This window comes from Bubalus bubalis, chromosome 15, assembly GCF_019923935.1.
Source record: "Bubalus bubalis isolate 160015118507 breed Murrah chromosome 15, NDDB_SH_1, whole genome shotgun sequence".
Lineage (NCBI taxonomy): Eukaryota > Metazoa > Chordata > Mammalia > Artiodactyla > Bovidae > Bubalus > Bubalus bubalis.
In genome coordinates, this window is record NC_059171.1 from 63,989,878 (window position 1) to 64,061,966 (window position 72,089).

The following is a 72,089-nucleotide window of genomic DNA, read 5'->3' on the forward strand; positions in this document are numbered from 1 at the left end:
CCCAGACCAGGGATCAAACCCATGACCCCTGCATTGGCTAAGGGGATAACCATCCACTGTGCCACCAGAGAAGTCCCTGTAGAACTCATTTAAACATTACCATACTTTTTGAGCTAAGCATTATATGTTTCTCTCAAAATTGGAGCAGTACAGCATAGTAATTGAGCACTTAATTCTCTAGAGTTAAACTTGCTGGGTTTAATCCTTATCCACTGAGTGGTGGCCTGTGACCTAGGACATGTTATTAATCACCCTGTGCTGTGTTATTCGTAATAAAATGAAGTGATAAATATGATACCAGTACCTGCTTCATCAGAATATTAGGAAGAATACATGAGTGGAAAGTATATAGTGCTTTGAATATGTTTCATAGAGAAAGAATTATACAAATGTTTGCTATTTCTTATCTCTGTATTTTAAATGGGGAAACAGACTTGGGGCTTAACTGACTAGACTAGGCTTACACAACTTTTAAACATTGGGCCTGAGATTTGGCCATAGGCAATCTAATTCTGTGACTTCCTTTCAAAACCTCTATACTTCACATCTAAATAGACTTTAATCACTAACCCAGTCAATCACTGGAGAACTGGCACCATGTCATCTAAACCTAAGGGCCTGAGATGAGCACAGATAACAGGGCCTCACACATCCCCACAGGCTGGAGTGGAATTGAAATACAACTTGGTTTGGAGATGTCCATTATTCTTTCTAAACAGGGTAGCTGCCGCTGCTAAGCCGCTTCAGTCTTGTCCGACTCTGTGTGACCCCATAGACGGCAGCCCACCAGGCTCCCCTGTCCCTGGGATTCTCCAGGCAAGAACACCGGAGTGTGTTGCCATTTCTTTCTCCAATGCAGGAAAGTGAAAATTGAAAGTGAAGTTGCTCAGTCGTGTCCGACTCTCAGTGACTCCATGGACTGCAGCCTACCAGGCTCCTCCATCCATGGGATTTTCCAGGCAAGGGTTCTGGAGTGGGTAGCCATTGCCTTCTCCCAAACAGGGCAGAGACACACTGATTTAAAACCCTTCAAATCCTGGAGATTGAATTGCAGAAATGGTCAAGAGTAGTGATAAGGGAGATGGGCTTCCCTGATAGCTCAGTTGGTAAAGAATCCGCCTGCAATGCAGGAGACCTGGGTTTGATCCCTGGGTTGGAAAGATTCCCTGTAGAAGGGAAAGGCTACCCACTCCAGTATTCTGTCCTGGAGAATTCCATGGACTATATAGTCACAAAGAGTCGGACACGACTGAGCAACTTTTACTTTCACTTTTCAGGGATAAGGGAATCTCTCATTTGCCTTTTGAAGCCTGAGCTCAGATGGACATTGAAAGGACAGACAGAAATCCCTCCTTGCCTTCCCTGTTCTCTTGAGTTCAGAGACAAAGTCTCAGGACAGCCTGTTCTGAGTGTGGGTAGAGAGCAGAGGTGGGACACCCAGAGAGGCTTAAGTTACTCAACTGAATGTGGAGTCCATTTTCTCTGTTGGAGATAGTCAATGGTCTGGCTGCCCTGCCTGGGTACTTAGCCTGGATCTTGAAATCAACAGCGTTGTCAAGCAGTGATTCACATAATTCCAATCTAGGCAGTCACCCACCGTTCTTTCTAGAATACATTTAGCAAGAGCTATGATAAAGAAGTTTGATAATAAATTGAAGTGCTGACTCCATATTTTATAAGAACAAACACACACTTTTTTCCTCTTTATTTTTTATTATATCCATGAGCTAAGCTCTTCTGGACTTCAAGAGTGTTTCTTGTTTTCCTTTTCTCACTCTCTCTCTTTATTTTATTGCTCAAATCTGGCACCACAAGAACTGCATGGCAGAGCTGATTCAGAAGCAATTTCCATTCTTTCTACTTGGGGGGTCCAATCAACCTTAAATAAAAACCATCATGGCTAGCACTGGGGGAGCCTAAAGTTGGAACTTGGCCCCCATGCTTCGTAATGGGGCCAAGTTGCCAGGGACCTTCCTCTTAGTTATAAAGAGCTCAGGGTACTCAATTAGGTGTTCAGAATGCCATGTTCCCTGCTGAGGCCCTAGAAAACTGTGTATATGGTTCCTTGATTTACTTTTAATTTGCGACTTTGTTTTGTTTTATTTTCCAAAAATGAAGACAGAGAACTTGAGTTCTCTGTCTTCTTAAGAAACTCTGTCATCTTTAAGAAACCCCTCACCTAAGAGGTAACCTCAGAACACGTGAAAGTCCTGTCTGCAGGAGTTAAGTTGGGTGCTGTCAGTACCTCCCTCAGACCACCTCTCACTGTTTCACTGGCTCCTTTTCCACAGCTCCTAGGCTGGGACCAGACTGGCTGTGGCCCTTTATTTAGAGCATGGGTTGTGTTGACTTTTGTACACTGCCTCTCAAGTTCTGATCCCTGATATACAACTTATTTTCGGGGTGCACGAACTGTGTGTGCTCATTCGCTCAGCTGTGTCTGACTCTTTGTGGGCCCATAGATTGTAGCCCGTCAGAGTCTTCTCCGTGGAATTTCCAGGCAAGAATACTGGAGTGGGTTGCCATTTCCTACTCTGGGGGATCTTCCCAACCCAGAGATCAAACCCACACCTCTAGCGTTGGCAGGAGGATTCTCTACCACTCTGCCACCTGGGCAGCACACACAAACAGTGACTTGGGCCCCCAAAAAAATACCCTGGCACAATTTCACTTGATGAAGCTCATGTATGAATAAAGGATTTCATCTGTTACCTTTTATTTGACCTTTTATTCTTAAACTCACCATAAAATTGACGAAGATTTACTATTATGAAATGTTCTTTGTAAACCCCTATTTCTCATATGAGCTTCAGGGTTTTTTCCATGAAATAGGTTTCCATCTCATTTATGTCCAGTGTTTTTTGTCTGCTTGTTTTTTTTGTTGTTGTTGTTGCACAATATGGCATTCAGGATCTTAGTTCCATGACCAGGGATTGAACCTCTGCCCCCTGCAGAGGAGGCACAGAGTCCTAACCTCTAGACTGCCAGAGAAATCTCCTGTCCAGTATTTTTTCTTTTTTCACTTTGAAATTATGTTTCTGTGACTGATATTTAAGTGATTCCTTCCTACAAAGGTGCTTCTTTAACAATCATGGAAGAAGTGTTATAAATAAGGGGCCACAGTAAGCAAACCAAAGCTCTTACCCAGCTTCCTAGAATCCAGTTAATATTTAATCTATAGAATTGTTAAAAAATCTAAAACATCAAGTCAATTACTCAGAAATATGACTGTAAGAGAGCAAAGATACTAATATTGAGGAGCAGGAGACAAGAATATTTGGAATTTTATCATGAAATTCTGCCCATTAGCAGTGATAAGTCATCTGCAGCTTAAAAACCAGAGATCTCCTCCTTTCTCTTATTCTCCTTCCAGTGCCCTATTTTCAATGCTCCTTCCTTTCTTCCCTTATAGTTCTCTTCCTTGGTCTCTTTTCCTATTTTTCAATGTCAATGTTAAACAGTTAGTGTGCTGTTTAACACACTCAGTCATGTCCTACTGTTTGCAACTCCATGGACTATAGCCCACCAGGCTTCTCTGTCCATAGAATTCTCGAGGCAGGAATCATGGAGTGGGTTGCCATTCCCTTCTCAGGGGATCTTCCTGACCCAGGGATTGAACACAGGTCTCCTGCATTACAGGCAGACTCTTTGCCATCTGAGCTACCAGGGAACAATCAGTATCAACATCTAAATATTGGGTGATGAGCATTATATTTGTATAAACTTTTATCCTAGCTACTGATTGATTGCCTATCAGCTCCAAATCTATCCATTTTTCCTGCTCTGTGAAAATGGATTTGGGACCTTGAAAATCCTTTGCCAATGGAAGTCAAGGCTGTATATTGTCACCCTGCTTATTTAGCTTATATGCAGAAACGCTGGGCTGGATGAAGCACAAGCTGGAATCAAGATTGCTGGGAGAAATATCAATAACCTCAGATATGCAGATGACACCACCCTATGGCAGAAAGTGGAGAAGAACTAAAGAGCCTCTTGATGAAAGTGAAAGACAAGAGTGAAAAGGTTGGCTAAAAACTCAACATTCAGAAAACTAAGATCATGGCATTCAGTCCTATCACTTCATGGAAATAGATGGGGAACAGTAGAAACAGTGACAGACTTTATTTTTTGAGCTCCAAAATCACTGCAGATGGTGACTGCAGCCTTGAAATTAAAAGACGCTTGCTCCTTGGAAGGAAAGTTATGAGCAACCTAGATAGCATATTCAAAAGCAGAGACAGTCCTTTGCCAACAAAGGCCCATCTAGTCAAGGCTCTGGTTTTTCCAGTGGTCATGTATGGATGTGAGAGTTGGACTATAAAGAAAGCTGAGTGCCAGAGAATTGATGCTTTTGAACTGTGGTGTTGGAGAAGACTCTTGAGTGTCCCTTGGACTGCAAGGAGATCCAACCAGTCCATCCTAAAGGAAACCAGTCCTAAATATTCAGTGGAAGGACTGATGTGGAAGCTGAAACTCCAATACTTTGGCCACCTGATACAAAGAACTGACTCATTTGAAAAGACCCTGTTGCTGGGAAAGATTGAGGGTGGGAGGAGAAGGGGATGACAGAGGATGAGATGGTTGGACGGCATCACCGAGTCAATGGACATGAGTTTGAGTGAACTCTGGGAGTTGGTGATGGACTGGAGGCCTGGCGTGCTGCAGTCCATGGGGACACAAAGAGTCAGACATGACTGAGTGACTGAACTGAACTGAACTGAAGCATTTTGTGTAGAGTATGCTATGACTCAACAGAACTTCTTCGGGAGAAAGGGGATCTGCTTCCTGGTTGTCAGTTGTCTCTAAGAGGGTCCCTCCACAGGATGTCTCCAGTGTTACATGTCTTCGATGAGCCTCTTTTCTGGTACTCAACTCCTGCAGCACAGGCCACTTTTCCAGCCTTTTACTGCTACGATGCAAGTGGTTTCTCCAGCATGGAGCTCCTACATTATGAACTCAGACAGCTTCTCCAGTGCCCAGCTCTTGCAGTGCATGACAGCAGGCAATTCTCAGCATCAGGCAGGTTCTTTACTACTAGTGCAAACTAGGAAGACCCTTTTGCATGAAAGAGCTTTCCAGAGCACCCCTAGAGGACAGATTTCCATCAAGTTCTTTTTTCCCTAACTTTTTGTTTTATATAGAGTATATTTGATGAACAATGTCATATTAATTTAGGTGTACAACAAAGTGATTCAGTTATGCATACACGTGTATCTGTTCTTTTTCAAATTCTTTTCCCAATTAGGTTGTTAGAGAATATTAAGCAGAGTTCTCTGTGTTATACAGTAGGTATATCAGGGGTCAGAACTTGAGAAGCAGTGTACAAAATTAAACACAAGCCCATGCTCTAAATGGTGAGACAGTCAAGTTCTCTCCAACAAGATCAAGATCTCAGCCCACTGGATAAGGTGGGTTGTACGCTTTCTCAGGGTCTCTATCTCAGATTTGGAGGAGTGGCTATTCTCTCATTTATGTATTCTTTTTATTTATATACAGTTTATATACAGTTCTATTTATTTCTTATCAGTCTAACCTCAATATTCTACTCTGAGTCTTAGGTAATAATTATTTACATTAAACTTTTCCTGTTCAATCTACTGTGCTTCCTGTCTCTTGATTGGATCCAAACTGATACATGGACCCTGACAAAAAAGAAGACATGGTGTTTTTTGTAAATTAAGTTTCAGTCTTCTGTAGGAAGCAAGAAATAAACTTATAAAGAAAGTAGAGAGCATGTAAATAAGAAGATAAAGAGGTAGGGAGATTAGTTTAATCTGAAAAGGAAACAAGCCCTCAGCCTTCTATACTGATTCCACTTTTTTCCTCTGGAACCTTTTCACACTGGAATGTTCTGGGATTCAGACCTTAATCCTCTGTCTTCTTCTGTGTTCACTGCTTTGGTGATCTCATCTAGTCCTATGACTTTAAGGGTAATTCATATACTGATAACTTCTAAATTTATGTTCCCAGGTTTGACTTGTTTTCCAAATGCCAGGAGCCTACTAAATATTTGGACTTAGAAGTCTAATAGAAACTTCAAAGAGCAATCTTTTCTCCAAAGTCATCCCCATCCTTCTGGTTTACTCATAATCTCAGATGATTCTTGATTCCTCTTTCTCTCACAAACCTCATCCAGGATGCCAGGAAATACTATTGATTCCAAGTTCAAAGTGTATTCAAAATCTTGTTTCCACCACCCTTATAAAACTATCCTAGTCTGAAATACATCATTTGTTAGATGAATTTCTACAGCAGCCTCTAAAGTTCTCATCCTGCTTCTCTACTTGCAGATCTGTGGTCTATTCCCTACAAAACAACCAGAGTGGTTCCCAGGGCTTAGGGTAGTGGTATGCATGTGTGCGTGTGAGTGAAGAAGAGTGTGGTTATGAAAGATCAAGACAAAGATTCTTGTGATGGAACCATTCTGTGTCGTTCGTGGGGTGGTGGACAAAAAACTCACACATGTGTTAGAATTCTATAGAGCTAAATACACGCACACACACACACACACACACACACAAGTATAAGAAAAACCTGGGAAATCTGAATAAGATAAATGAGTTGTATCAACCTTAATTTCCTTATTGTATTATTGTATGTTTTGCAAGTTGTTATCATTGGGGGAATGAGGAAAACTGGATGAAGTGTATAGGATTTCTCTGTATTATTTCTTTTTTAATTGGGAGAAAATCATGAATCAAGTTTGTTTGTTTTTTCTTCCAGTTTTATTGAGATGTAATCGGCATACAGCATTATATATGTTTAAAGTAGACAGCATAATGATTTAACTTAAGTATGTTTGTGTGTGCTCGGTTACTTCAGTCCTGTCCAGCTCTTTGTGATCCTATGGACTGTAGCCCGCCAGGCTCCTCTGTCCATGGGATTCTCCTGGCAAGAATACTGGAGTGGGTTTTCATAACCTCCTCCAAGGGATCTTCCTGACCCAGGGATTGAACCCGTGTCTTCTGCATCTCCTGCATTACAGGTGGATTCTTTACTGCTGAGCCACCGGGGAAGCCCTGAATTACATGTATCATTAAATGATTAACAAAGTTAAGTTTTGTGAATATCTTTTATCTCATATAGATACAAAATCAAAGAAAAAAAATTCCTTTTGATGAGAACTCTTAAGATTCACTCTTAAAAACTTCATATATAATATACTTCAATTTTACTTGTACTAATCATGTTCTACACTGCATCCCTAGTACTTAGTAATCTTATAACTGGAAATTTGTACCTTTTGACCAACTTCATCTAATTCCCTCTCCCCACTATGGCAACCACAAATTTGATCTCTTTTTCCATGAGTTTGTTTGTTATAACTAACTTGCTAAGTCACTTCAGTCGTGTCAGGCTCTGTGTGACCCCAGAGACGGCAGCCCACCAGGCTCCCCCTTCCCTGGAATTCTCCAGGCAAGAACACTGGAGTGGGTTGCCATTTCCTTCTCCAATGCATGAAAGTGAAAAGTGAAAGTCAAGTCGCTCAGTTGTGTCTGACTCTTAGCAACCCTATGGACTGCAGCCCACCAGGCTCCTCCGTCCATGGGATTTTCCAGGCAAGAGTACTGGAGTGGGGTGCCATTATTTCTTGTTATGTGCACAACATAGTGACTTGATATTTTTAAACATTACAAAATGGTCACCATGAACAGTCTGAAAGAAAGTGAAAGTTGCTTAGTCATGTCTGACTCTTTGAGACCCTCTGGACTATACAGTCCATGGAATTCTCCAACAAGAATACTGGAGTAGGTTCCCTTCTCCAGGGGATCTTCCCAACCCAGGGATTGAACCCAGGTCTCCCCCATGGCAGGCAGATTTGTTACCAGCTGAGCCACCAGGGAAGCCCATGAATAGTCTAGTTACCATCTATCACATACAAAGTTGTCATGTTATTATTGACTGTATTTTCCATGCTGTAAATCTCACGCCCGTGACTCATATTTGTGACTTTGTAATTGAAAGTTTGTACCTCTTATTCTCTCTCAACTATTTCACCCATCCCCTTCTTCTCTCGCTACCACATAATTGTTCTCTGTATCTATGACTATTTCCCATTTGTTATGTTTTTTCATTTGTTTCATTTTACAGATTATACAAAGAAATGCAATTATAAGGTATTTTACTTTATATGTTTCACATTTCACTGAGCAAAATACCTCCAGCCCCTTTCATGTTATTGTAAATGATAAGATTTAATTCTTCTTTTAATTCTTTTATGTATCTGAACAATACTGCATTGCATATAAGTACTACATCTTCTTTTATCCATTTATCTGTCAGTGGACACTTAGATTGCTTTCAATTGTATTGTAAACAATGCTAAGATGACCGTAGGGATGCATATATCTTTTAAAATTACTGCTTTTGTTTTCCTCAGAAAAATATCCAAAAGTGAAATTGCTGGATGGACTTACCAAGTGGCTCAGTGGTAAAGAATCCGCGTGGAATGCAAGAGACTGGGGTTCGAGCACTGGATAGGGAAGATTCCCTGAAGAAGGAAATGGCAACTCACTCCAGTATTCTTACCTGGGATATCCCATGAACAGAGGATCCTGGTAGGCTATAGTCCATGGGATTTTAACAGAGGTGGACACGACTTAGCGACTAAACAATAACAACAACAGTGGTGGTTCTATTTTTAATTTTGGGAGGAACTTCCATACTGTTCTCTATAGTAGATGCATCAGTTTACATTCCCACCAACAGAGTACAAGGGTTCCCTTTTCTCAACATCTTCACCAACATTTATTATTTGTTGTCTTTTTCACAATGGCCATTCTGACAAGTGTAAGGTGATACCACAGGTTGAAGTTGTTATGATTTTCATCTCCCTAATAATTCATGATATGGAGCATCTTTTCTTTTATTTGTTGGTCATCTGTATGTCTGGTTTAGAAAAATTTCTATTTGGTTCCCCTGCCCATTTTTTAATTGATTGTTTGCCTTTTTCATGTTGAGTTGTATGAGCCTATATATTTTGAATATTAAGCTCTTATGAGGTATTTCATTTGTAAATATCTTTTCCCATTCAGTAATCTACATGGCCATTCCATTTCTAGAACCTCTGAGGGATAGTCTGAGTGAGGCTTTAGATGGAACTGCATCTTAGCTCAGTTTTTTTTTCTCCGTCTATTCCTACTTTCTTCACTGTCTTCCAGGTGGTTTTTCCTGAAAGCATTCCCGTATAAACCATCTGCAAAAGAAAAAAAAAAGTCTCAAGTTCTGTTTGCTAAGGACGTAAATATAAGACACTGTAAATATTCAGCACTGTTCTAACTGTTTGAGGTGCTAATCTCCAGACTTTAGGAAAAATCAACAACAAACGTTCTCAGTCTTAGACTATGGTGAAAGGACCAAAAACCTTTTTTAATCATCATGGGTTGCCAATTACACTCTTGAATCATTCAAAAGGAGCAGCAGAAGACCAAGTGGAAAGGGCTGCTGTGCAAAGCTTGCTCCTTGTGCAGGCAACAGTGGAAATGGTGACGACCAGAAACATCAGCAAGAGAAAAGCCATGGAAGTGACCTCATCAGGACAGCTGCAGCAGAGCAAGAGGACAGCTTCAGACGTGACCTGAGAGTGAGGGGAGTCTCCATTTCACAGAGCAGCATTGCACTTCCTCATGGAAGAAAGGGACTTGGATGGGCACAGCAGAGACTAGGTGTGCCATGAGAAGAGGAGGCAGTGAAAAATAAGGGGCATCCCAGTAGTCAGGTTCATGAGAGTTCACCAAAATACTCCTATTATTATGGACTTTCAGCTTCACTGTTAGAGTCTGGGCCGACGTGTGTGCTTGACACTGGTGGAATAGTATGCTCATCCTCTTTCATCTTTCATATTCCGTCCTTCAGGCTTACCATGGGAAGGCACGTGATCCTGCCTCATAAGGGACATCTACCTACTCAGATGAAGGGATAGTCAGCAGACATCAGCCAATCACAATATCTTCCTCAGGGTCTTTAAAACAAACTCGTTTTTAAGTTATATCAGCTCTACATGGTTGCATTCTCTAACTTGAATGCAAAAGAGTTCTGATGTGTTGAGTTAAGGATACAGAAGGAATGTAATATTCATGGAGCATTATTGTATGCAAGGCATTCAAAAAACTAAATTTACTAACTGATAGCAGTCTAAAATAAAAGCAAGACATTTAACACTAAAAATAATCATATTTGGAAAGCATGGTAAATGGACATTAATGAATCATTCCAGGCCAGATCAATTTGGTTATTAAAGGAAGTAAACCTTCCAGATTGCCATCACTAGAACGCACTTCAAACCTTTAACAAAGCTCTTTTTTAAAATGATTCAATTTTTTTATGTGTACCATTTTTAAAGTCTGTATTGAATTTGTTACAATACTGCTTCTGTTTTATGTTTTGTTTTATTTTTTTTGGCCATGAGGTATGTGGGCTTCCCCAGTGACTCAAATGGTAAAGAATCTGTGTGCAGTTCAGGAGATGAAGGAAATGTGGGTTCAATCCCTGGATTGGAAAGATCCCCTGCAGAAGGGAATTGCAACCCACTCCAATATTCTTGCCTGGAGAATCCCATGGACAGAGGAGCCTGGCAGACTACAGTTCATGGGTCGCAAAGAGTCAGACACAACTGAGGGACTAACACCTCACACTGGGACCCTAGCTCCCCAACCAGGGATTGAACCCACACCCCCTGCACTGGAAAGCAAATCTTAACCACTGGACTGCCAGGGAAGTCTCTTCAACAAAACTCTTTACTGGACTTTGTTTGTGATCCAAATGAGTGGTTCTAAAAACTTGCTCTTCAGATTTTTCAGAATTAAAACATAGTTTTAGCTTTTTGTAAAGTCAAACCTTGAGTCACGATGTGGTGGTCACTCAGAGCTACTGAAGAAATCTGGTCAAATTTATCTAAAAGGCAGTTATGTGACCCAGTCAGAATCTCCCTTGGGAGCATTTGAATTTTGACTGCAGAGCACCAGGAAGACAGAAACAAGGTTAATGCACATTCCTTGGTGGAGGAGGGCATGGGAAAAAGTAGGAATCAGAATGAGAAATCTCCTTTTATTATTCAAAGCAACTATGTTTCTACCCTTTTCTCTGCCTGGTTCTCTGGTCTTTGATCATGAGTAACTTCAATACATTCCTACTCTGCTTTAACTAGCGAGTCTAGTTCTGTGCTTTCAAGAAAATGGATATTGAAAGATAAGGAAAGTTACTCTCATTGAGTCTGAGTAACCTGTACAGGACCACTCATCTTACAGGATTCAAAGTCACATCTTTGTCCAAAACCTGTGCCTTTCACCACTCTAAACCTCGATGCATCAGTCTTTTATATTGTCTAAGCTGCATATTGTTAGATATATAGCTATCTTTGTAGTTCAGTAATCAAAGTAACATTAGTGGACTCTATTATTTTAATAGCTTGCAAAAATGTGTATATTGAGATATATGATTTCACTTAATGCCATTAGTATTTGTGTGTGTGTATGTGTTTGCTGAGTCGTATCCGACTCTCTGCAATCCCAGAGGCTGTAGCCTGCCACGCTCCTTTGTCCATGGAATTTTTCAGACAAGAATACTGGAGTGAGTTGCCATTTCCTCCTCCAGGGGATCTTCCTGACCCAAGGATCAAACCTGCATCTCTTGCATCTCTTGCATTGTTAGGCATATTCCTTACCACTATGCCACCTGGGGAAAGACAATTGTAAAGAGGTTATTAGAGATCATAAAGAACATCAGACTCAGAGAATAAATCAGTTTTGAACTCTGCCTTCATGTGCTCATGGACTTTGGAGAAATTTCTTATACTTCTGAGTCCCAGTTCTGTCATTTATGAAACAGGGTTATTAGTACATAATCAATAGATTTGCTTAGTGTTAAACCATATATTCAAACTGCTTGTCATTTAGTAGAAATTCAACCCCCCTTCACTGGTGGCTCAGAAGTAAAGAATCTGCCTGCAATGTGGGAGAACTGGGTTTGATCCCTAGGTTGGGGAGATCCTCTGGAGGACAGCATGGCAACCCACTCCAGTATTCTTGCCTGGAGAATCCACATAGACAGAGGAGTCTGGCAGGCTACAGTCCATGGCGTCACAAAGAGTGGGACATAACTGAGTGACTAAGCACAGCACACAACCATATTAACTTGCTATTGACTAAGTTGTGTATTTTTTGCTTAATTGTAATAAATAAGAAGATCAATTTTTTGCTCACTTGATCAATAAAGACAAATTCCTCCATCCATAAGCATCTCATGTTAATAAGATATGTTTTAAAAGATGAGCAACATATCCTCCTCCTCCTCCTTGTACAGATTACAGCCTATTAGAGAGAGGAAAAAGTAAACTTTTAAATAGTTAATTTAGTATATAAGGCATTATTACTGAAAAATATGACTCTGTTTTAGAAATAAAGGATAGAGTCACCAACTCTTATTTCATGATTATAAGAAGGGCTTCTCAGGGGAGGTTGTAATTTTGGCTAGGTTTGTAGGATGATGAGACAAAGTGAGTAAAGTTTAATATTAACCAAGTACATGGATAGGAACTAGTGGAATTGAAGTGATTATCTACTAATCTGTTTTTCATATCTGTCAATTTAGTTTAAACAAGAAAAAAGTAGTAGGACTTTCCTGGTGGTCCAGAGGTTAAGATCCCACCTGCCAATTCAGGGGACACAGGTTCGATCCCTGGTCAGGGAAGATTCTACACACCACGGGGCAACCATGCCTGCAAGCTGCAACTATTGAAGCCCGCACACCCTGGAGCCTGTGCTCCACAGCAAGTGAAGCCACTGAAAGAGAAACGTGCACAGTGCAACTAGAGAGCAGCCCCCACTCGCTGGACCTAGAGAAAGCCTAAAGCTGGCGCACAGCGCTGGAGACTCAGTGCTGCCAAGAGTAAACAAAATAAACAGTAATGATTTTATCAGTGCATTTAGAGTAAAAAAAAAAAAGAGTCTAAATGATTTCATTCACAATGATAGAAGAAAAGAGAAGATGAGGACCCAGATTTATTAAACTCCAAAAGTTCATCAGGGTTAGAATAACTACATATTCTCATCCAGTCACAGTTCTGTAGACTGACCTTTATCTGCTCTGTGAAGGAAATCACTTAAGCATGGAAAGGAAAGATAGATAATACCAATGGCATCAATGGATTTGTCTCTTGCCAAGTAGTATCATTTCCACGTAGGCGCTTTCTTAATTGGACCTTGTCCAGGCTGGCTTACATCCACATAGTGAGATATCAGCTCTGTATGCCCAGAAGTAAGGCTCTGGACAATTTGGAATGCTGCCATCTAATGGGGTCACAGCAACATAAGAAGCCTCAGTCATGGTCCTGGAAGATCAATGGAAGCTGTCAGCCCTCTTGACACTCACTAATATCTAGCTATGTTTCTTCTGCCAAAATCTCCCTGGGGAAGGCTCACTGTTCCCAAATTACCAAGCAAGGCCTAGATTCTTGGCTATACTGGGTAAGAAGACTACTCCTGAATGGGGCTGAAAAATAGTCAAGTAATAAAAAATTAGGCCTCTTTGAGGAGGTGACCTAAATGTCAGGATAAAACCAGCCATGCCAGGTTCATGGAGAGGAGTGCTTCAGGCAAAATAAAGAGCTGCAGGTAATGATCCTGAAGGGGGGACCAGCTTGTCTTGGCTGGGAAACACAAAGACTGCCAGTGTGTAATGTAAGAAGGAAGAAAGAGAGAATTCAACAGGAAGCCATGGAAACAGACACAAGGCAGATGGTGCAGGACCTTGTGGAGCAGGGCATCCTGAGATAGAAGACTTCAAAGCACATGAGTGACATGACCTCACACTGGCTGTTCCATGGGGAAATACAGAGAAGCAAGTTCAGAAGAAAGAGAAATAGATGTCTCTGACAACAGACACAGGATGATGGCCACATGGCTAGGGTGGTAGCAATGAGGATGAAGACAAGTGTCCATGATGAGTCAGGCCCTATCTGATCTGCGCCATGGGAAAACCTGAATGTCTCCTTCCAATGCTCAGAACTAATAAGAACTCAAATCAGAAGAATTCCTTTGACTTTCCAACATCTTATGATGTTTGTAGACAGGAGTTCTTACACTTGTATAAATGAAGAAATGGCAATATCCACTCACAGTCAACCAGAACATGGAAAGTGATGCCAGGACTCAAATCCATCTAAAGGCATGCCATGCTCTTCCTACTGGCCCACTGATCACATTTTAAACATTCCAAAGCATTTACTTTGTCAGATGCAGAATCATCTGTATTGAGTGTTCTTTTGGAAGTCAGAACATACAAGATAATTATAGCCATTGATTGCTCTGTGTTTAAAGGAGAAGAAGGCCACCTATTATTTCTAATATTTCTAGAGAAAAATCTGAAGGCTGTATTGAAGCCCCAAATTAGGTGAATTGAAATGCATTTTTGAGAAGTAAAAGCCCTGATATTTAAGTAAATATTCCAGGCCTGGCCCAGAAGTTTGTTGAGTAATGTAACTTTCAGAAGGAAGGAAAGAAGGAAGGAAACAAGAAGAAACACTAATGAAGTTAGTGGTTTAGGAAGGAGGGGAGAAGAAAAGAAAAAATTATTAAACTCCAATTATGTGGTAAGCTATTTTCCCTAGGTAGTTTTCATAGACTATATAGATTACCCAATAACTCTGAGAGGTGAAAATCATTAGCTCCAAACTTGTTCTGACCACCTGTGTCCATGCTGAGTCATTTCAGTTGTGTCTGACTCTGCAACCCTATGGACTGTAGCCAGCCAGGCTCCTCTCCAGGCAAGAATGCTGGAGTGGGTTGCCATTTTCTCCTCCAGGGGATCTGCCCGACACAGGGATGGAACCTGTTTCTCTTGTGTCCCCTGCATTGCAAGTGGATTCTTTCCTGCTGAGCCCCCAGGTAAGCTCTGTTCTGTCCTCATGTTCTTTCAAAGTGGGTAACCTGACAACAATTCATTTGGGGCCAGAATTTTAGAATATCCATTTTTAACATGTTATTATATCTTTTATTAGTGCTAAAAATTTCATGTACTGTGATGACTATTCAGGGTGACTTTGTTTAAAATCTAATAACATAAAAGCCTGAGAGTTTATGATTTATAACTCCTTTTGGTGGAAAAGAATTCAAGCATAGTCTCAATATATCAGATTTAAGAGTAAAGTAGCTGCCTGGAGATAATGCAGATTTGAGGGTTTTTGCATTAAAAAGAGAGCCCTAAACACCTGGGTAAAAGAGACCAAAAGGCTAGATCAGGTTTACAGCCAACTCTGAAGTCTTGACCAAGGTGCTAAAACCAAGTGATTTGCAATTTACTCCTTTGTGGTAAGGATTCTGGCCTTTCTCCACTCTCACTCTCTTTCTTTAAACTTTGCTTCATTCCCTCAAAGATTTGAGGAAGCTGAATTGTACTAAATGAACTTGAAGTTTTCTTTCTCAACTAATTCTGAGTGAGTGAGTTAAAGGCACTTAGTCATGTCATGTCTGACTCTTTGTGACCCCATGGACTGTAGCCCTCCAGGCTCCTCTGTCCATGGAATTCTCCAGGCAAGAATATTGGAGTGGGTAGCCTTTCCCTTCTCTAGGGGATCTTCCCAACCCAGGCATGGAATCCGAGTCTCCTGCATTGCAGGCAGATTATTTGCCATCTGAGCTACAGGGTGGGATAAATAGTACCATAAAACTGGCTAATCAGCTTTGATTCCAAAAGATCCTTCTTGCAGAAAATTTAACTCCTTAAAGCTCTCATTTAAGTTTTGTTTTGCTTTTTAATTCAAGAGACATATTGCGTTATCTATAGAGATGGGAAGTTTAGTTATATGACATACTCTTAATGCCTCTGTTCTGAGAGTGAATATATGATACTGCAATTTTATCCTGATTTAGTTAAAAATGATTGCATTTGATTTTGTGACCCAACAATCAACTTGGTTCAAGACAGAGAATAAAATATGACCTTACCCTTTGTTTTTAAAGCAACTGTGTCTCTTTGAGTCACTGCTCTCATACATTGCCGAGGTTATTTCAAAGATCAGGCTCTCCCAGTCACTGTACTTTTCCCTATCATATTAGGATTAACCCCCATGTTGCCCTGAATAGCAGAGCTAAAAGAAGGCACTTAGGCTTGTCCTAGCCACAGTGTGGAGAACCCTCTGACCACACATGGGTAAACCTAACTCTTGAGAAGAGCCTGTTTCTGTAGCTCAGAGGCTGAAACACAAGAGCCTGCAAGTTCCTCCCTCATTAGGCTGCTGCCTCCACTGCTGCTGCTAAGGCGCTTCAGCCGTGTCCGACCCTGTGCGACCCCATAGGCGGCGGCCCAGCGGGTTCCCCCATCCCTGGGATTCTCCAGGCAAGAACACTGGAGTGGGTTGCCATTTCCTTCTCCAATGCATGAAAGTGAGAAGTGAAAGTGAAGTCACTCAGTCATGTCCGACTCTTCATGACCTCATGGACTGCAGCCTACCAGGCTCTTCCGTCCATGGGATTTTCCAGGCAAGAGTACTGGAGTGGGGTGCCATTGCCTTCTCCAGGTATTAGGCATATATACCAGCATTATCTACTGTTTCAATTCAGTTCAGTTCAGTCACTCAGTCATGTCCAACCCTTTGTGACCCCATGGACTGTAGCACTCCAGGCCTCCCTGTGCATCACCAAAAACCAGAGCTTGCTCAAACTCATGTCCATCGAGTCAGTGATGCCATCCAACCATCTCATCCTCTGTCGTCCCCTTCTCCTCTTGGTTCAATCTTTCCCAGCATCAGGGTCTTTTCAAATGAGTCGGTTCTTCGCATCAGGTGGCCAAAGTATTGCAGCTTCAGTTTCAGCATCAGTGCTTCCAATGAATATTCAGGACTGATTTTCTTTAGGATTGACTGGTTTGATCTCATTGGAGTCCAAGGGACTCTCAAGAGTCTTCTCTGACACCACAGTTCAAAAGCACCAATTCTTCAGTGCTCAGCTTTCTTAACCTTTATACAGATTTCTCAGGAGGCAGGTAAGGTAGTCTGGTATTCCCATCTCTTGAAGAATTTTCCATAGTTTGTTGTGATCCACACAGTCAAAGGCTTTGGCATAGTCAGTAAAGCAGAAGTAGTTGTTTTTCTGGAACTCTCTTGCTTTTTTGATGATCCATCGGATGTTGGCAATTTGGTCTCTGGTTCTTCTGCTTTTTTGAAACCCAGCTTGAACATCTGGAAGTTCACAGTTCACATATTATTGAAGCCTCTCTTGGAGAATTTTGAGCATTACTTTACTAGTGTGTGATGTGAGTGCAATTGTGTGGTAGTTTGAGCATTCTTTGGCATTGCCTTTCTTTGGGATTGGAATGAAAACTGACCTTTTTCAGTCCTGTGGCCACTGCTGAGTTTTCCAAATATGCTGGCCTATTGAGTGCTGCACTTTCACAGCATCATCTTTTAGGATTTGAAATAGCTCCACTGGAATTCCATCACCTCCACTAGCTTTGTTCGTAGTGATGCTTCCTAAGGCCCCCTTGACTTCACATTCCAGGATGTCTGGCTCTAGGTCAGTAATCACACCATTGTGGTTATCTGGGTCATGAAGATCTTTTTTGTACAGTTCTTTTGTGTATTCTTACCACCTTTTCTTAATATCTTCTGCTTCTGTTAGGTCCATACCATTTCTGTCCTTTATTGAGCCCATCTTTGCATGAAATGTTCCCTTGGTACCTCTAATTTTCTTGAAGAGATCTCTAGTCTTTCCCATTCTATTGTTTTCCTCTATTTCTTTGCACTGATCACTGAGGAAGGCTTTCTTATCTCTCCTTGCTATTTTTTGGAATTCTGCATTCAGATGGGTATATCTTTCCTTTTCTCCTTTGCTTTTCACTTCTCTTCTTTCCTCAGCTATTTGCCAGCCCTCTTCAGGCAATCATTTTGCCTTTTTGCATTTTTCTTGGGGATGGTTTTGATCACCGCCTCCTGTACAATGTCACAAACCTCCCCATCCATAGTTCTTCAGGCACTCTGTCTATCAGATCTAATCCCTTGAATCTATTTCTCACTTCCACTGTATAATCATAAGGGATTTAATTTAGGTCATACCTGAATGGTCTAGTGGTTTTCCCTGCTTTCTTCAATTTAAGTCTGAATTTGGAAATAAGCAGTTCATGGTCTGAGCCACAGTCAGCTCCTGGTCTTGTGGTCTTGTTTTTGCTGACTGTATATAGCTTCTCCATCTTCAGCTGCAAAGAATATAATCAGTCTGATCTAGATATTGACCATCTGGTGATGTCCATGTGTAGAGTCTTCTCTTGTGTTGTTGGAAGAGGGTGTTTGTTATGACCAGTGTGTTATCTTGACAAAACTGTTAGCCTTTGCGCTATTTCATTCTGTACTCTAAGGCCAAACTTGTCTGTTACTCCAGGTGTCTCTTGACTTCCTACCTTTGTATTCCAGTCCCCTATGATAAAAAGGACATGTTTTTTCGGTCTTAGTTCTAGACGGTCTTGTAAGTCACCATAGAACCATTCAACTTCTGATTCTTTGGCATTAGTGGTTGGGGCATAGACTTGGATTACTGTGATATTGAATGGTTTTCCTTGGAAACAAAGGGAATGAAGATCATTCTGTCATTTTTGAGACTGCACCCAAGTATTTATCCAGATGTTAATCAACCTCCTTATGGAAAGAGCATCCTAGTTATCAAGATGTAAAGATTTCTGTATATAATGTGCCTCTCTTGATGATTCAAAGCTAATTAGCACACTGAAAGTTTGTGAGAATCTCTTCAGTGAAGAAACTTGATGTCCTCAGTGTTTTCTAAATACGCCTAAAGATAAGATCCTTTTATTTTATGGAAGGCGGCTTCCCTGGTGGCTCAGTGGTAAAGAATCTGCCTGCCAAGAGACTCAGGTTTGATCCCTGGAAGAAGGAAGATGGAAGATCCCCTGGAGAAGGAAATGGCAACCCACTCCAGCATTCTTGCCTGGGAAATACCATAGATAGAGTAGCCTGGCAGGCTACACAAGTGGGTGACTGAACAACAACATCAAATTCATGTTTGGTGCTTTCCTCCTGGCTCAGATGGTAAAGAATCTGCCTGCAATGCAGGAGACTCAGGTTCGATCTCTGGATTGGGAAGATACCCTGGAGAAGGGAATGGACACCCACTGCAGTATTCCTGCCTGGGAAATCCCATGGACAGAAGAGCCTGGGGACTACAGTCCATGAGATCACAAAGAGTTGGACAGAACTGAGTGCCTAAGCACGTGCACACGCTCGATCCATGTTTATTAGGTTCCTCCTAGTCAACTGGCTCTCTGCTCTGTGATGAGGACTGCAGAATCTAGAACAAGACGATAGTAACACAATATCCCATGCGGAAGAGAGATATGAAGTATATGGTGGTATGGAACATAGATGGCAGTGTAATCAAGCAGGACCTTCTGGGGTTTTCCAGGGGTCAGGCTTTCCCCCATATCCTCTGTTTTAGCTCTTCTTTGAAGTAGCTGCTGCTGCTGCTGCTGCTAAGTTGCTTCAGTCGTGTCTGACCCTGTGCGACCCCATAGATGGCAGCCCATCAGGCTCCACGTCCCTAGGATTCTGAAGTAGCTAGATAATAGTAATTAATGTTCATTTCCTGCATTGTTTTGCAAATGTAAAAACCCCTCCCTCTCCCACACACGGAAGATGCAAACTACTTGGCAACCAGCAACGCAGAGCCCCAGGCCTCCTGGAGCCTAAGGACTGATAAAGTTAACCCCTGTGACACCAGCCTGTGACCCCCTACTCCCTCATCTGGCTATTTAAAGTGCTTTGCCAAAACCCTTCCGGGACTTCAGGGCCCTTGAGGGCATGAGGCATCTTGTCTCCTTGCCCCACCTTGCAATAAAACTTTCTCAGCTCCAAACTCCACCTTTTCAGTTTGGTTGTCCTCACTGCATGCCGAGCACACAAACTTGCATTAAGATTTCAGGAAAAGGTGGTAATCTGAGTTGAGTTCATTGACAAATGAGACTTAGCCTTGCAAAGAGATGTTTCCACAAATATATTTGATGTGCATGTGCTGTTTTTAAGCAACTATTAATCATATATTAATACACATGTATATTTTGTGTTTTGAAGACAAAATTTATTATCAGAAATGCTTTTCTTCAATAACGGGATTAGCTTCATAATCTAGGAAAACAGGTAACACAGGAACAGGTGTCAGAAATACTTATCCAAATTTTATCAGAGAAAACATGAACCACATACCACAATAGGAAATGCAGCATTTAACATTTAACTTCTTAAGAATACGATTTTTTTCCAGTGTCTATAAATCTTTATAGAAATCCTAGTGAATTATCACTTTACCTTTCTCACAGCTAAGAAAGAGCTTCCTACCCATAAATGTTCCTTTCCCTAAACTGATGAAACTCTGCCATCTCTATGCTCTCTTTCTTCCATAAGTTATTTGTCTATCCAGGTATAAAGGAATTCTTTGCAAATGAAAAGTTCAGAGATTTTTCTTTTTCTTTTTTTTTTTTTTTACAGAAATCAGACTCAGGCTGTTTCATAAGCTGTATTGGGAATTTCATTCCTTCACCCGTTTATTCAGTCCACAAGTTTTTATTGAGCTCCTACCACATGACAAACTACACTAGACTGAGAGGATGGGATGCTTAAAAAATCTCACGCAGTTCCTTCTTCCACTGAGTTTATCTTATAATGAAAGAGACAAATATCAAACAAGGAATCATAGAATGAAAATTAAAAATAAGTATGACAATGTTCATAGGCAGAGAAGGCAATGGCACCCCACTCCAGTACTCTTGCCTGGAAAATCCCATGGATGGAGGAGCCTGGAAGGCTGTACTTCATGGGGTCACTGAGGGTTGGACATGACTGAGCTACTTCACTTTCACTTTTCACTTTCATGCATTGGAGAAAGAAATGGCAACCCACTCCAGTGTTCTTGCCTGGAGAATCCCAGGGATGGGGAAGCCTGGTGGGCTGCCGTTTATGGGGTCACACAGAGTCGAACACGACTGAAGTGACTTAGCAATAGCAAATGTTCATAGGAGAATATAATAGAGAAATAATCATGGAAGGACTGCCTGAGAAAATATGACTAAAGTGCGGTTGAAGGATGGAATAAGAGTTAATTTGGGGAACTTCCCTGCAGATCTGTTGATTGAGACTTCGAGCTTCCACTGCAGGGGTCTCAGATTCCATCCCTGGTCAGGAAACAAGGATCCTACAAACCTCTTCTTGCGACCAAAGCAAATAAACAAACAAACGAAAAAAACAACAAAAGAGTTAATTAAAGGTAATAGGGGGAAGGAAGTTTGGTTGGGAAGAGCTTTTGGAAATGCCCACAGAAGTGTTGGAGCCTGGCTTGCTGGAGAAATTCAAAGAATTCCTTAAAAGCAGGCATCATTTCTTATTTGTGAAATCCCAGCAGTTTGGCACACAATCACACTCAAAGTCTGTTTGTTGAGTGAATGTCTTAACTTAGTAGACAGTGCCAAGGTAACTCTCTTTCCCCTGACACAGGTATCAGTCCACTGCCCCAATCTAAAGTGCAGCCTCCACAGCCTTTCCTGTAAGCTAATTGAGAAAAATGCCAGACTCCCCTTAAAGAAGATTCATTACTTGAGTTCATCCTGAACGTCCTTCTTTCAGGCATTCATCTACTTATTCACCAAATTATATTGAACCCTTGACTCTACTAGCCACCGCAGAGGACTCAAAAATGATGAAAATGTAGCATCAGATTCAAAAACTTTTAGTATTCCAGGATATTATCATGTGCACTGATATTCATAACATAAGGCAGAAGAAAAAAAAAAAAAACAGAGCTGCATGGTAGAAATAAAATAAAGTATAAGAGTGAAGGGGAGTAAGAAAGCCTTTTAAGCTGAGGTATTTGGGGAAGAAAATGGTAGAAAAATTATGCCTTGAATGAAGGATATTGAAGAATTTTGACAAGTAAATATGGAGAGGGGGAAGAAAAAGTCATTTCAGGTTTTAGAGTAAAATGCAAACCAAGATAAAGAAAAAGGGCAAAGTATGTGCAAGAGGAAGCAAACCAAGAAATCTAGCTTTTGCTTTTAACATAATTCTGCACAACACTAGTCACAGGGCAAGATGAGTCATTTCAAACGTCAAACTGGAAAATTGAAGCTCTGGAGTAGCCAGGCTAGTTGTACCAGGTGCATCTATTTTTATGTGCTAATTCTTGACATTAAACTTTGATGGAGGGCTTCCCTGATGGTCCAGTGGTTAAGAATCTGCCTGCAAATACAGGGGACACGGGTTCAATTCTTGGTCCAGGAAGACTTCACAATCCAAGGAGCAACTAAGCCCACGCACCACACTCCTGAGCCCACCATCTAGAGTCCATGCTCTGCAACAAGAGGAACTACTGCTACCACAGTGAGAACCCCACACACTGCAACGAAGAGGCACCCCTGCTTGCTGCAACTAAAGAAAGCCAGTGCACATCAGTGAAGACCCAGTGCAGCCAAAAATAGATAAATAAATAATTTTTAAAAACTAGGCAGAAGATCTGAATATACATTTTTTAAAAAAAGAAAACCTTAATATAAATGTAAGTGTGTAAGCATATTTGTGCAGGCCAAGAACAGGAGAAATGAAAAAATTATCTGTGTAATTCAGAAAAAAATCCTCCCTAGAATGTAAAAGAGGACAGAGCTGGATCTGCCAATCTTTAATCTACATGTTTTATGTTTATTATAGTTTATCCAACTCAACCGTATAAACCTCATACAAACATGTTAAGTAAACTAGAAAGCTGAAAAAAAGAAAGTCAGGTTAAATAAGTTTAGTGCATAAATAAGATTAGGTATACTGAGGCTACAAAACAAAATGATGTACTGAATTACATTTACCCAAACTGTATTCTTGCCTGGAAAATCCCATGGACGGAGGAGCCTGGTGGGCTGCAGTCCATGGGGTCGCTAGGAGTCGGACATGACTGAGCAACTTCACTTTCACTTTTCACTTTCATGCACTGGAGAAGGAAATGGCAACCCACTCCAGTGTTCTTGCCTGGAGAATCCCAGGGACGGGGGAGCCTGGTGGTCTGACGTCTATGGGCTCGCACAGAGTCGGACACGACTGAAGTGACTTAGCAGCAGTATACTATACAAATGCAACTTTTTTCACTTTCCAGTTTACCTAGCTTGGTAAAACACTGCCAGAATCCCCGCCCCCCTCCCCAGAATGATTCATTTTGGATATTAACATGTCATCCAGTGCTGAATGCCTAGTGTTTTCTTTCAAGGACTAATATTCCTTGTTTTTAATCTTATGAAAAAATTGCACTTTCTATGCCTTTGGCTTGCTTCTCAAAGATTTCTTACTTTGTACATAAGAGCATTTTCTCAACTCCCAAAGTGTAACAAGTCTTTTCTAAAAGAAATTTTAAAAGTTAGAATAGTGAAAGTTTAAGCATTTTTTCAAAGAAATAAAGTACACATTCTTAAGAGGTAGAGAGAGCAAAAACATTGTATTCTTTATATTATGAGCAGCATCAGTCAATTAAACTTCACACACTGGATAAGATCTTTAAGTATTTTTTTAATAACATATTTTATTTTTTAAAAAGGAAGCACAGGTGTATTTTGACAGAGAAGTAAAATACGGAAAATGCAAAATTTGTCTTAACAATTGGTATAGAATATTTTGAGGCAGTACCATTATTTAAAAATACAGCATAGCCAATGGCCTATAAAATAAAATAAAAATAAAATTTCCTTTGGCATTTCATTTGGTAGAGTTAAATAGAAAATCTTTCCTAAAGAAATATTAGCTGTTAACACAGTCCATAAATTAGAGTGTATTTTTATCTACTTTTTATTTTATATTGGACTCTAGCAGATTAACACAGAGAAGGCAATGGCACCCCACTTCAGTACTCTTGCCTGGAAAATCCCAGGGACGGGGGAGCCTGGTAGGTGACTTCACTTTCACTTTTCTCTTTCCTGCATTGGAGAAGGGAATGGCAGCTCACTCCAGTGTTCTTGCCTGGAGAATCCCAGGGATGGGGGAGCCTGGTGGGCTGCTGTCTCTGGGGTCGCACAGCATCGGGCACAACTAAAGCAACTTAGCAGCAACAGCAGCAGATCAACAATGTTGTGTCAGTTTCTGGTGTACAGCAAAATGGTTGTTATACATATGTCTGTTCTTTTTCAAATTCTTTTCCCATTGAGTTTTTTACAGAACACTGAGCAGCATTCCCTGTGCTATACACTAGGTCCTTGTTGGTTATCTGTTTTAAACACAGAGGTTGTATTTGTTGAAAGAACTTTTCCTTGAGTTTCCAAAATCCTTTTCTTCCATGATAACCCACATAAAGTGTGGCTAGTGAGGTACACTGGAGAAGGCAATGGCACCCCACTCCAGTACTCTTGCCTGGAAAATCCCATGGATGGAGGAGCCTGGTAGGCTGCAGTCCATGAGGCCACTAAGAGTCGGACATGACTGAGGGACTTCACTTTCACTTCTCACTTTCCTGCAATGGAGAAGGAAATGGCAACCCACTCCAGTGTTCTTGCCTGGAGAATCCCAGGGACAGGGGAGCCTGGTGGGCTGCCGTCTCTGGGGTCGCACAGAGTCGGGCACGACTGAAGCGACGCAGCAGCAGCAGCAGCAGCAGCAAGGTACACAGGCCAGAACACTGTTTGGTGGATATACTGCAGAGGAAAGTGCATACACAAAAATTCTTCTCATTTTTATAGAAATAACAGCTTAAATCTGAGCTGCTTCTTATTGATGAGGTATAAAAATTGGGTCGAATCAAAACAAAACGAATTTTTTTTAATTTATTTTCAAATTTATTTGTAAATGGAGTTTACAATGTTGTGTTAGTCTCTGCTGTACAACATAAGTCAACCAGAAATATATTAATACATATATCCCCTCCCTCTTGAGACTTCCTCCCACCACAACCCCCTACTGTACCCCTTTAAGTCATTATAGAGCACCAAGCTGAGCTCTCTATGTAAAAAAGCAGCTTCACACTAGCTATCTTTATTACACATGGCTGTGTATATATGTCAGTGCTACTCTCTCAGTTGTCCCAGAAACAGTGATATGTTTCCTTTGTTGCCATCATCTGATTCCACAATTCTGTACAATCAGTATAGTTCCTAGAGGAAGGAGGTTTTGTGAACGTCTGCAAACTCCAGTGTAAGATTATACATCAGGCATCATGTCGTACTGCTCTTTCTTCTTCCACCTGCAGCATCTCTTGACAAAAACCACATAGAGCGTCAAAAACACAACCCAATAGCATGCATAGATGGATAAAGCAATAACTAGAGCTTTCTTTTTGGATTCTGGGAATGGCTTTCTAACTTCCTCATAAATGGTGAAAATCAAACCACCCAGGAGGATTATAGACCAGACCGATACTGGAATGAGTCCCACAAAATTAGCAACAATTTTTTTCCTTCCAGATGTGCCCCACCCAGCTTTGTTTATTGTCACAATTGCAAATATCTTGGCAGGAAGTAAACTTGACATGTATAACACTGAGTAGAAGGACATGAAGACCATGACAATGTTTCTTCTAAGGCAGATAGCAAAAGATGACTTTATAAGAGCCACTAACTTGATGGTTAACAATAAGAGGAGGATGTTCCAAACATTACCCCTGTAGAAGAACCGGATTACCGTGGCAATGAGAAAGAAAGGGAAGAACCCAGTGATGACGGCTTCATAGGTCATCCACAAGTGATGTTTATGAAACCACAACGCATTGTACAGCCACTCTCGGAAGTAGGACTTGCTCCAGCGGGTCTGCTGGTTTAACCATCTGAGATATTCCTTAGGTGTTTCAGTAAGGCACTTGGATCGAGCTGTGTATTTCGTTGCATAGCCCAGACTCAGCACCCGGTTTGTTAGATGCCTGTCATCTCCAAAACTACATTGGCTGCCCATAAATTCTTGATTGTACCAGTCTTCCACAAATTCATGCAGTAAGGAGTTTCTGTACATTCCCAGAGGTCCGCTAATGCACTGGACACATCCAAAATAAGACTGACAGGCCCTTTCTATGTTAAAAGCCATCCAGTATCTCACACTGCTGAGGAAGGAGATCCAGGAATCATACTTGTTTAAAATCTGCAAGAAAAATAAAAGTAAGTAAAAATAATTACATAAAGGCAAATCTGCTGAAAATTCCAGTAAAATCTACACCATCCTGAGGTTACTACCTAGAATGTTTTGTTATTTTGTTTGCTTATTTTGGCTTTCTCCCTATTTTTGACACAGTTATATTTTATTTTTTTGATTCTCTATTACTGGATTAATTTTATAAGTGGATTGCATGTATTGGGACTAGATAATAAATTTTTTTTTCTATTCTATCACTCTCTGTATTCTTTTCCCTATGATTTTTGTTCCTGTTCTTGGTATAATATTGATGGGTTTCTTTAGCCTTAATTCTAAGTTCCTAAATTCTCTCCCACTCTTCCTTACCATTCAATATTTGAAAATCAGTAAGTCCTATTTTCTTCTGCTCTGGTTAATCTCCAGTATGCAATTCTGCTATTTTTCCTTCTCCTTCCTCCCTATTTTTTTTGCAATGCCAGTGATAAAATGGTTTCCTGTGTTCTCTACCCAAAACTTGAATCCTGTAATAAGGCTCTGTATACAGTTTGTGGAACATTGTGTTTCTGGCAATATTTCATAATTATCTCCTCTATCTCAACTTTGTTCACTTTTCAGTGGAATTTTGCATGCTTCTTTTCTATCATCAGGCTATTTCTTAGTCCACCTAGTGCATCTTCTTCGCCTTCACTATCACTATGTCTATAAATATGGATTATACAGTAATGCGATACCTAAATTTAAATCAAACTTCCATATGCTTCTTGTCTTTTGCTAAAAACTAATTGCACTTTCACAAAGAACTCATTTAAACCTCACATACTTTCACATATATATTTTACTATCCCACACATTTCAAATCACCTTCGTTAATATTGGTTTCACTGTTTCCCCATTGATAGCAAATAACATGAAATAAATAATTGGAAAACCACAACTTTTAAAGACATAGATATACAATATAAAATCCATTCCTTCCATACTTCCATTTTGTTTAATCCTTGTATTAAGTGAGTTCCAGTATCATCTTATCAGAACATTAAGTTATGGCTCAAGAAGATATGGTGGAAATAGTACACCCACATTATATTTTTGGGCTTCCCTGGTGGCTCAGACAGTAAAGAGACTGCCTGCAATGCGGGAGACCCAGGTTCAGTCCCTGGGTCAGGAAGATCCCCTGGAGAAGGAAATGGCAACCAACCCAGTCTACTCCAGTACTCTTGCCTGGAAAATCCCATGGATGGGGGACCCTGGTAGGCTACAGTCCATGGGGTCACAAAGAGTCAGACATGACTGAGTGACTAACACACATTATGTTTTATATAACTTATCAGCCACTAAATACATGGGTTATAACCCAGGATTAAGCAAAGAAATCATAAATTATTTCAATTTAGACAAAAGAAGACACAGTAAAGTATGTCCAAAGCATATTCTAATGTGTCTCCAGCTCCAGAACCAATACCTGGCACAGAGTTTGGTGTGGAGTAAATGTATGTTCAAAGGGTCATTTTTGCTTCTAAAAGTGACCCATGCAAAAAGTGAAGCCATACGCACCTTGACATCTCCCCCAACACCTCCAACCTTGTGATCTACTTCTAAAACTTTTAACATCTCCACAGTTGCGGCAGGGTCAAGCATGGTGTCTGAATCACAGACCTGCAGAGAAAAATTAAAAAGTGAATGAAACATTAAAGACAATTGAGTACACTCCCTATAGTCTAAGTTCAGTCCAGTTCAGTTCAATCGCTCAATCATGTCTGACTCTTTGAGACACCATGGGCTGCAGCACAAAAGGCTTCCCTGTCCATCACCAACTTCCAGAGCTTACTCAAACTCATGTCCATTGAGTCAGTGATGCCATCCAACCTGTCGTCCCCTTCTCCTCCCACCTTCAATCTTTCCTAGTATCAGTTCAGTTCAGTTCAGTTCAGTCGCTCAGTCGTGTCCGACTCTTTGCTACCCCATGAATCACAGCACACCAGGCCTCCCTGTCCATCATCATCTCCTGGAGCTTGCTCAAACTCACATCCATCGAGTCGGTGATGCCATCCAGCCATCTCATCCTCTGTCGTCCCCTTCTCCTCCTGCCCCCAAGCCCTCCCAGCATCAGAGTCTTTTCCAATGAGTCAACTCTTCACATGAGGTGGCCAAAGTATTGGAGTTTCAGCTTTAGCATCATTCCTTCTGAAGAACACCCAGGGCTGATCTCCTTTAGAATGGACTGGTTGGATCTCCTTGCAGTCCAAGGGACTCTCAAGAGTCTTCTCCAACACCACAGCTCAAAAGCAACAATTCTTCAGCACTCAGCTTTCTTCACAGTCCAATTCTCGCATCCATACATGACCACTGGAAAAACCATAGCCTTGACTAGACAGACCTTTGTTGGCAAAGTAATGTCTCACCTTTTCAATATGCTATCTAGGTTGGTCATAACTTTTCTTCCAAGGAGTAAGTGTCTTTTAATTTCATTGCTGCAATCACCATCTGCAGTGATTTTGGAGCCCAGAAAAATAAAGTCTGACACTGTTTCCACTGTTTCTCCATCTATTTCCCATGAAGTGATGGGACCAGATGCCATGATCTTCGTTTTCTGAATATTGGGCTTTAAGCCAACTTTTTCACTCTCCTCTTTCACTTTCATCAAGAGGCTTTTTAGTTCCTCTTCACTTTCTGCCATAAGGGTGGTGTCATCTGCATATCTGAGGTTATTGATATTTCTCCCAGCAATCTTGATTCCAGCTTGTTTCTTCCAGTCCAGCATTTCTCATGATGTACTTTGCATATAAGTTAAATAAGCAGGGTGACAATATACAGCCTTGACGTACTCCATTTCCTATTTGGAACCAGTCTGTTGTTCCATGTCCAGTTAATTGGGCATATATATTATATTTTCAGTATTACTGTCACTAAGTCTTAATAAGTAAGTATCAGAGGGCTGACAGAATTTGTTATATCATGGCCCCAACACACACACACACACAAAGCTTGCTTTTCAGCAAGCTCAGTATTTAAGTTAATGACATCGTTGGCTAGAACTGCTGAAATGATGGACCAGGAATATCTTGCGAAGTGACCTGCTTTTCCTGGTTTGCTATGGTTGTTCCCAATTTTAGCAATGAAAGTCTCATGTCTTAAGCAACATCCTAGGTTTCCAGGACTTGGAAAATACCATGAGTTGTCACTCAAGGTGTCTTTTTTTTTTTTTAATTGCTTTAACTAAGGCTTTTAGAGCTTCCCTGGTGGCTCAGATGGTAAGGAATCCACCCCCAGTGCGGGAGGCCTGGGTTCGATCCCTGGGTTGGCAAGATCTTCTGGAGGAGGGAATGGCTACCCCCTCCAGTATTCTTGCCTGGAAAATCCCATGGACAGAGGCGCCTGGCAGGCTGCAGTCCACGGGGCCACAAGGAGTCAGGCACAGTGCAGCAACTTTTACTTTCAGGCAACTTGTCCCACAATCTAAAAGATATTGAAATTTTCTGAGATAGTATTGAAAGGGAGGCATGTTTAACAGTGATTTCCCCTCCATTTTAATATAGCGAATAAAATACAGGAAAGTAATTCTCTTAAAATTAGTTGTATAATTCTGAAGCAAGATATCCATATGATCTTAACTTGGCAAATGGCACTCAGTCAGAAAGGGAACCTGCATGGCCTTCATTCTTTATTCTAGAGTCTTAAGTATTCTTCAAGGCCTTTGTACATAAAAGCAGTTGTAAATTAACTGAAGCAGTTGTAGTAATTCTAACTGTTGTTCTTAAAAAAATCTTTATATGAGTCAAAAACTGCAATTTTGAAACCAAGAAAATGTTGGGATTTTTCTATATCATGAACCCCTAACAGACATATCTGTTTGTACCTTTTTAGACCCATGGACTATACAGTCCATTGAATTCTCCAGGCTAGAATAGTGGAGTGGGTAGCCTTTTCCTTCTCCAGCAGATCTTCCCAAACCAGGGATTGAACCCAGGTCTCCTGCATTGCAGGCAGATTCTTTACCAACTGAGCTATCAGGAAAGCCCAGACATTAGATTCTTGTCCTGTTAATTGCATCAGAGGCTTTGTTACATACCTATAAACTGGATTAAATCCAGAATTCTTCTAGTTTCCTCAAATATATGGCTAAGACTTTCCAAATGAATGTTGCCAATTTTCTCCCACTCATTTTCTTTGCAGTCACTAAGAACAAAGACTGCCCTTAAATCTCCTAGAAGGGACTGTACCAGGTTTTCCCCACTATACAGATGGCAGCCAAACTTCAAGAACTAGAACCTTAGGTCCACATCTCTACATTAAGAAGGGCTCCTTCAGACTCTAGAAACTTCACACTAGCTAGAAACCTCAAAATCAAGTTGATCAGAAAGAGAAGTAGCTGACATCAACATAATTTTCTTCCACCCAAGATACCAGATCAAAACCTTTATAGCTTAACTAAAAGTGAAACACTGTCTTTTTCTTTCCTTTCAACACGCTGGCATTGGCTTGCATCTGTTATTCATGCTGTAATTCATTAACAGTGCCAGCCTAGTGAAAGTGATTTGTGACCAGATAGTATTTACCTTAACTGTGGTTATCATTTTCCTTGCGTTTATGATTGCCTACACGGAAGGCTCATGGCAGTGTTGTGGTCAAAACTACCTGCATTAACACTTCTGGGGAAATGGAAACTCAGTTACATAAGATCACTGAGCAAAACACTTGGCTTAAAAAGATTCTTTCAATGGGGTCTTTTCATGGACTTACTTGATTTTTTTAATTCATTCTCTTTTTTTCACTTCTTTTTTTTAAATGCATATAGTTGCTATAGAGTGTTGTGTATGTTTCTGCTGTACAATGAAGTGAATCAGCTATATGGATACATATATCCCTCCCTGGACCCCTCTAGGTCATCATAGAGCACCAAGCTGAGCTTTGTATGCTATACTGCAGGTTCCCACTAGCTATTTATTTTATACATGGCAGTGTATTGATGTCAAACCCAAGCTCCCAATTCATCCTACCCTCTCCTTACTCCTTGTGTCCACATGCCCATTCTCTATGTCTGTGTCTCTATTCCTGCCCTGGAACTAAGTTCATTTGTACTAATTTTCTAGATTTCATATACAGTCTTTAATATATGATATTAGCTTTTCTCTTTCTGACTTACTTCACTTCATAAGATCCAGCCACTATGGAAAACAGTATAGAGGTTCTTGCAAAAATTAAAAATAGAATTATCATGTGACCCAGAAATCCCACTCCTGGGCATATACCCTGAGAAAATCACAATTCAAAAAACACATGTACCCTAAAGTTCACTGCAGCACTATTTAAAATGAACTTATTTGATTTTGATTGCCTTGGGTCTTGGGGATCCTGGTCCTAAAATCCACATTGGGAATTATCCTGTTTATAATAGTCATCATACTCTCCGTGGTACGTTGTATTCTTTCAAAACTTTAAATGCCATGTTCACAGTCACTTATTGCCAAGCAAATGTTCCTAAAGAGCACTTCCTAGGTTTTTTAAAGAACAATTCCTTAAAATTTGATCATGTCTGTTAAGCTGAGTGCTGCTGCACTGTGCTCAGGCATGCAGTCATGTTCAACTCTTTGTGACCCCATGGACTGTAGCCCATCAGGCTCCCCTGTCCCTGGGATTCTCCTGGCAAGAACACTGGAGTGGGTTGCCATATCCTTCTCCAATGCAGGAAAGTGAAAAGTGAAAGTGAAGTCGCTCAGTCATGTCCGACTCTTAGCGACCCCATGGACTGCAGCCTACCAGGCTCCTCTGTCCATGGGATTTTCCAGGCAAGAGTACTGGAGTGGGTTGCCACTGCCTTCTCCGGTTAAGCTGAGAGTCTGATCTAAATATGGGAATTGTTACAAAGAAGCAATAGGCCCAAAATGGATTCAGTTGTGCTTAGCCCATGTCAGCAAATCAAGACTTAATATTGAACCTAATTGTAATTTAAGCCTCTCCAAAGAATGTGATGTTTAAGCCGTCAAACTGGAATTACCTGGTCAGCACCAGTGAAGAAATCTGCCTGATTGACCCCCTAGCTTCTGCCAAAAGAAGATGACTTTGCCTGAAACAATCTACTTTTTGGTAGAAACTTCCCCATCCAAACAATAAATATCATGGTTGGCAGATGGAGGTGTTATCTGTAATTCCCAAGTATGGCAGTCCTGGATGGAATTTAATCAAGATTTAGCCTAATTGTTTATATCAAATGTAATTATTTTTATAGTTCTCTCACTACTTCATAAAAATAGTAGGGATTTGATGTGCCAATTTTGAAAAAAAAACTAAGAAAACAATCTGTAGAAGCATAAAGCCTCATAGTTGAAGTGGAGTTTACACATATTTGGCATGACACCTTCACATAATTAACTAAGGAATCCCAACATTTAAAAAATGCATGTGTTTCAATTTTACTAATTATAATTTTTTTCTGAAGAGATTATTTACAAATAAAAAAATACTTGGTGAAAACAGCAAATTAAATGCATTATTAGAATAATTTAAATGCATTATATGACTTAAGGCAGGGGTCCCCAACCTCTGGGATCTAATGCCTGAGGATCTGAGGTAGAACTGATGTAATAATAACAGAAATAAAGTGCACAATAAATGTTGAATGCTTGAATCATGCCCAAACCATCCCCTCCTCCCGCCCCCCCGCAGTCTGTGGAAAAATTTTCTTCAGCAAAACTGGTCCCTGGTGCCAAAAAGGTTGAGGACCACTGACTTAAGGAGTAGATAGGGTATCCAGTTATAAAAAGTAAACATCACCTCTCTAGATTTAGCTAAATTATATCAATTTCAGGGTTAACTTCTAATTTTTACTTTTATATTGCTTATTTAGAAGCATGATAGATATATTTTCTAAATAAAACCCAGTTTTTATTTCCTTGTCTTTCTATATTGGTCCAGTATGTTCTCACTTTTCTAGGGGAAAAAAAAAAATGGACAACACATAGGCATAAATTTGCCTTGGAAACGAACAGAGATCATTCTGTCGTTTTGAGATTGCATCCAAGTACTGCATTTCAGACTCTTCTGTTGACTATGATGGCTACTCCATTTCTTCTAAGGGATTCCTGCCCACAGTAGTAGATATAATGGTCATCTGAGTTAAATTCACCCATTCCAGTCCATTTGAGTTTGCTGATTCCTAGAATGTCGACATTCACTCTTGCCATCTCCTGTTTGACCACTTCCAATTTGCCTTGATTCATGGACCTAACATTCCAAGTTCCTTTGCAATATTGCTCTTTACAACATTGGACCTTGCTTCTATCACCAGTCACATCCACAACTGGCTGTTGTTTTTGCTTTGGCTCTGTCCCTTCATTCTTTCTGGAGTTTTATCTCCACTGATCTCCAGTAACATATTAGGCACCTGCCCACCTGGGGAGTTCATCTTTCAGTGTCCTATCTTTTTGCCTTTTCACACTGTTCATGAGGTTCTCAAGGCAAGAATACTGAAGTGGTTTGCCATTCCCTTCTCAAGTGCCCCACATTTTGATAGTAAAGTAATGCACAAAATTGTCCAAGCCAGGCTTCAGCAATACACGAACTGTGAACTTCCAGATGTTCAAGCTGGTTTTAGAAAAGGCAGAGGAACAAGAGATCAAATTGCCAACATCCGTTGGATCATTGAAAAAGCAAAAGAATTCCAAAAAAATATCTATTTCTGCTTTATTGACTATGTCAAAGCCTTTGACTGTGTGGATCATGATAAAGTGTGGAAAATTCTGAAAGAAATGGGAATACCAGACCACCTGACCTGCCTTTTGAGAAATCCGTATGCAGGTCAGGAAGCAACAGTTAGAACTAGACATGGAACAACAGACTGGTTCCAAATAGGAAAAGGAGTACGTCAAGGCTGTATATTGTCACCCTGCTTATTTAACTTGTATGCAGAGTACATTATGAGAAACGCTGGGCTGGAAGAAGCACAAGCTGGAATCAAGATTGCCGGGAGAAATATCAATAACCTCAGATATGCAGATGACACCACCCTTATGGCAGAAAGTGAAGAACTAAAAAGCCTCTTGATAAAAGTAAAAGTTGATAAAAGTAAAAAGTTCAGAAAACTAAGATCATGGCATGCAGTCCCATCACTTCATGGCAAATAGATGGGGAAACAGTGGAAACAGTGGCTGACTTTGTTTTTTGGGGCCCTAAAATCCCTGCAGATGATGACTGCAGCCATGAAATTAAAAGATGCTTACTCCTTGGAGGGAAAGTTATGACCAACCTAGACAGCATATTCAAAAGCAGAGACATTACTTTGCCAACAAAGGTCCGTCTAGTCAAGGATATGGTTTTTCCAGTAGTCGTGTATGGATGTGAGAGTTGGAGTATAAAGAAAGCTGAGCACTGAAGAATTGATGCTTTTGAACTGTGGTGTTGGAGAAGACTCTTGAGAGCCCCTTGGACTGCAAGGTGATCCAACCAGTCCATCCTAAAGGAGATCAGTCCTAAGCATTCATTGGAAAGACTGATGTTGAAGCTGAAACTCCAATATTTTGGCCACCTGATGCGAAGAGCTGACTCATTTGAAAAGACCCTGATGCTGGGAGAGATTGAGGGCAGGAGGAGAAGGGGATAACAGAGGATGAGATGGTTGGAATGGCATCACCGACTCAATGGACATGAGTTCGGATAAACTCTGGGAGTTTGTGATGGACAGGGAGGCTTGGCGTGCTGCGGCACATGGGGTTGCAAAGAGTCTGACACGACTGAGCAACTGAACTGAACTGAGGCGTAAGTTTTCCACTGGAGAAAATATCAATAGTATTTCTCTAACACAAGTCTTGGAAGAAACCTAAACAGATTCCTCCAATAGCAAAGTTTTTCTGATCTTGCCTTATCTATCACTGTTTTGTAAATATACAGTTATAAGCCTGGAAGATCAGCCACTAAGGTAGTAAAAAGTGAAGGCAGAAGTTCAACCCACCTTTCAACCTCTCAGCATCCAGAGCTTATGGCCACACCCACCTCTGTTGACTCAAGCCAGGAAAAGTAAAACCAGAAAGCTAAAATTAGACTAAAAACAACAGGAATAGGAACAATCTAGAACTAATGTTCAAGTAACTCCACCTGCTTGTGAGCAGCAGCAAACCAAGGGAACTGTCTCTCTGAAAAGACTAAACTTAACCAAACTTCTGAGGTTCTGTTTATTTAAGTTGGTCCCCCCCTCCCAGTTTCCAACAGCAAAGTGCCAGAACTTCTCTGAGAGAGATTGTTCACATGGTGAACTTAACTGTCAGAAGGGAAAGCTCTCAGAAATCCCTTGGGACGGGTTTGTTATAGTGGGATTAAAGAGTTCTTTATAGAAGTTCAGTTTCTGGATGTATTTGGTGATAGAGTGCCAACTAGAAAACCATCATCTACCATAGTCTGTGAAAAGAAATAAATTAATGGACATATAGTATCTATTTGTTTGTGTGTGAAGGGTAGAACTCTAGCCCTTCTTAAAACCAGTCTAGTAGAAGCAGAATTTCTACCTGTCTCTTCACCAATTAATAAAAGTGTATAACTTCACGAAAGTTGGCTATTCAGCTCTGGGCTAGAAGCTGTGGGGGAAAATACACCAGTTCATGAAGAGCTTAACTTGACACTGGGGAAAACCACAGGACATGATCTGCACGCAGGAAACTGAGAACAAATCAAAACTTCTTTCTGTCCATCTTGTCATATAAAATGAAGACTACAAAGAAACATAAATTCTCAACATGTGCCCTCAGAATATTTCAGTTACTTAGATTTCTTATATAAAACAAGAATCAACCAAATGTTATATACAATCAGTTCTCGTTATTCACAGTAGGTACGTTCCTACCAAGGTCCATGAACAATGAATTAGTAGATGTTAAAAATTTCTTTCAGCTGAAATACAGGGTTTGGCTCCTCCAAGTCTCTGATCACATCTTTGTCTAGTGATCAATGGCTAAATTTTTTAAATTTGTGTTTCTGTTTTAAAACACACACAAAGACACACACATACATATGATTCATTAACAGTGAACTTATGTCCAACAGTACTAGAATTCATGCCTGAAGAAAGCTTATCTAACAGACCTATTTTCTCCACAAGGCATTTATAACTTTCTTGCATTATGAACACTAGATAGTACTTTGACATTATATTTGGGGACCATTTTAAACAAAAACATGATAATAGACTAAACAAGTTACTTGTTTACTGTGTAAAAGCTGAGACAAGAAGGCGTGCATGATCTTGTTTGACTTCAGCAGAGAACATGAATATTGGCTGACAAATCTTTTGCCACTCCACACATGAAAATGATTACAAAAGCACTGCAACTATTGATTTTGGGCTAGTATACAAATTAGATAGTAGGTTAATTTACAAAAATGAAATTCATAAGTAATGTTGGTCAACCCTACTATTATGAATGATTCAGTCTTATTTTTCTCCTGCTCAATGAATCTTGGATAGCTAGAATGCTATCAGATTAAATTCATAATAAAGTTGTCTCCTATATGAAAAGTGAAATGATGCTGTCAAAATGTTGCACTCAATATGTCAGCAAACTTTTAAAACTCAACAGTGGCCACAGGACTGGAAAAGGTCAGTTTTCATTCCAACTCCAAAGAAGGGCAATGCCAAAGAATGTTCAAACTATCATATATCTGCATTCATTTCACATGCTAACAAAGTGAAAGTGAAAGTCGATCAGTCATGTCCCACTCTTTGCGACCCCATGGACTATACAGTCCATGGAATTCTTCAGGCCAGAATACTGGAGTGGGTAGCCTTTCCCTTCTCCAGGGCATCTTCCCAATATGCTATCAAGATTATGCTCAAAATCCTTCAAGCTAGGCTTCAGCAGTACATGAACTGAGAATTTCCAGATAGATGTTTAAGCTGGATTTAAAAAAGACACAGGAATTAAAGATCAAATTGTCAACATCTGTTGGATCATAGAGAAAGCAAGGGAATTTCAGAAAGAAACATCTATTTTGCTTCGTTGACTATGCTAAAACTTTTGACCTTGTGGATCACAACAAACTGTGGAAAATTCTGAAAGAGATGGCAATACCAGACCATCTTACCTGTCTCCTGAAAAACCTGTATGCAGGTCAAGAAGCAACAGTTAGAACCAGACATGGAACAATAGGCTGGTTCCAAATTGGGAAAGGAGCACATCAAGGCTGTATATTGGCTTCCTGCTTATTTAACTTCTCTGCAGAGTACATCATGGGAAATGCCACCTGGATGACTCACAAGCTGGAACCAAGATTACTGGGAGAAATATCAACAGCTTCAGATACGCAGATGATACCACTCTAACGGCAGAAAGTCAAGAGGAACTAAAGAGTCTCTTGAGGAGAGTGAAAGAGGAGAGTTAAAAAGCAGGCTTAAAACCAAACATTCAAAAAACTAAGATCATGGCATCAGGTCCCATCAATTCATACAAATAGGTGGGGAAAAAGTGAAAACAGTAACAGATTTTATTTTCTTGAGCTTCAAAATCACTGCGGACAGTAACAGCAGCCATGAAATTAAAAGATGCTTGCTCCTTGGAAGGAAAGCTAAGACAAACCTAGAGAGCATATTAAGAAGTAGAGACATCACTTTGCTGATGATGGTCTGTATAATCAAAGCTACAGTTTTAGAGTAGTCATGATTGGATATGAGAGTTGGACCATAAAGAAGGCTGAGCACAAAAGAATTGATGCTTTCAGTTTGTGGTGCTGGAGAAGACTCTTGAGAGTCCCTTGGACAGCAAGGAGATCAAACCAGTCAAACCTAAAGGAATCACTCTTAATATTCATTGGAAGGATTGATGCTGAAGCTCTAATATTTTGGTCACTTGATGTGAAGAGCTTATTCATTGGAAAAGACCCTGATGCTGGGAAAGACTGAGGGCAGGAGGAGAACGAGGCAACAGAGGAGAGATGATTGGATGGTATCATCAACACAATGGACATGAGTTTGAGCAAACTGCAGGAGATAGTGAAGGACAGGAAAGCATGTTGTTCTGTAGTCCATGCGGTTGCAAGAGTTGGACATGACTTAGCAACTGAAAAATGAACAATGTCTCCTATATACTTCCCTTTTAGAAAATGTTCATCAGTTCAGTTCAGTTCACTCATTCATATTGGATTCTTTGCAACCCCATGGACTGCAGCACACCAGGCCTCCCTGTCCATCCCCAACTCCCAGACCTTGCTCAAACTCATGCCCTTCAAGTCGGTGATGCCATCCAACCATCTCATCCTCTGTTATCCCTTTCTCCTCCTGCCTTCAACCTTTTCCAGCATCAGGGTCTTTTCCAATGAGTCAGTCTTCACATCAGGGGTCCAAAGTATTGGAGCTTCAGCTTCAGCAGCAGTCCCTCCAATGAATGTTCAGGACTGATTTCCTTTAGGATTGACTGGTTGGCTCTCCTGACAGTCCAAGCGACTCTCAAGAGTCTTCTCCAACACCACAGTTCAAAAGCATCAATTCTTCAGTGCTCAGCTTTCTTTATAGTTAAACTGTCACATCCATACATGACTACTAGAAAAACTATAGCTTTGACTAGACAGACCAGATATTAACTAGACTAGACATTACTCTGTGGGCAAAGTAATGTCTCTTCTTTTTAATATGCTGTCTAGGTTGGTCATAGCTTTTCTTCCAAAAAGCAAGCATCTTTTAATTTCATGGCTGCAGTTACCATCTGCAGTGATTTTGGAGCCCAAGAAAATAAGTCTCTCACTGTTTCCCTTGTTTCCCCATCTATTTGCCATGAAGTGATGGGCCTGGATGTCATGCCAGGATCTTAGTTTTTGAATGTTGAGTTTTAAGCCAGCTTTTTCAGTCTCCTCTTTCATCAAGAGGCTCTTCAGTTCCTCTTTGCTTTCGGCCATAAGAGTGGCCGAAAAAAATCTGAAAAAAATGTTCATATTTATTGTATATTTTATACCTGGGAAATCCCTATTGCACACATCATAAGACAATTTTTATCCTTCATCACACAGACTGGTGGCTACTTACCTTATAAAATCCATGTTCAGTGATAGGAGATATGTTAAAGAAATTAAATAATCTAGGTATCACAAGATACTTAAAGTCTTCTGATATTATAGAATAAAATATGATTCAAAATGGCAAATATAACATAATTTCAAATTTAAAAAAGGATAGAAGACATATATACCTGAAAGTATTTATTTGAAAATCTATGTTTGGGTCAAGTTTTTGTGGCAGATGATTTAAATTTCGCTTATTGTGGTTTTCTACATTTTTTAAAACACTGCCATAATCTTGTGCTATTTAGACAAATGAAAAAACTAACATAAGTAATATTTTGAAAAGATAAGACTTTTGCCCTACCTTAAACCGTATCTAGGCAGATCAGAGAAAAGAAAACTTTCCTCATTATTCAAGATTAAGAAAATCTTCCTCATTCTCCTCTTTATTTCTCATTCTGTATATCTTTGTTTTCTCATTTTGTTATTTTTCTTCTTCTGTGTTTATATCTTCTCTGTCTCTGAAAGGAGCCACTAGCATCACTTTTGAATTTACTACTATGTTGGATTTATCCTAAACTAAATCTTCCTTCCATAGTCCACGTCAATATTAACTATTTGAGGGACTATAAAACTGAGACAGTTATCAGTAGAGAAGACTAGAAATGATAGTGGAGAGAGCTAGACAAAGAGGTGATAATTGATAAAAATTGGTCTGGAATATACCAGAGGATGCCAACTGAGAGCGCTTCGGAGGTAGATGGAAGGTTGCCTTGAGATAAGAAATAAGGTCAGTACCTTTGGAACTGTAAGCAGGAAAGAGTAAAGAAGGCCTTGATAGCCTTCAGAGTAAGTACTTTTGCTGTTCTCTTTCATAGGAGGCAAGATCACAGGTAGTCAAACAGGGAGGAGTTTGGGTAAGGCCCTGGGAGAGTGACGAAGACATGAAATAACAGACACGAGAGGAATAAACAAGACATCTATTCAAGATCAAGTGAAAAGAGTGCTGATAAGTGCCGAGGATCCAGCTGCAACTGGAAGCCAATCATTTTGGCCATCTCTCCGAACACTTAAGCAGTGTTCTTCAGCCAGGTTAGCAAGTATAAGCAGATGGGCAATTTCTTCCCCTAGTCTCCATTCTCTCTTGTGTATTAGGAAGAACGTTGCTTCCTTCTGCCCCTAATCAACTTGAACTCCACATCCAAGCACTTGCAATGCTCAGGAGCTGATAACCTTGACCCCCTCCCTCCTTGGTCTTCTTGGGGCTTCTGCTCTACAACTCTTGGACCCTGGAACAGTGTTTTTGTTTTCTTTTCAATTTTTATTGATGTATAGTTGGTTTACAATGTTGTATTCATTTCAGGTGTACAGCAAAGTGAATCAGTTATATTGATACATATGTTTGAATTTTGGGCTTCCCTAGTGGCTCAGCAGTAAAGAATCTGCCTTCCAATGCAGGAGATACAAGTTTAATCCCCGGGTCAGGAAGATCCCCTGGAGGAGGAAATGGCAACCCACTCCAGTATTCTTGCCTGGGAAATCCCATGGACAGAGGAGCCTGGTGGGCTACTGTCCATGGAATCGCAAAGGATTCAGACACAACTTAATGACTGAAAAACAACAACAACATTTGCATTTTAGTAATTTCCACTGCTATAGGCCAGAGTGGCTAAATATCTGGGGATATGATGAAGGATGAATGGAATTTACTGGTCGCAGAATACCAAAAGATTTTTTTACCCTTAGTTGAATGGTTGGAATGGGCTCAGAGTCCAAAAAGGATTCAGGGCCCAGTTACCAGTTGCTGCTGAGGTCAATAGATCTGGAGGCTTCATCCTGAAGGAAGAGAAGTTCTCAAGCCTGATTACATCTGTAGCAGGAAGCCTATTCTAACATTTTATATTTTATTTTTTCTTGGACAGGTACAATGTCAAATTATCAAGAATACAAACAAAATTCAAAACAAAAATGATGGGAGAAGGCAGTTTGGGTGGAGCAGGTTGAAAAACAAAAGGAACCCCACACAATGACTTCTTGATTAGAAAGTACAAATGTAACAATTGTTTTAACTAGAATTAAAGGTAAAGTATCAAAATAGATGTTCTCTTCTTTTAGACTTCATTCTTCAAATCCTCTGCAAGTTTCCAAGTTACTCTTTCCTTTAAGTGTTTTATTATCTCATCTGAGCCTGAAGTTGCACTAGGTAAATATGTGAAGATGTCCTGTGTTAATTAAAACTACTTAAATTGTGATAGCTCTAGAAATTAGAAGAACTTGGGAGTGAAATTCTATCAATTCCATAGAAGAGATTAATATACAGATGGTATCAGCTTATGAAACCCCTCAGGACTTCCCTGGTGGTCCAGTGGTTAGCAGGAAGACTCCCAATGCAGAGGACATGGGTTCAATCCCCAGTCCGGTAAGATCCCATATGCCAGGACAACTAAGCCCATTTGCCACAAGTACTGAAATCTGCAAGCCTTAAAGCTCGTGCTTTGCAACGAGAGAAGCCACGGCAATGAGAAATCCCTGCAACCACGACAAAGCGTAGCAGCACCACCTGACTGCTCAGTGTGTGCCTCAGTAAGGACACAGTGCAGCCAAAAATTAATTAATTTTTAAAAAGAAATACTTCAAAACTCTTCAAAGATTAAACAAATTCACTCTGTGGTGGGAATTGACATGGACCATAATTTTCAAGTAAGTACTAGATGATCATATAAAAAATAGTATTAAAATTACCAGCAAGCTTTTTCATAAAGTTAACGATACCATCATTAGCAACTTTTGTAAAACCCACTTGGATACATGATTTGTAATAATCATCTCAAACCCCTTGTGAAATTAGTTTCTTGTATCTAGGTAACCAAGGTTTGGGAGGTGGTCTTCCTCAAGATCAGCAGCTATTACTAACTATGACTAGAACTTCAGTCAGTTGACACTGAAGCCCAGAGCCCATTCTTATCCCATTACCCACAGAGAGACCCAATGGGCATCATAAAGGCCCCTAACGAACACAATGGGTCCTCTGAAAACTAGAATTTTGCTTTCAACAGAAGGGGAAAGTGTCCATCAGATTTTGTAAGCCAAAAACATCTCTCCTTTCTTGATACAATTATAGCCAAAATCTACTGAAAGTTTCTGTAAAAAATTATAACTAGAAAACTCCCAGGAGCAGGAAAATCCCTACACCTATTTTTTTATGAATGTATAGTTGATTTATAATGTTGTAATAATTTCTGTGTTAAACTATTCTTAAATGAGATTTGTTTATATATTTTTTGTAAAAACACTCTATTGCTAGCTATCTCAATAAACCAAAGGAAAAAAAGAAACACTTCCATAACCTACCCCCCATTAAAAAAAAAAAATCTCACAGGAACCCTACTAACACTCTAAAAAAGAAAGCCTCAATGACAACTAGGAGTGAAGAAACCCAGGAGTGTGCAGGCAGGGAATTAATGAGAGACACAGCCTGTCTAATTTTCATACAAGCAAACACCATCACAAATGTTTTCAAAGGCCAAGTTGCAGTGAATGAGGTAATGCTATTTGGGGAGTGAAATAAACATGACTTAGGTTTTGCTCTGAAAAGTTGTTTTTTCCTCCCCACTTTCCCTTTTTCATTTTTCTGTTCTTTTTCTCTGTGTCTAAATTTTGAATTCCTTTTCCTTTTAAATCAAAATTGTGTTCTCCATTCTTTTTTTGCCTAAACTCCATGAAAAACTTCCTAGGGCCTGTAGATTTTCTCAAGACCTTTCTGCTGGAACAGACTCAATTTTTTTACAAGGCTGATTTTAAGATTGTGGAAAATAATGTTGGATTTGACTTAGCAGGCCCAAGGTGGGAGAAAAGGGAAGAAAGGGAAAGAGATGGATCTACTGATCAAAAGAATCTTAATTTCTAACCTATAACATTGCACAAGTGAAGTGTTTTCATTGTCTTAACCATTTTATATGATTTGTTTCTCTTTCTCTCTTGAAATGTGCTTTCAACAGTCATGGGGCTTCCCCAGTAATCTGCCTACAATGCAGGAGACCCTGGTTCAATTCCTGGGTTGGGAAGATCCCCTGGAAAAGGGACAGGCTACCCACTCCAGTATTCTTGGGCTTCCCTGGTGGCTGTTTTGAGATGAACTGAAAGAGGTACTGTGTCCAGAGGAGACAAAGATGGGCTATAGTATATGACTGAAGAGATACAAAAGATGCTTTATTTAAATATACATTTGTCCTGGCAGATGTGGAGACCTACCTGTACATAATCCACACTTCGCCCCAGTGCTCTGAAGGCTGTGTACATGACTTCTCTTTTTCCACCCCATTTTTGCATGATGCAAATACTCTTGTTGGACAAAACCAACTGGGTGACATGCTGTGAGCTTTCTCTGTGTGACTCATCCGTCTCTCCAGGACCCTTCACATGGTAGTTGTTCTTCCAGATATAAGTGGCTGACTGGTCCCTGCCCATGACTTCACTGAAGATGTCCATCATGTAAAGGTCATCTTCCGAGTTTCCATCTATGACCATGACAACTTTAATTCTGGGGTAGGTTAGCCTTTTCACAGATTGCAAACATTTCCGCAAATAGTCTGGATCTTCTTGATATGCAGCAATGCAAAGAGCAACAGTCCTGGTCAAGTTAACGGGGATAGTTGCATACTTTTTCATTTTCCGGTGCTCCAAAAAGGCAAACAGGTTTTGAATAAGAACATGTAAAGCTAAAAAGGCACCATATGGTCCAAAAGATAAATAGTAATCATCTGTGTGGATAAACTGGTAGCCAATAACATAAGAAAGGATCATTCCAGTGAGGAGAGAGACTCCAAAAAGTGTGGTTCCAAATATTCTCAGGATAGATAGAAACCCCTCACAATGCATCTGTGAAGCAATCACATGATATACTTGGTTAGCCACTCTTGTCCCACACTTGTTACATATAGGGTACCATAGGGAGCGCATTGGACTAGAAGCATTCCTGGTGTTCTAACCCTGAGTTTGTCACTTAACTAGCTCTGTTGACTTTCTGCATCTCAGTTTGCCCATCTGCCAAAAAAGAATAAGGATGCCCTTTCGACATACCTGAGAGGACTCTTTTAAACATCAAATGAGATGAGAGTGTGACATACCATTGAAAATCATAATGTGTAAGCAAATATTACTAGATTATCTGTCTAAAAGATACACTTTATATTCTGGGTCATAGCCAAGTGTATAATCGAAACTTCTTGGCAAGCAAAGCACCTTTGTCCTGCTCCATGATGTTCTGTCTCCCCCAATCCTTCCCAGTGAAAACTCCACAGGTTTTGCTGAATTTCCCATGTGTAATTCCATCTCACCTCTGATTCAAATCCCTCAGCTCACTTTTTTCATGCAGCCAGCTGAGATCAGAGGCCAGTGTAATTAGATTCTAGGACTAGCTCTTCCATCAACTAGCTATAGGATTTCCCTGCTGGCTCAGCAGTCAAGCATCCCCCTTCCAATGCATAAAACTTGGGTTTGATCCCTGGGTCAGGAAGATCCAATGGAGAAGGAAGTGACAATCCTTTCCAGTATTCTTGTCTGGAGAATTCCATGGAAGAAGAGCCTGGTGGGCTACAGTCCATGGGGTAGCAAAGAGTCAGACACCATAAGGGATTAACACTCTCACTTTCACACTTTCTTTCTATGGAGAACAATATAGTGGTTTCTTAAAAAAAAACTAAAAATAGAGCTAAAATAGTTTAAAAAATAGAACTAAAAAACTAAAAATAGTTTCTTAAAAAGCTATCCATATGAACCAGCTATCCCACTACTGGAATAGACCCTGAGACAACCATAATGCAAAAGGACATAAGTACCTCAATGTTCATTGCGGCACTATTTATGATAGCCAGAACATAGGAGCAACCTAGATGTCCACTGACAGATGACCAGATAGAGAGGATATGTTACATATATACAATGGAATATTACCCAGCAATAGGAAAGGAATGACACTGGGTCATTTGTAGTGATGTGGATGGATGTAGAATCTGTTGTATAGGATGAAGTAAGTCAGAAAGATAAAAACAAATATCATATATTAACACATATATATAGAATCTAGAAAACAAATGGTATAGATGAACATATTTGCTGGGCAGGAATAGAGACACAGGCACAAAGAATGGACGTGTAGGCACAGGGGTGGAAATGGAGGGTGAGACGAATTGGGAGAATAGGACTCACACACACACACACACACACACACACATATATATACACACACACTGCTGCTGCTGCTAAGTCACTTCAGTCGTGTCTGACTCTGTGTGACCCCATAGATGGCAGCCCACCAGGCTCCACCATCCCTGGGATTCTCCAGGCAAGAACACTGGAGTGGGTTGCCATTTCCTTCTCCAGTGCCTGAAAGTGAAAAATCAAAATGAAGTCACTCAGTCGTGTCCGACTCCTTGCGACCCCATGGACTGCAGCCCACCAGGCTCCTCTGTCCATGGGATTTTCCCAGCAAGAGTACTGGAGTGGGGTGCCATTTAGCATGTGTAAAATAGATAGCTAGTGGAAAGCTCCTGTATAGCACAGGGAGCTCAGCTTGGTCTTGGTGATGACATAGAGAGGTGAGATGGGGAAGGAGGGTGGGAGGAAGACCCTAGAGAGAGAGGATATATGTACATATAGCTGATTCACTTTATGGTACAGCAGTAATGAATGCAAGATTGTAAAGCAATTATTCTCCAGTAATAAAATTTTTTAAAAAAGGAAACAACACCCCCATAAATGGAGTCATCTGTGCTAAGCCCTCAGTCAGCAAACTGAGACTTAATAATTAAACTAAATGCAGTTTCAGCCTCTCCCAGAAGTGTGACTGGTCAGTCTGGAGTTACCTGGCCATCATTAATGACAATTTGTGATAGATCCCCTCCTTATCCCAAAGTAAGGTGATATTGCCTTAAACAACCAATTCTTTGGTACAAACTTTCTTCCCACCTCCTTCTGCTCATAAAAGCCTTTAATTTTGCGTGACTCCTGGGATCTCTTTTTACTTGTTAGGTAGTATGCTGCCTAAATTAATGATTGAATATGCTATTATTGTTGTGTGTGGGTGCTCAGTTTTGTCAGATTCTTTGAAACCCCATGGACTGTAGCCCACCAAGCTCCTCTGTCCATTGAATTCTCCAGGCAAGAATACAGGAATGGTTGTCATTTCATTCTCCAATTCCCAACTCAGGATTGAACCTGAATCTCTTGTGTCTCCTGCATTGGCAGGCAGATACTTTCCCAGTGCACCACCTGAGAAGCCCCAATTATTGAATAAAGCCAATTAAATCTTCAAATTTACTGTTTTGTTTTGTTTTAACATATTGCTCTGCTCCAAGAGGCATCACTCACATTTTATTCCCTGTGGTCACTATCAGATCAGATCAGATTAGTCGCTCAGTCATGTCCGACTCTTTGCGATCCCATGAATTGCAGCACGCCAGGCCTCCCTGTCCATCATCAACTCCTGGAGTTCACTCAGACTCATGTCCATCAAGTCAGTGATGCCATCCAACCATCTCATCCTCTGTCGTCCCCTTCTCCTCCTGCCCCCAATCCCTCCCAGCATCAGAGTCTTTTCCAATGAGTCAACTCTTCACATGAGGTGGCCAAAGTACTGGAGTTTCAGCTTTAGCATCATTCCTTCCAAAGAAATCCCAGGGCAGACTCCTTCAGAATGGACTGGTGGATCTCCTTGCAGTCCAAGGGACTCTCAAGAATCTTCTCCAACACCACAGTTCAAAAGCATCAATTCTTCGGCACTCAGCCTTCTTCACAGTCCAACTCTCACATCCATGCATGACCACAGGAAAAACCATAGCCTTGACTAGACGAACCTTTGTTGGCAAAGTAATGTCTCTGCTTTTCAATATGCTATCTAGGTTGGTCATAACTTTCCGTTCAAAGAGTAAGTGTCTTTTAATTTCATGGCTGCAGTTACCATCTACAGTGATTTTGGAGCCCAAAAAAATAAAGTCTGACACTGTTTCCACTCTTTCCCCATCTATTTCCCATGAAGTGATGGGACCGGATGCCATAATCTTCGTTTTCTGAATGTTGAGCTTTAAGCCAACTTTTTCACTCTCCACTTTCACTTTCATCAAGAGGCTCTTTAGTTCCTCTTCACTTTCTGCCATAAGGGTGGTGTCATCTGCATATCTAAGGTAATTGATATTTCTCCCGGCAATCTTGATTCCAGTTTGTGTTTCTTCCAATCCAGCATTTCTCATGATGTACTCTGCATATAAGTTAAATAAACAGGGTGACAATATACAGCCTTGACGTACTCCTTTTCCTATTTGGAACCAGTCTGTTGTTCCATGTCCAGTTCTAACTGTTGCTTCCTGACCTGCATACAAATTTCTCAAGAGGCAGATCAGGTGGTCTGGTGTTCCCATCTCTTTCAGAATTTTCCACAGTTTATTGTGATCCACACAGTCAAAGGCTTTGGCATAGTCAATAAAGCAGAAATAGATGTTTTTCTGGAACTCTCTTGCTTTTTCCATGATCCAGCAGATGTTGGCAATTTGATCTCTGGTTCCTCTGCCTTTTCTAAAACCAGCTTGAACATCAGGAAGTTCACGGTTCACATATTGCTGAAGTGTGGCTTGGAGAATTTTGAGCATTACTTTACTAGCGTGTGAGATGAGTGCAATTGTGCAGTAGTTTGAGCATTCTTTGGCATTGCCTTTCTTTGGGATTGGAATGAAAACTGACCTTTTCCAGTCCTGTGGCCACTGCTGAGTTTTCCAAATTTGCTGGCATATTGACTGCAGCACTTTCACAGCATCATCTTTCAGGATTTGGAATAGCTCAACTGGAATTCCATCACCTCCACTAGCTTTGTTCGTAGTGATGTTTTCTAAGGCCCACTTGATTTCACATTCCAGGATGTCTGGCTCTAGGTCAGTGATCACACCATCGTGATTATCTGGGTCGTGAAGATCTTTTTTGTACAGTTCTTCTGTGTATTCTTGCCATCTCTTCTTAATATCTTCTGCTTCTGTTAGGTCCATACCATTTCTGTCCTTTATCGAGCTCATCTTTGCATGAAATGTTCCTTTGGTATCTCTGATTTTCTTGAAGAGATCCCTAGTCTTTCCCATTCTGTTGTTTTCCTCTATTTCTTTGCATTGATTTCTGAAGAAGGCTTTCTTCTCTCTTCTTGCTCTTCTTTGGAACTCTGCATTCAGATGTTTATATCTTTCCTTTTCTTCTTTGTTTTTCGCTTCTCTTTTTTTCACAGCTATTTGTAAGGCCTCCCCAGACAGCCATTTTGCTTTTTTGCATTTCTTTTCCATGGGGATGGTCTTGATTCCTGTCTCCTGTACAATGTCACAAACCTCATTCCATAGTTCATCAGGCACTCTGTCTATCAGATCTAGGCCCTTAAATCTATTTCTCATTTCCACTGTATAATCATAAGGGATTTGATTTAGGTCATACCTGAATGGTCTAGTGGTTTTCCCTACTTTCTTCAATTTAATTCTGAATTTGGCAATAAGGAGTTCGTGGTCTGAGCTACAGTCAGCTCCTGGTCTTGTTTTTGCTGACTGTATAGAGCTTCTCCATCTTTGGCTGCAGAGAATATAATCAATCTGATTTCAGTGTTGACCATCTGGTGATGTCCATGTATAGAGTCTTCTCTTGTGTTGTTGGAAGAGGTTGTTTGTTATGACCAGTGCATTTTCTTGGCAAAACTCTATTGTCTTTGCCCTGCTTCATTCCGTATTCCAAGGCCAAATTTGCCTGTTACTCCAGGTGTTTCTTGACTTCCTACTTTTGCATTCCAGTCCCCTATAATGAAAAGGACATCTTTTTTGGGTATTACTTCTAAAAGGTCTTGTAGGTCTTCATAGAACTGTTCAACTTCACTTCTTCAGCATTACTGGTTGGGACATAGACTTGGATTTCTGTGATATTGAATGGTTTGCCTTGGAAACAAATAGAGATCATTCTGTCATTTTTGAGATTGCATCCAAGTACTGCATTTCAGACTCTTTTGTTGACCATCATAGCCACTCCATTTCTTCCGAGGGATTCCTGCCTGCAGTAGTAGATATAATAATGGTCATCTGAGTTAAATTCACCCATTCCAGTCCATTTCAGTTCGCTGATTCCTAGAATGTCGACATTCACTCTTGCCATCTCTTGTCTGACCACTTCCAATTTGCCTTGATTCATGGACCTGACATTCCAGGTTCCCTTGCAATATTGCTCTTTACAGCATCGAACCTTGCTTCTATCACCAGTCACATCCACAGCTGGGTATTCTTTTTGCTTTGGCTCCATCCCTTCATTCTTTCTGGAGTTATATAGTGGTCACTATAGTGAAGAGAAAAATTTCCCTTTGTCCTTTCTAGGTTCTTGGTTGGTTAAACCATTAAAATAACATAAGATAGATTAACAAGAGAAAACCAAATTTAGTTATGTATTTATGGGAGTTCTCAAAAGACATGAAGACTGAAAAGACAGACAGGTAACTGAGGCTTATGTAAGATCTTGAGCTAACGAAGAGCTAGGACACTGAGTCACAAATGGGAGGAAAACAATTTACAAGAAAGCAAAGGAGGGACTTCCCTGATGGTCCAGTGGTTAAAATTCTGCCTGCTAATGCAGGGGACATGGGTTCTGTCCAGGAAGATCCCACATGCCAAGGGAGCAACTAAGCCCATGTGCCACAACTACTGAATCTGAGGGCAGCAACTAGTGAAACCTGTGTGCCTATAGCCTATGCTCTGTAACAAGAGGAGCAAACACAATAAGCCCACACACCACAACTAAAGAGTAGCCCCTGCTCTCCACGACTAGAGAAAACCCACAAGCAGCAACAAAACCCCAACACAGCCAAAAATAAATAAATAGAAATTATAAAGAAGGCATAGGAGATGTTTGGATCTCAAGTCCTAGAAGAGATGGAATAAAAAATCTATATCACAAAAGCACAAAGAATATATCCAAGTTTTATCCAAGGAGTCTCAGGATATATTTGCTTATTATCACAAGTCTAGAGTAATTATTTTTGAAATTTTCCTTCTTTTCCTTAAATTCAGAACATTGTACTTCCAGTGTCCTGATTTTTCTACATTTGCAAATCTCTGCAGGAAATAGGAAGCAATCTGAGTGAATTTTCAAGTTGCCCTCAGAGTTACACTTTTGTTTCTCAAAAGATTCAAGTTGCAAATATGTCTCTCTAAGCCCTATCTAAAGTTGGCAGAATTTTCTGAGAGTGGAGGTAAAAGAGGTTTATAATTCAGATCTGCTGCTGTCCAGGGAACTTGAATGATCCACAGTGGGATTCCAGGATACATCTGTAAAGGACATTGCACATGAAAGTCTAAAGATAACACAGCCTGTTTATAGAGACCTGGAAAGTAGGACGAGTCGTAAGGGGAAGCAGATTGAGCCATATCACCCATCTCGAGTGATTCTGATAAATTTACTTTCTGGATGTTTTGGGAGGGCTCTCTGAAAATCTTTTCAAGAAAGGGAAATACAGGCAGTTGGGTATTTCAGAGATTTTCTGGGGAGGTTGGAGAAGTTTGGGGATCTAAGGGAATTTGCCGAAGAATAGTACTGGATTTAAGTAAGAAGGTAGCCCAAAAGATCTTCCAGGGGGTCAAGGACAGGGAGTCGGGGAGAATGGGAATTTATATTAGAAGTGAACATTAAGATTTGTTCTTAACAGTTTCAGTGATCATATTTGGGATATTTGGTATTAGCTTTCATTACTAAGCTCTTAACTTCACAGTTTCAAAAATGTGGTCTGCTGCTGTATTAGCTAATAAATTTTTTACATTAAAAAAAATTTGTTCTTAGTATAATTCTTGTTTTTTATCTTATTAAGGAGTCCCTAGCCCTTACACTCCTTGGCATTCAATTTTCAACATGGTCTTTATGTAAGTACAAATAAAACAATTGTTTAGGCTGGGAGCTCTCTATTTTTTTTTCTTTTAAATATATTCAATTCAAAGGATTATGAGTTGGATCTGCTAATCACAATAGCTACTCAAGCCAATAAATCTTTTAAAGGCTTAACCATGGATACACTAGGCATCCCAAAGGAGAATGCAAAAGATATAGCCCTCACAAGATCCCAAAAGGTGACTCCCAGAGTTAACAAAGACCTTAATTGTCATAAGGCAGTAGGAAGGATGTAGTGAGAAGGATCTCTTCCGGTTCTCATGAGAATGTAAAATACCTCCAGTCACAGATGTGCTAATCTGTCAAGCCAGGAAGGCACTGGTAGAATGGGCTTTTCTACCACTAACAAGACAGTGGAGGTTGACAGGACAAAGGCTGCTTATGGAGTGGGACCCCTTATGGAATATTCCCCTGAGAGCTGACATGATCAGACAAAGATGATGCTCCCTGTGAATTTATGACCCTGAACCCAGCCTACTCAACTAGCTACCAAAAGCACATCAGTATATGTGCCTTCTGGCTTCAGAGGAAATATTCTCATTGAGAAAAAGAAATTCTCAGCATTTTCATTTCAACAAATCTCGCATGCCGAGATCTAGAGACTGATGCAGTAAGAAGTCTTACCTTCTGCTGTCTCTTGTCAGAGATCTCACAATCTCAGCTGTAGCAGCCCCACAGCAATGGACATATCAAGCTATAAGACAGTGGAACTTTTTTCTTCTTCTTTTATAGGTTCTTTGGCTCATTAAACAATTAAAGTGATATAAGATAGACTAAAAGAATGAATTAATCACTCCTGTAGACAAGCCCCATAAAGAAAGGAAGACTCAAAGGGCAGCCAGGTATTGAAGGTTTATGTAACATTCAGAGCTAAGGAAACAAAACAGGTAGAATGAGGGAATAGAAAGGGAGGAGATGTTTTGAAAACAAAGGTTACCTGGTTAACACAGGTAAGTTTCTCATGTAGAAAAGTATTTCTTTTTTAAATAATTTATTTTAATTGGCAGCCAATTACTTTACAATATTGTGGGTTTTGCCATACATTGATGTGAATCAGCCACAGGTGTAAATGTGTCCCCCAGTCCAAACCTTCCACCCTTCCACCTCCCTCCCCAACCCTCAGGGTTGTCCCAGTGCACCAGCTTTGAGTGTCCTGTTTCATGCATCAAACTTGGACTGGTGATCTATTTCACATATGGTAATATTCATGTTTCAATGCTATTCTCTCAAATCATCCCACCATTGCCTTCTCCCACAGAGTCCAAAAGTCTGTTTTTATATCTGTATCTCTTTTGCTGTGTCATATATAGGGTCGTCTTTGCCATCTTTCTAAATTCTGTATATGTCCATTAATATATTCTATTGGTGTTTTTCTTTCTGACTTACTTCACTATATAATAGGCTCCAGTTTCATCCACCTCATTAGAACTGATTCAAATGCGTTCTTTTTAATAGCTGAGTAATATTCCATGTTTGTCCTTTATCGAGCCCATCTTTGCATGAAATATTCCCTTGGACTGCAAGGAGATCCAACCAGTCCATTCTAAAGGAGATCAGCCTTGGGTGTTCTTTGGAAGGAATGATGCTAAAGTTGAAACTCTAGTACTTTGGCCACCTCATGTGAAGAGTTGACTCATTGGAAAAGACTCTGATGCTGGGAGGGATTGGGGGCAGGAGGAAAAGGGGATGACAGAGGATGAGATGGCTGGATGGCATCGCTGACTCAATGGACGTGAGTTTGAATGAACTCCAGGAGATGGTGATGGACAGGGAGGCCTGGCATGCTGTGATTCATGGGGTCACAAAGAGTTGGACATGACTGAGCAACTGAACTGAACTGAATATTCCATTGTGTATATATACCACAACTTTCTTATCCATTCATCTGCCAATGGATATCTAGGTTGCTTCCATGTCCTGGCTATTGTAAACAGTGCTGTGGTGAACATTGGGTACACATATCTCTTTCACTTCTTGTTTCCTTGGTGTGTATGCTCAGCAGTGGGATTGCTGGGTCATATGGCATATCTATTTTCAGTTTTTTAAGGAATCTCCACACTGTTCTCCATAGTGGCTGTACTAGTTTGCATTCCCACCAACAGTGTAAGAGGGTTGCCTTTTCTCTGCATCCTCTTCAGCATTTAAGGTTTGTAGACTTTTTGAGAGCAGCCATTCTGGCATGAAATGGTACCTCAATGTGATTTTGATTTGCATTTCTCTGATAATGAATGATGTTGAGCATCTTTTCATGTGCTTGTTAGCAATCTGTATGTCTTTGGAGAAATGTCTGTTTAGTTCTTTGGCCCATTTTTTGATTGGGTTGTTTATTTTTCTGGAATTGAGCTGCATGAACTGTTTGTATATTTTTGAGATTAATTCTTTGTCAGCTGCTTCATTTGCTATTATTTTCTCCCATGCTGAAGGCCATCTTTTCACCTTGCTTATAGTTTCCTTCGTTGTGAAAAAGTTTTTAAGTTTAATTAGGTTCCATTTGTTTATTTTTGCTTTTATTTCCATTACTGTGGGAGGTGGGTCATATAGGATCTTGCTGTGATTTATGTCAGAGAGTGTTTTTCTTATATTTTCCTCTAGGAGTTTTACAGTTTCTGATCTTACATTTAGATCTTTAATCCATTTTGAGTTAATTTTTGTGTATGGTGTTAGAAAATGTTCTAGTTTCATTTTTTTACGGGTGATTGACCAGTTTTCCCAGCACCACTTGTTAAAGAGATTGTTTTTTCTCCATTGTATATTCTTGCCTCCTTTGTCAATGATAAGGTGTCCATAGGTGCATAGATTTATCTCTGGGCTTTCTATTTTGATCCATTGATCTATATTTCTGTCTTTGTGCCAGTACCATACTGTCTTCATGACTGTGGCTTTGTAGTAAAATTTGAAGTCAGGCAGGTTGATTCCTCCAGTTCCATTCTTCTTTCTCAAGATAGCTTTGGCTATTCTAGGTTTTTTGTGTTTTCATACAAATTGTGAAATTATTTGTTCTAGTTCTGTGAAAAATGCCATTGGTAGCTTGATAGGGATTGCATTAAATCTATAGATTGTTTCGGGTAGTATATTCATTTTCACTATATTGATTCTTCTGATTCATGAACATGGTATATTTCTCCATCTATTTGTATCATCTTTGATTTCTTTCATCAGTGTTTTATAGTTTTCTATATAGGTCTTTTGTTTCTTTAGGTAGATTTATTCCTAAGTATTTTATTCCTTTTGTTGCAATGGTGAATGGAATTGTTTCTTTAATTTCTTTCTGTTTTCTCATCATTAGTGTATAGGAATGCAAGGGACTTCTGTGTGTTAATTTTATATTCTGAAACTTTACTATATTCATTGATTAGCTCTAGTAATTTTCTGGTGGTGTCTTTTGGTTTTCTATGTAGAGGATCATGTCATCTGCAGTGAGAGTTTAACTTCTTCTTTTCCAATCTGGATTCCTTTTATTTCTTTTTCTTCTCTGATTGCTGTGGCTAAAATTTCCAAAACTATTTTGAACAGTAGTGATGAGAGTGGGCACCCTTGTCTTGTTCCTGACTTTAGGGGAAATGCTTTCAATTTTTTTCCCATTGAGGATAATGTTTGCTGTGGGTTTATCATATATGGCTTTTATTATGTTGAGGTATGTTCCTTCTATGCCTGCTTTCTGAAAACTTTTTATCATAAATGGGTGTTGAATTTTGTAAAAGGCTTTCTCTGCATCTATTGAGATAATCATATGGCTTTTATCCTTCAATTTGTTAATGTAGTCTATCACATGGATTGATTTGCAAATATTGAAGAACCCTGGATCCCTGAGATAAAGCCCGGTTGGTCATGATGTATGATCTTTTTAATATGTTGTTGGATTCTGTTTGCTAGGATTTTGTTGAGGATTTTTGCATCTATGTTCATCAGTGATATTGGCCTGTAGTTTTCTTTTTTGTAGCATCTTTGTCTGCTTTTTGTATTAGGATGATGGTGGCCTCATAGAATGAGTTTGGGAGTTTACCTTCCTCTGCAACTTTCTGGAAGAGTTTGAGTAGGATAGGCATTAGCTCTTCTCTAAATTTTTGGTAGAATTCACCTATGAAGCCATCTGGTCCTGGGTTTTTTTTTTGTTGGAAGATTTTTTATTACAGTTTCTATTTCCGTGCTTGTGATGGGCCTGTTAAGATTTTTTATTTCTTCCTGGTTCAGTTTTGGAAGGTTACACTTTTCTAAGAATTCGTCCATTTGTTCCAAGTTGTCCATTTTACTATTTGTTCATAGTAGTCTCTTACAATCTTTTGTATTTCTGTGCTGTCTGTTATGATTAGAAAGGTATTTCTGATATTGAATTCCCAAGTGGTGTTAGTGGCAAAGAACCCACCAGTCAATGCAGGAGACATCAGTTCAGTTCAGTTCAGTTTAGTCGCTCAGTCATGTCCAACTCTTTGTAACCCCATGGACTGTAGCACACCAGGCTTCCCTGTCTATCACCAACTCCTGGAGCTTGCTCAATCAAACTCATGTCCATTGAGTCAGTGATGCCATCCAACCATCTCATCCCCTGTCGTCCCCTTCTCCTTCTGCCTTCAATATTTACCAGCATCAGGAGACATAAGAGATGCATATTCAATCCCTGGGGCAGGAAGATCCCTTGGAAAAGGAAATGGCAACCCACTCCAGTATTCTTGCCTGGTAAATTCCATGGACAGAGGATCCTGGTGGGCTACAGTCCATAGGGTCACAGAGTCATACATGACTGAGCAACCAACACTTTTCTGAAAATAGTTCCCTTCCTGGTGTAAGAGCCCTTTCCAGTGCAAATTTAGGCAGTGGAGGGGGAAGTAAAAAGCTTTTCCTGAATCTGCTGGGTTCCAATTGCCTTTTGCTCAATATAATCCTTACACCAAAGAGACATATTTGGGGATGGCAAATTCTACTCCTCTTCATCATACATTGAGTTGATGCTAAGTAAACACCCACTACACTTTGAGGAATCTTAGTGTGACTGCTCACAGATTGTGTTTCCTCTCTTTCTGATCACAGGCAGCTTCATGAGTGTATGACCTTCCAACCTTAGGAAAGTATGAGAAAAATCTCTACCAACAGGGACTTTTAAAAGGCAAAAGGTAGGCCCCCCACAATCTGTCTTTTTCCTTCCACAGATTTGACGTGCATATCCACAAATTTCTAGGATATTTCAGAGTCCAAAGATACAGGGAACTAGGTCCTTACATTTCCACATTGAAGAGACCCAGTCACTAATCAGGAATACTTAGAGAACCCAGAAACCCATTTACTCACTCAGCAGTCCCCAAACTTTTTAGCACCAGGGATCAATTTTGTGAAAGACAACTTTTCCATGGACCAGGAGTGAGGGACAGGAAAGTTTCAGGATGATTCAAGCACATTCTATTTATTGTGTTCAGTTCAGTTCAGTTGCTCAGTCGTGTCCGACTCTTTGCGACCCCATGAATTGCAGCACGCCAGGCCTCCCTGTCCATCACCAACTCCCGGAGTTCACCCAGACTCATGTCCATCGAATCAGTGATGCCATCCAGCCATCTCATCCTCTGTCATCCTCTTCTCCTCCTGCCCCCATTCCCTCCCAGCATCAGCGTCTTTTCCAATGAGTCAACTCTTCGCATGAGGTGGCCAAAGTACTGGAGTTTCAGCTTTAGCACCATTCCTTCCAAAGAAACCCCAGGGCTGATCTCCTTCAGAATGGACTGGTTGGATCTCCTTGCAGTCCATGGGACTCTCAAGAGTCTTCTCCAACACCACAGTTCAAAAGCATCAATTCTTCGGTGCTCAGCCTTCTTCACAGTCCAACTCTCACATCCATACATGACCACAGGAAAAACCATAGCCTTGACTAGACGGACCTTTGTTGGCAAAGTAATGTCTCTGCTTTTCAATATGCTATCTAGGTTGGTCATAACTTTCTTTCCAAGGAGTAAGCGTCTTTTAATTTCATGGCTGCTGTCACCATCTGCAGTGATTTTGGAGCCCCCCAAAATAAAGTCTGACACTGTTTCCACTCTTTCCCCATCTATCTCCCATGAAGTGATGGGACCGGATGCCATGATCTTCGTTTTCTGAATGTTGAGCTTTAAGCCAACTTTTTCACTCTCCTCTTTCACTTTCATCAAGAGGCTTTTTAGTTCCTTTTCACTTTCTGCCATAAGGGTGGTGTCATCTGCGTATCTGAGGTTATTGATATTTTTCCCGGCAATCTTGATTCCAGCTTGTGTTTCTTCCAGTCCAGTGTTTCTCATGATGTATTCTGCATATAAGTTAAATAAGCAGAGTGACAATATACAGCCTTGACGAACTCCTTTTCCTATTTGGAACCAGCCTGTTGTTCCATGTCCAGTTCTAACTGTTGCTTCCTGACCTGCATACAAATTTCTCAAGAGGCAGATCAGGTGGTCTGGTGTTCCCATCTCTTTCAGAATTTTTCACAGTTTATTGCGATCCACACAGTCAAAGGCTTTGGCATAGTCAATAAAGCAGAAATAGTTGTTTTTCTGGAACTCTCTTGCTTTTTCCGTGATCCAGCGGATGTTGGCAATTTGATCTCTGGTTCCTCTGCCTTTTCTAAAACCAGCTTGAACATCTGGAAGTTCATGGTTCACGTATTGCTGAAGCCTGGCTTGGAGAATTTTGAGCATTACTTTACTAGCATGTGAGATGAGTTCAGTTGTGCAGTAGTCTGAGCATTCTTTGGCATTACATTATTTCTAATGTAATGCCTTCAGTGATCTGACAAGATGTATCAATCCATGACCTAGAGGTTGGGGACCCATGCACTAGATTACTGATTTATTATAAAAGGGATATAGTTCTAGAATAGCAAGATGGAAGAGACACATAGAACAAGGAACAGGAAAAAGGCACAGAGCTTCTATGTTCTCTCTGACTGTACCCAAATCTCCACATATTCACCAGCCCAGAAGCTCTCTGAACCTTTTGCTTTTGGGTTTTTATGGAAGCTTCATTATGATTGTTTACACCATTGACAATTGTCAATTCAACTCAGTCTCAAGCCCCTCTCTCCTCCCAGAGGTCTAAGTGTGGGACAGGAAAGTAAAGTGAAAGTGTTAGTTGCTCAGTCATGTCCGACTCTGGGACTCCATGGACTGCAGCCCATCAGGCTCCTGTCTATGGAATTCTCCATGCAAGTATACTGAAATGGATTGCCATTTCCTTCTCCAGGGGACCTTCCCAACTGAGGATTAGAACCAGCATCTCCTGTGTCTCCTACATTGGAAGGCTGATTCCTTACCATCTAAGCCACCAGGAAGCACCCAAATGTGGGATGGGAAGTTCTAACCACTTAACCACATGGTTTGCTCCACTGGCAACCAGCCCCATCACTAAGTATGCTTCATAGAATGGACATATGGACTCTGAGGAGAAGAGGAAGGTGGCACAAATTGGGATATTAGGAATGACTAATATATATATGTATAATATATATATATATGTGTGTGTGTGTGTGTGTATATATATATATACACACACACTATAATCTGTAAAATAGATAGCTAGTGGGAAGCTGCTATAATATAACATAGGGAGCTCAGTTCAGGGTTCTGTGATAACTTAGAGAGATGGGATGAGGAGGTGCGAGAGAGGCTCAGGAGGGAGGGGATGTATATATACATATGACTGATTCACTTATTGCACAGCAGAAACTAACATAACATTGTAAAGCAATCATACCACATTTTTAAAATTTCAAAAATAAAGTTACCTCATGAACGTAACAAAAGACACCTCTAACATTATAGGAAAATCCAAAGGTTTTAGATGCCCTGAGTCAGAAAGAGAACAAAGAGCAAATATATATTTCTTATTATAATTACTCACCCTATCACAGTTTTTCCCCCTGAAATTTTTTTTCTTTTTCTCTTCCAAGAATGAACTCTAATGAGGGACATAATTGGTATAATTGTATACCAATGGTATAATCTTCATTTACACCAACTTCAGGTTTTTGTCATGTTTGCTTATAATTAATGTTTAATTATATGTAAATATAACTTAAAGACTTTTCCTTTAATTCAACTGGTTTTTGAAAGTTAAGTAAATTTATTTACAATGATACTTTGGGCTAAGCAATTATTTCTACAAAATCTCTTCCTGGATATGCTATTTGTATTTTCCTATTCCACATTAAGACTTAAAATTGAATGTTGACATAAAACTTATTAACATTGTGGTTGTTCCTAGTTGTGTGGCCATCCCATCACTCAGCTCCAAGTGACACCATACATTCTAGTCCCTGTGATCATCGTTTAGGTGGTCCTGAGTGGATATGCATTATGCTTTAGGGTAACTTACTGCAACTGTTCACCAAAGGTGTTTCCACTCCTTCTGAGGAGACAGCTTGATGTGGCCATGGCATTCCAGCCTTTGGAAATCTGAGCTCTGCCACTTCCAACAGGGTGTTTAAAAGAGAGAGTGGGTCTCTTTCAATATATTTGTTCTCTCCACAATCTTGATGTACATATCAACATGTCCTAGGTGATTGCAGAGCTCAAAATAGAGGGAGCTTGGTCCTTATCTCCTGTAAGGAAAGGAGCTGGTCATCACTCTGGAATGCAAGCCTTGGACTTTTATGTTAACAAGAAATGATTTCTGAGTTTTAGTTTATACTTGGTATTAGTTAATTCACCCCAATTACAATGTAAGTAATACAAAGCAGGCTGACGACCAGGATTCTAGCTTGTGGGTATTACTTTCCTTTGTTAAAAGGAAATGATGATACTTGTCAATGAGCTTTCACAGGGCTACAGTGAAGAGCAAACCCAAAGTGTATGTAAAAGTATTTTTTTTTTAAAAATCAGGAATACAATTCAGTTTAAAAATGTCAGCTAACATGGAAGCTAAAAAACAACAATAAAAACAAATATGTGTTCCACTTTTGGCACTTATATAGGACACCGTAGTTTATAACATGTGAGACTGATAAAGGTAATCATGACACAGATGAAGAATTCAAGCTGCCTGGCAATGGTGAAATGTTGTTTTCAGTGAAAGGCAAGACAGCACAGCATCCCTTGTTAATTAAAACTGCTAACTGGATGCTACAAATTCCCAACGTGTACATTAACCAATGCCTACAGTGCTAGAAGCACTAGACTAGGAACTTGTCTTTTCCAAGACATGAGTCATTCTCACGAGAGTGAAAAATTTCAAGGGGACAAAAACACTCTGCCTGGGAGAAGCTCAGAAGTGTGTTCTGCTTGTGTTTCAAATCACCACAGCCAGCAAAAGAACTGCCTGCCATTCTTTTCCATTATTCACATTTTCCTTGCTTTTATCAGCACACGTGGACTGAGAGTGTTGGTTGCTGCTGAAGGGGGAACACCCTCTTACATCATAGGAGTCTACAGAATGTCCTTTTGCAGCCTGGGAAAAGTTGTTAGTAAACTGCAACAATGTGGCAAGGGTTGAACCTTTCTATTTCTGAAAAATATTGCATCCTTGCCTAGTATGACACACATAGCTTCTGAGTACAGGGCAAGGTACATTTAGAGCCACTTTACTGAGGGACTAGGTTGATCCAGAGACTGACAAACGGAATGGGTTTCTTTATAATTTCCCCTGAGTGATTTCAGAGATATGCGTACCATATGTGTGAGAATTTCTGAGACAATCCCCAATTCAAATATTCTGTTTCATAAGCAAATGCTGTTTGTCAGACATATGGCTTTATTATTAAATTGAAAAATATGGTTAGTCCCATCCTTGATCACAAGAGATTACAATGATGACATAGAAAGCTACCTTCTATAAATATTTAAAATACAACAAGGCCAGTATGGTACTGGCACAAAAACAGACATATATACCAATGAAACAAGATAGAAAGCCCAGAGACAAACCCATGCACCTATGGATACCTTATTTTTGACAAAGGAGGCAAGAATATACAATGGGGCAAAGAGAGTCTCTTCAATAAGTGGTGCTTGGAAAACTGAACAGCTACATATAAAAGAATAAACTTAGAACACTTTCTAACATCATACAGAAAGGTAAACTCAAAATGGATTAAAGACCTAAACATAAGACCAGAAGCTATAAAACTCCTAGAGGAAAACAGAGGCAGAACACTCTCTGACATAAATTACAGCAAGATCCTCTATGACCCACCTCCTAGAGTAATGGAAATAAAAACAAAAATAAACAAGTGGGACTTAATTAAACTTAAAAACTTTTGCACAGCAAAGAAAACCATAAACAAGGTGAAAAAACAACCCTCAGAATGGAAAAAAATAATAGCAAATGAAACAACTGACAAAGGATTAATTTCGAAAATATACAAGCAGCTCATACAAGTCAATACCAGAAAGACAAACAACCCAATGAAAAAATGGTCAAAAGACCTAAACAGACATTTCTCCAAAGAAGACATACAGATGGCTAATAAACACATGAAAAGATGCTCAACATCACTCATTATTAGAGAAACGCAAATCAAAACTACAATGAGATATCATCTCACACTGATCAGAATGACTATCATCAGAAAATCTACAAACAATAAATGCTGGAGACGGTGTGGAGAAAAAGGAACCCTCTTTCACTGTTGGTGGGAATGCAGATTGATATGGCCACTATGGAGGACAATATGGAGATTCCTTAAAAAACCAGGAATAAAGCCACCATATAATCCAGCAATCCCACTACTGAGCATATACCCTGAGGAAATCAAAATTGAAAAAGACACATGCAACCCAAAGTTCATTGCAGCTCTATTTATAATATCTAGGACATGGAAGTAACCTAGATGTCCATAGACAGATGAATGGCTAAAGAAGCTGTGGTACATATACACAATCTAATATTACTCAGCCATAAAAAGGAACGCATTTAAGTCAGTTCTAATGAGGCGGATGAACCTAGCGTCTATTACACAGAGTGAAGTAAGTCAGAAAGAAAAAAACAATTACTGTATACTAATGCATATATATGGAATCTAGAAAGAGAGTACTGATGAACCTAGTTGCAGAGCACCAATGGAGACACGGACATTGAGAACAGACTTAGGGACACGGCTGCTGGGGGAGGAAGGACAGAGTGGGAGTAACGTGGAAACACACATTACCATATGTAAAACAGGTAGCCAGTGGGAATTTGCTGTATGACTCAGGGGACTCAAACCTGGGCTTGGTAACAATCTAAAGTGGTGGGATGGGGAGGGAGGTCGGAGGGGATGTTCAAGTGGGAGGGGACACGGGTAAAACTATGGCTGATTCATGCTAATGTTTGGTAGAAGCCAACACAATGCTGTAAAGCAGTTATCCTTCAGTTAAAAATAAATAAATTTTTAAAAACCAAGAAAACAAACAAAAATATAAAGCCCACTATTAGAGTGTAACCTTTTAACTGATTTTTAAATTGCTTTTGGATTTAATACCAATTATTTACTAAGGACTAGTCTTCACAGAATTCTAGTCCAAACCAAGTGTTAAAGAATAGCTTGCTGCACCATAATGTAAAAAGCATAAAAGTTTCTCTCTCTCTCTCTCCCCCTCTCTCTCTCTCTCTCTATATATATATATAACTTTCACTAATGTGCATAAAACATTGCTTGGCTAAGGTTAGTATTCAGGAAATGAATGATGAATGTGACTTTATTCCTAAATATCATCACTGGCATCATTGTTTTGTCAGCTTTTATTCATAATTTACTAGGCTCCAGGCATTGGGGCAAATTTGTTTCCTTGAATAGCAAGATTCTATTTAACAATAAATATATTGTTAATCTCATATTACAAATCATATATACATATGATGAGGCAGCCAAGACTGAGTATTTAAGTAACTTCCCCAAATCCCAAAACTTGCCCCAATTCACATGATGACATAAATGCCAGAGGATTAGACTATTCTCAATAAATATTGACTGAATAGATTTGAACTTTCATGACAAAATAGGCAGCATCTTTTTATTTCTTGTTAATAAACATGTTGTCTTATAAGGAAAGATTAGAAAAGAACTTTGAAAACTGTCTTCCTGCTATAATAAAAAAATGAGTATTGGGTACTCAGGTACAGATACACCACCAGCCAATAATACTCAGAGAAGATTTCTGGACTCATACACCTTCCTACATTCCCACAGCCAAAAGAGGACTGGAATGATGTGGTCCCAAAGCGGGCTGGCTGGTGGCTCCATCTAGGCAGCAGCAGTGTGGCTCTTAATGCCCAAAGTTAGAATCCTGTTTCACTGTAAGAAAGGCAGTTCAGTTTCCATTGGTTCCACCTGTTGAGCAGATATAAGCCTTACTGTTTGCCCATAGACCCCAAATGGGACTCTGTAGGTCACTGGGGTAGCATTGGACACAATTCCTCCCCCTTGACCTTCCTCTAGTAACAGAGAGCAAACAATGGATGAGAGAGAATAAAACTGCTCTCATTGCCCTAACTGGGTTCCCGCAGCTCTCATGAAGGGGGCTTCCATTTTGGATAAGGGAAAAACTAATGTGAATTCTAATTAGTTGAGTCAGCATCCATCTGGGAAAGGCCGTGGACATTAAGGCCAAGTGACACCTCTTCTGAGAGGTCCTAGCATACTGCTCCTTCTAAAGTAACTCTGCCAGTAGATTGACTCTACTCCAATAAATTAAAAAAAAAAAGGAAACATTAAAAATAAATAAAAAATAAAGTAACTCTTCCTCCCTGACCTTTCTTCACTGCCTGTCACTGTCTCCCCTGACCCTGCTTGATTTTCTAAGTAGCACTAAGAACACTCCTTGGCTATAGGGACTTGTGTAACAATCAACTGTGTATTTCTGTACCATAAACTGTTTATATAATAGGTATTAGATTATATTATTATAGTAGTGTTTATAGCATGTGCTCAATAAATATGCTTTAATTAAGTGAATAAATTCATATGGATTCAAGTAGTCAATGAAGACTGAGAGAGCATAGGGCCCTCCTCTGTCTTTATTGCAGGGGCAGTGGATATACACTGAGCCCTTAAGGTTATCCTTCATCCAGCAGTTTTTTCCCTTCTCTTAAAAAAACAATTCCTTAATTTCTTGCCCAGCTATATAAGGGTAATAATGGCTGTGAGGGTGACCAGACCAGCTCTAGAAGCTTTTTGGAACAGAGTTAGAAAAGGAAACAAGAAGGAAACAAAAAACACGGACTTGAAAAGGTATATTCATCCCCATGTTCACTGCAGCATTGCATATGACAGACAGTACAGGAAACAACCTAAGTGTCTAGTGATGAATGAATGAATAAAAACTGTAATGTATGTATCTAATGAGATTTTGTTCAGACAGACAAGAACAGATATTATGATCTATCTTATATGTGGACTATAAATAAATAAAAAATAGAATGGATTGGTAGTTCCTGGAGGAAGAGGGTGGGAAGTAGGAGAAATAGATAAACTTTGTTTTTTTATCTTAAATATATTGGAGGTTTAAAAATCATGATATCACAGTACATGATTAGAAAATTATTTTTCTGACATCTCTTCTGAAATGATAATGATCAGTATTTACTAAACACTATCTACCAGGAGCTTTGCTAAGCACTTTAATAGATTTCTTTTAATCTCCACAGTGATCTTGTTGACCCTATTTCATGGATTAGAACTCTAAGGCTCAGAAAAAATATATACAACTGCTTAGTGGTGGAGCTGGTATTCACACCAAGGGTTTTTTTTTGACCCTGGAGACTATGACTTTGATGATTCCACCTTATTGCATCTTTTAATAAAGATATTCGTATAGATGTGGGAGATGATACCAATTTACTATTTTGAACAAAAATAATAAGTTTTTCAGAAATGAGAAAACTAAATTTTCTCTTTTTTTCATGTACCAGTAGTACAGATACCTAAATTATCTTTTAGAATATTTTTTTCCTTTTATCCAAAGTCCCCAGTAATAGAAACCTAATGAAAATTATATCTTAACTATTTGAATTATTTATTAGGCATTAAAAATGAGATTAAACTTAATGACACTTCCTTGAGACAGTGTAAATACCTAGCTGATTTCAGTGTTTTGTTTTAGAATTCAAAAGTGACTTGATTCTGCTAGAAAATCTAGAAAACTACTACCATAGCTTTTTTTTCCCCCACACTGGGTGGGAAAAGTTTATATCAAGCTTCTGTAGTGCAAAGATAAACAATTATATGTACATATATCCTCAGATACAAATTTCCAAAAAAACAGGCATTCTTAACCCTCCTTCACTGTCTTATCAGAATACTGAGATTTTCATCTTTTGCATTATGTTCTTGCCTGGAGAATCCCAGGGATGGGGGAGCCTGTTGGGCTGCCGTCTATGGGGTCGCACAGAGTTGGACACTACTGAAGTGACTTAGTATAGCACAGCATATTTTTGGTAAAAACTTATTTGAAATATCTCAGCATGCTCCTTCAGGACAACCTTTTATTAAGCATCTGTTTTACATATATGCCATATAAAGAATTGCACTAAATCAATATAAATAACCAGTCAGGATTTTTTTCCTAAAGGAAAAACAAAGTTTTAAATAAACCATATCTTTTATGTCTAATTTTAAATTCTAGGTATAAATAACTTGAAAAAAATTGATTACGTTGCTTAGAAATCTCTATCTTTCAGTTGAATATTAAGTAGTACTGAAGAATAGAGGTTGAGTTCAGGTGAGAGGGGAACCCTTAGTGTGGTATGAGTCAGAGAGTAAAGTCTAAGGTAAATTGGATTGCTTATCTAAGGCAAATCAAAGAAACACATGATGTTACACAGAACACCTTCTTCCAAAGTAAACCTCACCCATATCAGAGTCAGTACAGTTAAAAGACTAGAAATCAGAATGAGGGCTGAAATAATAAAATAGAGAAGCTCAGCAATGACTTATGGAATTAGTACACCCTGGATTTTGTGCTATGCATTCCAGCCTTCACCATGGGCATGATTCAGGCAACTTCCCAGGATTCAACAGCTCAGATGACCATTATATCTACTATTGTGGGCAGGAATCCCTCAGAAGAAACGGAGTAGCCATTATGGTCAACAAAAGAGTCCGAAATGCAGTACTTGCATGCAATCTCAAAAACGACAGAATGATCTCTGTTCTTTTCCAAGACAAGCCATTCAATATCACAGTAATCCAAGTCTATGCCCAAACCAGTAACGCTATAGAAGCTGAAGTTGAACGGTTCTATGAAGACCTACAAGACCTTTGAGAACTAACACCCAAAAAAGATATCCTTTTCATTATAGGGGACTGGAATGCAAAAGTAGGAAGTCAAGAAACACCTGGAGTAACAGGCAAATTTGGCCTTGGAATACGGAATGAAGCAGGGCAACGGCTAATAGAGTTTTGCCAAGAAAATGCACTGGTCATAGCAAACATCCTCTTCCAACAACACAAGAGAAGACTCTACACATGGACATCACCAGATGGTCAACACCAAAATCAGATTGATTATATTCTCTGCAGCCAAAGATGGAGAAGCTCTATACAGTCAACAAAAACAATACCAGGAGCTGACTGTGGCTCAGATCATGAACTCCTTATTGCCAAATTCAGACTGAAATTGAAGAAAGTAGGGAAAAGCACTAGACCATTCAGGTATGACCTAAATCAAATCCCTTATGATTAATACAGTGGAAGTGAGAAATAGATTTAAGGGCCTAGATCTGATAGACAGAGTGCCTGATGAACTATGGACGGAGGTTCGTGACATTGTACAGGAGACAGGGATCAAGATCATTCCCATGGAAAAGAAAGCAAAAAAGCAAAATGGCTGTCTGGGGAGGCCTTACAAATAGCTGTGAAAAGAAGAGAAGTGAAACGCAAAGGGGAAAAGGAAAGATATAAGCATCTGAATGCAGAATTCGAAAGAATAGCAAGCAGAGATAAGAAAGCCTTCCTCAGCGATCAATGCAAAGAAATAGAGGAAAACAACAGAATGGGAAAGACTAGAGATCTCTTCAAGAATATTAGAGATACCAAGGGAACATTTCATGCAAAGATGGGCTCAATAAAGAACAGAAATGGTATGGACCTAACAGAAGCAGAAGATATTAAGAAGAGGTGGCAAGAATACACAGAAGAACTGTACAAAAAAGATCTTCACGACCCAGATAATCACGATGGTGTGATCACTGACCTAGAGCCAGACATCCTGGAATGTGAAGTCAAGTGGGCCTTAGAAAGCATCACTACGAACAAAGCTATTGGAGGTGATGGAATTCCAGTGGAGCTATTTCAAATCCTGGAAGATGATGCTGTGAAAGTGCTGCACTCAACATGCCAGCAAATTTGGAAAATTCAGCAGTGGCCACAGGACTGGAAAGGGTCAGTTTTCATTCCAATCCCAAAGAAAGGCAATGCCAAAGAATGCTCAAACTACTGCACAATTGCACTCATCTCACATGCTAGTAAAGTAATGCTCAAAATTCTCCAAGCCAGGCTTCAGCAATACATGAACTGTGAACTTCCAAATGTTCAAGCTGGTTTTAGAAAAGGCAGAGGAACCAGAGATCAAATTGCCAACATCTGCTGGATCATCAAAAAAGCAAGAGATTTCCAGAAAAACATCTATTTCTGGTTTATTGACTTTGACAAAGTCAAAGCCTTTGACTGTGTGGATCATAATAAACTGTGGAAAATTCTGAAAGAGATGGAAATACCAGACCACCTTACCTGCCTCTTGAGAAACCTGTATGCAGGTCAGGAAGCAACAGTTAGAACTGGACATGGAACAACAGACTGGTTCCAAATAGGAAAAGGAGTACATCAACACTGTATATTGTCACCCTGCTTATTTAACTTATATGCAGAGTACATCATGAGAAATGCTGGGCTGGAGGAAGCACAAGCTGGAATCAAGATTGCCGGGAGAAATATCAATAACCTCAGATATGCAGATGACACCACCCTTATGGCAGAAAGTGAAGAGGAACTCAAAAGCCTCTTGATGAAAGTGAAAGAGGAGAGTGAAAAAGTTGGCTTAAAGCTCAACATTCAAAAAACTAAGATCATGGCATCTGGTCCCACCACTTCATGGCAAATAGATGGGGAAACAGTGGAAACAATGTCAGACTTTATTTTTGGGGGGCTCCAAAATCACTGCAGATGGTGGTTTTTCCAGTGGTCATGTATGGATGTGAGAGTTGGAGTATAAAGAAAGCTGAGTGCCAAAGAATTGATGCTTTTGAACTGTGGTGTTGGAGAAGACTCTTGAGAGTCCCTTGGCCTGCAAGGACATCCAACCAGTCCATCCTAACGGAGATCAGTCCTGGGTGTTTATTGGAAGGACTGATGTTGAAGCTGAAACTCCAATACTTTGGCCACCTGATGTGAAGAGCTGACTCATTTTAAAAGACCCTGATGCTGGGAAAGATTGAGGGCAGGAGGAGAAGGGGACAACGGAGGATGAGATGGTTGGATGGCATCACCAAAGTCAATGGACATGGATTTGGGTGGACTCTTTGAGTTGGAGACGGACAGGGAGGCCTGGTGTGCTGCGGTTCATGTAGTCACAAAGAGTTGTACATGACTGAGTAACTGAACTGAACTAGGTTGAAATAATAGCTATTATTTTACTTTTTTATGAGCCAAATCATGTTTCTCCTTATACTGCAGATAGTGACTGTAGATAGTGAAATTAGAAGACACTTGCTCCTTGGAAGGACAGCTATGGAAAACCTAGACAGCATATTATATTATATTATATTAAGGAAAAAAGAATGGGAGAAATTATACCATAATTGCAATGCTATAATCCAGAAATGTCTACCTAGTTCAGTTCAGTTCAGTCGCTCAGTCGTTTCCGACTCTTTGTGACCCCATGAATTGCAGCACGCCAGGCCTCCCTGTCCATCACCATCTCCCGGAGTTCACTCAAACTCATGTCCATTGAGCTGGTGATGCCATCCAGCCATCTCATCCTCTGTCGCCCCCTTCTTCTCCTGCCCCCAATCCCTCCCAGCATCAGAGTCTTTTCCAATGAGACAGCTCTTCGCATGAGGTGGCCAAAGTACTGGAGTTTCAGCTTTAGCATCATTCCTTCCAAAGAACACCCAGGGCTGATCTCCTTTAGAATGGACTGGTTGGATCTCCTTGCAGGCCAAGGGACTCTCAAGAGTCTTCTCCAACACCACAGTTCAAAAGCATCAATTCTTCGGCACTCAGCTTTCTTCACAGTCCAACCCTTGCATCCATACATGACCACTGGAAAAACCATAGCCTTGACTAGACAGACCTTTGCAGAGTTCTGAATTTATCCCAAAATTCTAATGCATATACAACATAATATGCACACTAAAATAGGTACTTTAAAGACAGAAATTTTTATTGAAAATATAAAAGAATGGGCAAAATACTAGGAAAACTTTTGATGGAATGTGATGGCTATTTATTAAAAAAAAACTATCTCAACTGTTTGAGTGGTCTTATTTAGCTTCTAGAAAAATATAGTAAAAACTATTGTAAAGAATGAATGAATTTGCACATATTGGTATGAAAGGAAAAAGTTTAGAATTTAAAAGTTCTATTCAACTCTATTCTGTAACATTTTAGATTGTATCTATAAATTGTTTGATGGGCATAACTATATGTTGTAACCAATTCTATATAAATCCACATTTTAAGTCCTTCATCACTGGCATGTTTGATGAAGATGGGCTGACCTTAAAAATTTTGTTAAAATTACCTTTTAAATAAATCATCATCCTATCTAAAATCCCCAAAGGTACATTAGCATATGCCTTAGAGCAAAGAGAAATCTGTAGGGGAAACAAACAAACAACAGCAACAACTTTGAAATCTACAAAGGGCATTGAAGTAGCTCAGCCTCTTTTCAGTTGCCTCCTTTCTTCAATCAACCTCTTGGCTTCACTCTAAGGCTGAACTGAAAGTCAGCATGGAGTGATGCCTCCAATTCCGGGAAGCCCTCCTTGGCCGATCAAGACTTCCAGATTGATTGCATCACGCCTCCTCTCTGGGTGCAATGTCAAAGGCCATCCTGGTCCAGCCAAGTGGATTAGAGGAGTGAAGCCTTGTGGGGCAGCTGTTTGGGGGACAGCCGGCAGCAAAGGTCTTCAAGGGTGGGCAATTTATTGGGCAAGGAGAGGTCAAAGAGCTCCTACATGCACCTTCTGTGAGCAGGGCTATAGCAGCTTACAATGGGTGAGTCCAAGTACACTGAAAGCTGTTCAATAGGACCCAGTCTTGTAAAACCTCCTCCTCTAGGCACTGCGTCCAGCTCCCTAGGCCCTCTTTCCAGCCTTAATCATACTATCAGAACCATATTCTCTTCATGGTGCTTTGATGGCCAGAGGAAAAGTTTCTCTGGCCTCCCCATCCTTGTCCTTCACATATATCCCACTTTTGGACCCGCCCTTTTGAGTACACCAACCTATTTCTGAGCCTTTGCTCATGCTGGGCAGGACCCAGCAGAAAAACTCCACTCAGGATGTTGATTCCGTTCATTGCAACCCTGACTCTGTCGTCTACTATAGCAGGGAAGGAAAGCTGTGACTCTGGGATGAGATGAAGAGGAACTATAGCTACACTCTAACTTTCTGTGGTCAGTGTAGTCTTCTATTAACCGCTATTACTTAAATATAATAACACATTGTAGCATCTTGTGATGGACCTATCTTATATTGGGCAACAGAAGTTGAAGCTTTAAGGAGCCGTCTTTTAGAGCTTCATTTAACAGCAAATTTGTCCATCTGTTGGTGAGAACTTGCCACCACTTGCAGGTTTCTTGGCAACTGAACTATTTTTACCTACAGAGAACTAAAGAGGAGCTGGAGGGTATTTAAAACTACAAATTCCCAACTGTTAGGAATTATGAGCCTGTGTCCTTGTGTAATATCTTCCTGGACAGCTGGCTCTGGCCTAACTACTCCGGAGCCCTGCTTTCGACTGACCAGACACTTTCTGAAGCCTGCTGTGCATGGTGGGTGGAAGCCGTCAGGCATCCCAGGCCTTGTACCGATTATAAAAGATGCTCTTTATATGTTTGTCAGTGAGAGATGGCACAGAGACAGGGATGTGTCTAGCCCTGGGGACTCTCTGTAGTTTATCCAATTATTTTTCACATACAATTACTGATTACCGCCACACCTGCATTGCACATGGGCCTGAATTAAACTCTGGCTCAGAGATTCTCTGCTTGCCGTACTCAGAAGGTTTCCTAGCCTCTTTAATGCTTTGGTGTCTTCACTGATAAAATTGTAAAATGATCCCCATCCAGCAAATTTATTGGAGAAGTCACCTAATACAGGGCGTGAGTATGAATTAAATTTGAAGAAAGAGGGTAGAGAAGCCATTGTTTGATTCCTTTTTTCTCTGTCCCTTTTCTTTCACCATCAACCCAATGATTGTGAGGTCCTAGCTCAGGTTTATTTTTCAAAAAGTGGGAGCTTTTTTTCCATCAGATCAAGATGATGAGGAACTCCATGGTCCTAGATAACTGTGCTCAAGAAGCTGACCTGTGCTTGGGAAAGACAGATGTATATTTTCTCAAACTGCATCATTATCACCATCATCACATTCTTATAACCACCATATTGTCATCACCCTCATCAATAATTATAGCTAGCACTTAGCAGGGCTTCCCTGGTGGCTCAGATGGTAAATAATCTGCCTGCAGTACAGGAGACTGGGGTTCGATCCCTGGGTCAGGAAGATGCCCTGGGGAAAGGAATGGCTACCCACTCCAGTATGGTCCAGGCCCTATCCTTACTTGTTTACATAGAGCTCATTCACACATCACTATACCCCTTTCAGTTAGGGACTATTCATTTCTATCAAAGTTGGAAAAGCAATACAGCATAGTAATTGGGCACTTAAGTCACTAGAGCGAAATGTGCTGTGTATAATCCTTGTCCACTGAGTGCTAACCCAGGACATGTAATTAATCTCTCTGTGCTCTATTATTCTAGATAGAATTATTATGCTCAATAAAACAGTGATTGGTATAAGAGTACTGACTTGTAAGAATATTTAAAAGATTACATGAGTTGAAAGCATGTTTCAGAGAGTAAGAATTACACCAAATGTTCACTATTTTTTAATCTCTATATTTTAGATGGAGAAACAGACTTGGGTTTAACTAGAATAAGGTTATGCAGTTTTTAA

The 72,089-nt window shown here is 40.1% G+C and overlaps 1 protein-coding gene across 1 annotated transcript; it reads right to left on the reverse strand.

Moving 5' to 3' along the window:
* Positions 1–25,150: 25,150 nt before the first annotated feature.
* On the reverse strand, positions 25,151–43,921 carry LOC102403835 (hyaluronan synthase 2-like). Its single transcript, XM_025265443.3, has 3 exons — positions 43,295–43,921; positions 27,626–27,727; positions 25,151–26,080 (listed from the first exon to the last, which is right to left on the reverse strand). Exons 1-3 carry the CDS (start codon positions 43,919–43,921, stop codon positions 25,151–25,153), a joined length of 1,659 nt encoding a protein of 552 aa, XP_025121228.3.
* Between the last annotated feature and the right edge of the window lie 28,168 nt (positions 43,922–72,089).

Excerpts from the sequence above, each read along its gene's own strand:
- LOC102403835 (XM_025265443.3), bottom strand. The coding sequence starts at position 43,921 with ATGCATTGTGAGGGGTTTCTATCTATCCTGAGAATATTTGGAACCACA. Across the intron at positions 27,728-43,294 it reads GAAGTGTGGATTATGTACAG|GTCTGTGATTCAGACACCAT; the intron begins GTAGGTCTCCAC and ends TTTTCTCTGCAG. Across the intron at positions 26,081-27,625 it reads GTGTTGGGGGAGATGTCAAG|ATTTTAAACAAGTATGATTC; the intron begins GTGCGTATGGCT and ends TTTTTCTTGCAG.